Source organism: Pseudorca crassidens, chromosome X (genome assembly GCF_039906515.1).
Source record: "Pseudorca crassidens isolate mPseCra1 chromosome X, mPseCra1.hap1, whole genome shotgun sequence".
Classification (NCBI taxonomy): Eukaryota; Metazoa; Chordata; class Mammalia; order Artiodactyla; family Delphinidae; genus Pseudorca; species Pseudorca crassidens.
In genome coordinates this window covers 12431578-12503666 of record NC_090317.1, presented here as the reverse complement: position 1 = coordinate 12503666, position 72089 = coordinate 12431578, and the positions used below count along the sequence as shown (strand labels likewise).

General features: G+C 40.0%; 1 long non-coding RNA gene and 1 other non-coding gene across 2 annotated transcripts; both read left to right on the top strand.

The window, feature by feature from the left end:
* Nucleotides 1-50237: 50237 nt before the first annotated feature.
* Nucleotides 50238-50340, top strand: LOC137217662 (U6 spliceosomal RNA). Its single transcript, XR_010940170.1, has one exon. It is a non-coding gene; the product is annotated as a U6 spliceosomal RNA (small nuclear RNA).
* Nucleotides 50341-61193: 10853 nt separating this feature from the next.
* On the top strand, nt 61194-65028 carry LOC137217525 (uncharacterized). Its single transcript, XR_010940127.1, has 4 exons — nt 61194-61230; nt 63082-63117; nt 63458-63562; nt 63937-65028. It is a non-coding gene; the product is annotated as an uncharacterized lncRNA (long non-coding RNA).
* The last annotated feature ends 7061 nt before the right edge of the window (nt 65029-72089 follow it).

The following is a 72089-nucleotide window of genomic DNA, read 5'->3' as shown; positions in this document are numbered from 1 at the left end:
TTACTACAAATTCTATCACTTTCATTGATTTAGGGTTATTTAGATTTTGTGTTTCTTCTTGAGTCAGTTTTTGGAAGTTGTGTTTTTTAAGGAATTTTTCAATTTCTTCTAAGTTCTTGAACTTATTGGTATAAAGTTGTTTGTAATATTGAATTTTTAGCCTATGAATGCCTATAAGTTCTCTAGTGATGTCTCCTAGTTTACTCTTTTATTGGGAGTTTGTGTTTCCTTTTTTTATTCTGGTCACTCTTGCTAAACACTTATCCTTTTTACTTTTTGCAAAGAACCAATTTTTTGTCTTCTTAATTTTCTCCTTTTTCTTTTCTTATGATTTTCTCTTTCATAGATTTATACATTTAGGATTTTACTTAATTTGGATGTAATTTGCTCTTTTTTTCTAGTTTCTTAAGGTTAAAACAGATCGTTGACTTTTAAACCTTTTTTTTATTTTCTAACACGAGCATTTAAAGCTATAAATTTGCCACCAAATAATGCCTTACTTGAAATCCATAAATTTTGAAATGTGCTTTTATTTTCACTCAGTTTAAATATTTTCTAATATATGATGTGATTTCTTCTTTGGCCCATGGATTATTAAATCTGTTACTTAGTTTCTGAATATTTAGTGTTCTATATAGTTGTTCTCTTTTTGATTTCTAATTTAAATTCACTTTGGTCAGAGAAAATACTCTATATGGTTTGAATCATTTAAAATTTATTGAGAATTGTTTTATGACCTATAATACGGTCTATCTAGATACATATTCCAAGTGTATTTGAAAGGCATATATATTCTGCAGTTGGTGGGTAGAATGTTCTATGATGAGAAGCTTGTTTGTATTTTATTTATTTATTTTTTTGCAATACGCGGGCCTCTCACTGTTGTGGCCTCTCCTGTTGCGGAGCACAGGCTCTGGATGCGCAGGCTCAGTGGCCATGGCTCACAGGCCCAGCCGCTCTGCAGCACGTGGGATCTTCCCGGATCGGGGCATGAACCCATGTCCCATGCATCGGCAGGCAGACTCTCAACCACTGTGCCACCAGGGAAGCCCTGTTTGTATTCTTAACTTTGTTCCTCTATACCTAATATGCTTTTCTTCTGCCTGCATTTATTTTAGTTTTAAATTTTCATTATTTATTTATTTATTTATTTATTTACTTATTTATTTATTTATTTTGCGGTACGTGGGCCTCTCACTGTTGCAGCCTCTCCCACTGCGGAGCACAGGCTCCGGATGCGCAGGCTCAGCGGCCATGGCTCACGGGCCCAGTCGCTCCGTGGCATGTGGGATCCTCCTGGACCGGGGCACGAACCCACATCCCCTGCATCGGCAGGCAGACTCGCAACCTCTGCACCACCAGGGAACCCCTGCCTGCATTTATTTTTTGTTGTTATCATTGGTTTTCAGGAATTTCATTATGATGTGTTTGGTGTGGATTTCTTTGTATTTATCTTGCTTGAAATCATTGAACTTCTTGCACATGTGGTTTTATAGTTTTCATCAAATTTGTATAATTTAGGAGCCCTTATTTTCTCAAATAGTTTTTCTGCACACTGGCTTTCAGGAACCACAATTACACGTATGTTAGAACTGCTTGATTTTGTTCTGTAGGTTGCTGATATTTGGTTCATTTTATTTATCTTTTTAAAAATCTTTATGCTTTATTTTGTATAGTTTCTATTGTCATCTCTTCAAGTTTACTGGAAGTTTAATTCTTCCTTATCAGATATCTAACTTGCTGTTAATTCCATCCAGGGTATTGTTTTTTCCAGATATTTTATTTTTCCTCTGAAGAAGTTCCATATGATTATCATAACCATTTCTCTGCTCACTATGTTCATATTTTCCTATATGTTCTTTTCTAAAAAAAATATTTAGTTATTTATTTGGCTGCGCCGGGTCTTAGTTGCAGCACACAGGATCTTTGTTGTGACATGCAGGATCCTTTTTCATTTGCAGCACATGGGACCTTTTGCCATGTGTGGGATCTTCATTGCAGCACACGGGATCTTTGTTGCAGAATGTGGGATCTTTGTTGCAGAATATAGGATCTTTAGTTGCAGCATGTGAACTTTTAGTTGCGGCATATGGGAGATAGTTCCTTCATCAGGGATCGAGCCTGTGCCCCCTGCATTGGGAGCACAGAGTCTTAGCCAGTGGACCACCAGGGAAGTCCCTCCTTTACATTATGTTTTTTTATAAAGATGTTAATTGTTTTTATCTTTTTAAAAAAATTATTTATGTTATTTTTGGCTGCATTGGGTCTTCGTTGCTGCATGCGGGCTTTCTCTAGTTACAGTGAGTGGGGCTACTCTTCGTTGCAGTGCACGGGCTTCTCACTGCGGTGGCTTCTCTTGTTGTGGAGCACGGGCTCTAGGTGTACAGGCTTCAGTAGTTGTGGCGCATGGCCTTAGTTGCTCCGCAGCATGTGGGATCTTCCTGGACCAGGTCTTGAACCCGTGTCCCTTGCATTGGCAGGCGGATTCTCAACCACTGAGCCACCAGGGAAGCCCCCTCCTTTACATTCTTGAATGTCATTATAATAGCTGTAACAGAAATACCATATAATTGCATTATTATTGTTTAATTTTTAAAAATATATAAATATATACCTTAAAATTGGAAAAAACTTTTTCAATCTTTACTTGTCCATATCTTCCTAAATCTTCTTCCCATGCTCAGAGGTCAGTAGTAGTAATGTTTTAATGTGCATACCTGAAACTTTTTTCTGTGCATTAACATATATATATATATATATATATGTTCTCACTCAAATATATAGTTATCTAAAACATAAATAGGATCATCCTATACGCATAATGTTTTGCAGTTTGCTTTTATTTTCCCAAAAACGTATCTTGGGAAACTTCTCATGTTAATATATGTAGATATATATCAATTACGTTATCAATTTGTGTTTCATGATTTTAAAGTCACAATTTATTTAATTATTGACATATTTAGACTATTTCTAAGTTTTTGCCATTGCAAAGAGTAATATACTTCCTTGTAAAACATCTTTGTACATAGTTATTATTGTTTCTCTTACTACGACTAACAGTTGGCATTTATTGTGTGATTACTATGACCAAACAGGTTTTTAAAGCATCATTCTTGTTACTGTGTTGAAAAGGAATAGGGAGTTAGGTGCAACTAGGGAGACCAGTTAGAAGGCTATTGCAATACTCTAGGTGAGGGATGATGGTGAGAAGTGGTTGCACCATAGATACATTTTGAAGGTAGTATCAGCAAGATTTGCTGGTGGGGTGGATAGGGAGTGTGAGAGAAAGGTAGGGATAAAGAATGACTCCAATGTTTCTGGTCTTGTGTAACTAGAAAGGATGAAATTCTCATCAGCTGAGATAGGGAAGACTGCGGGAAGAGCAGGTTTTGGGAAAGTCAGGGGTTTGATTTTTGATCTGATAAATGTGAGATGACTATTACACATGCAATTACAGCTGTTGTATACACAAATCTAGAGTTTAAGTGAGAGGTATGTATTGGGAGTTATCAGTATATAGATATTATTCAAAGTCATGAAATTGGATGAGATCACCAAGTGATTAAGTGTGGATTAAAGAGGAAACAAACTCTCTCTCTCTCTCTCTCTCTCTCTGTGTATGTATATATATATATATATATATATATATATATATTAGTGGAAAGTTAGGAGAAGCTATATAAATAGCTGCCAGCCAAATGCTATTACAAGTCAGAAGTAATTCTAGGTTTATTCTGACGTTAGCTTTTGTTCCTTTGTGAATCAGTATATGTGGGGGAAGTAGTACACATTTGTGGTTTTATACTGAATTAATAAGCAATATATTACTAGGTGCAATTTTTTTAAAAATTACACATGTAATATACAAGTGCTGGAAGACCCACAGTAAAGCAATAATTGATTTCAGATTGGGTTAAGGGGGAATTTTCTGAGAGGTGAAAGCATCACTATATAGGGAGCTAAGTCTTTAGTAGATGTGTCAATAGTTCATTCCTTTTTATTTCTGAATAGTATTACATCACATGGATATACCACAATTGGCCCATACACTTCCTTTTTGGGTTCTTCCAGTTTTTGGCTATTATAAGTAAAGCTGCAGTGAACATTCATGTACAAGTCTTTGTATGGACATATATTTTCTTTTCTCTTTGGTAAATATGTAGACGTGGAATGGCCAGGTCATATGGTAGATGTATGTTTAACTTTTTAAGACATTCTGAACTATTTTCCAAGGTAACTGTACCATTTCACATTCTCTCCAGCAGTATACGAGAGGTCCAGCGCTCCACATACTCACCAACATTTCGTATGGTCAGTCTTTTCAACTTTAGGCATTCTTACAGCCTTGTGATGGTGAGCATCTATTCATGTGATTTTCTTTTTTGCCATTGTTTATGTCTTTTTTGGCTATGTGACTGTTTAAATCACTTTTTAATTTTTTATTGGGTTGTTTGATTCCTTTTTATTGCGTTTTGAGAGATCTTTATACAATATCAGGTCAAGTCCTTTATCAGATATATGACTGGCATATATTTTCTCCAAGACTGTGGCTTGTCTTTTAACTCTCTTAACAGTGCCTTTAAAAGATCAGGAACTCTTCCTAAAATTTAGCAATCCATATTACTATAAGTACTGTATACAATTTATTTCAAAAAGAAAAATAAAAAGAATACAGATACTGAAAAAAAAAGATTAGGAGCTCTTAATTTGGATGAAGTCCAAATTAAGATATTTTTATCATATTTAAAAATTGATGAATAACCCAAGTTAATAAATATTTTATCCTTTTTTCCCTTGAAGTTTTATACTTTTAGGATTTACATTTAGGGTTTTTTTTAACATCATTATTGGAGTATAATAGCGTTACAATGGTGTGTTAGTTTCTGCTTTAAAACAAAGTGAATCAGCTATACATGTACATATATCCCCATATCTCCACCCTCTTGTGTCTCCCTCCCACCCTCCATATCCCACACCTCTAGGTGGTCACAAACCACCAAGTTGATCGCCCTGTGTTATGTGCCTGCTTCCCACTACCTATCTATTCTACATCTGGTAATGTATATATGTCCATGCCACTCTCTCACTTCGTCCCAGCTTAATCTTCGCCCTCCCCGTGTCCTCAAGTCCATTCTCTACGTCTGCGACTTTATTCCTGTCCTGCCCCTAGGTTCTTCAGAACCATTGTTTTTCTTTTCTTAGATTCCATATATATGTGTTAGCATATGGTATTTGTTTTTCTCTTTCTGACTTACTTCACTCTGTGTGACAGACTCTAGGTTCATCCACCTCACTACAAATAACTCAATTTCATTTATTTTTACGGCTGAGTAATACTCCATTGTATATATGTGCCGCATCTTCTTTATCCATTCATTAGTCGAAGGATACTTAGGTTGCTTCCATGTCCTGGCTATTGTAAATAGAGCTGCAGTGAACACTGTGGTACATGACTCTTTTTGAATTATGGTTTTCTCAGGGTATATGCCCAGTAGTGGGATTGCTGGGTCATATCATAGTTCTATTTTTAGTTTGTTAAGGAGCCTCAATACTGTTCTCCATGTGGCTGTATCAATTTACATTCCCACCAACAGTGCAAGAGAGCTCCCTTTTCTCCACACCCTCTCCAGCATTTATTGTTTGCAGATTTTTTGATGATGGCCATTCTGACCGGTGTGAGATGATACCTCATTGTAGTTTTGATTTGAGTGTCTCTAATGATTAGTGATGTTGAGCATCCTTTCATGTGTTTGATGGCAATCTGTATATCTTCTTTGGAGAAATGTCTATTTAGGTCTTCTGCCCATTTTTGGATTGGGTTGTTTGTTTTTTTGATATTGAGCTGCATGAGCTGCTTGTAAATTTTGGACATGAATCCTTTGTCAGTTGCTTCATTTGCAAATATTTTCTCCCATTCTGAGGGTTGTCTTTTCATCTTGTTTATGGTTTCCTTTGCTGTGCAAAAGTTTTTAAGTTTCATAAGGTGTCATTTCTTTATTATTGTTTTTATTTCCATTTCTCTAGGAGGTGGGTCAAAAAGGATCTTGCTGTGATTTGTGTCATAGAGTGTTCTGCCTATGTTTTCCTCTAAGAGTTTGATAGTGTCTGGCCTTACATTTAGGTTTTTAATACATTTTGAGTTTATTTTTGTGTATGGTGTTGGGGAGTGTTCTAATTTCACTCTTTTACATGTAGCTGTCCAGTTTTCCTAGCAATACTTATTGAAGAGGCTGTCTTTTCTCCATTGTATACTCTAGCCTCCTTTATCAAAGGTAAGGTGACCATATGTTCGTGGGTTTATCTCTGGGCTTTCTATCCTGTTCCATTGATCTATCTGTTTTTGTGCCAGTACCATACTGCCTTGATTACTGTAGCTTTGTAATATAGTCTGAAGTTGGGGAGCCTGATCCCTCCAGCTCTGTTTTTCTTTCTCAAGATTGCTTTGGCTATTCTGGGTCTTTTGTGTTTCCCTACAAATGGTGAAATTTTTTGTTCTAGTTCTGTGAAAAATGCCATTGGTAGTTTGATAAGGATTCCATTGAATATGTAGATTGCTTTGGATAGTATAGTCATTTTCACAATGTTGATTCCTCGAATCCAAGAACATGGTATATCTTTCCATCTGTTTGTATCATCTTTAATTTCTTTCATCAGTGTCTTATAGTTTTCTGCATTCAGGTGTTTTGCCTCCTTAGGTAGGTTTATTCCTAGGTATTTTATTCTTTTTGTTGCAATGGTAAATGGGAGTGTTTCCTTAGTTTCTCTTTCACATTTTTCATCATTAATGTATAGGAATGCAAGAGATTTCTGTGCATTAATTTTGTATCCTGCTACTTTACCAAATTCATTGATTAGCTCTAGTAGTTTTCTGCTGGTATCTTTAGGATTTTCTATGTATCGTATCATGTCATCTGCAAACAGTGACAGCTTTACTTCTTCTTTTCCGATTTGGATTCCTTTTATTTCTTTTTCTTCTCTGATTGCTGTGGCTAAAACTTCCAAAATTATGTTGAATAATAGTGGTGAGAGTGGACAACCTTGTCTTGTTCCTGGTCTTAGAGGAAATGGTTTCACATTTTCACCATTGAGAATGATGTTGGCTGTGGGTTTGTCGTATATGGCCTTTATCATGTTGAGGTAAGTTCCCTCTCTGCCTACTTTCTGGAGGGTTTTTATCATAAATGGGTGTTGAATTTTGTCAAAAGCTTTTTCTGCATCTACTGAGATGATCATATGGTTGTATTCTTCAATTTGTTAATATGATTTATCACATTGATTGATTTGCGTATATTGAAGAATCCTTGCATTCCTGGGATAAACCCCACTTGATCATGGTGTATGATCCTTTTAATGTGCTGTTGGATTCTGTTTGCTAGTATTTTGTTGAGGATTTTTGCTTCTATGTTCAGCAGTGATATTGGTTGTAGTTTTCTTTTTTTGTGACGTCTTTGTCTGTTTCTTTTCTTTTTTTTTTTTTTTTTTGCGATATGTGGGCCTCTCACCCCTGTGGCCTCCCCCGTAGTGGAGCACAGCCTCCAGATGCGCAGGCCCAGCGGCCATGGCTCACGGGCCCAGCCGCTCCACAGCATGTGGGATCTTCCCGGACCGGGGCATGAACCCACGTCCCCTGCATCGGCAGACGGACTCTCAGCCACTGTGCCACCAGGGAAGCCCCTTTGTCTGGTTTTGGTATCAGGTTGATGGTGACCTTGTAGAATGAGTTTGGGAGTGTTCCTCCCTCTGCTATATTTTAGAAGAGTTTGAGAAGGATAGGTGTTATCTCTTCTCTAAATATTTGATAGAATTCGCCTGTGGAGGCATCTAGTCCTGGGCTTTTGTTTGTTGGAAGATTTTTAATTACAGTTTCAATTTCAGTGCTTGTGATTGGTCTGTTTATATTTTCTATTTCTTCCTGGTTCAGTCTCAAAAGGTTGTACTTTTCTAAGAATTTGTACATTTCTTCCAGGTTGTCCATTTTATTGGCATAGAGTTGCTGTAGTAATCTCTCATGATCCTTTGTATTTCTGCTGTGTCAGTTGTTACTTCTCCTTTTTCATTTCTGATTCTATTGATTTGAGTCTTCTCTCTTTTTTTCTTGATGAGTCTGGCTAATGGTTTATCAATTTTGTTTATCTTCTCAAAGAACCAGCTTTTAGTTTTATTGATCTTTGCTATCGTTTCCTTCATTTCTTTTTCATTTATTTCTGCTCTGATCTTTATGATTTCTTTCCTTCTGCTAACTTTGGGGTTTTTTTTGTTCTTTCTCTAATTGCTTTAGGTGTAAGGTTAGGTTGTTTATCTGAGATGTTTCTTGTTTCTTAAGGTAGGATTTTATTGCTATAAACTTCCCTCTTAGAACTGCTTTTGCGGCATCCCAAAGGTTTTGGGTCGTCGTGTTTTCACTGTTATTTGTTTCTAGGTATATTTTGATTTCCTCAGTGATCTCTTGGTTATTTAGTAGTGTATTGTTTAGCCTCCATGTGTTTGTATTTTTTATAGTTTTTTTCCTGTAATTGATATCTAGTCTCATAGTGTTGTGTTTGGAAAAGATACTTGATACGATTTCAATTTTCTTAAATTTGCCATGCTTGATTTGTGACCCAAGATATGATCTATCCTGGAGAATGTTCCATGAGCACTTGAGAAGAAAGTGTATTCTGTTGTTTTCAGATGGAATGTCCTATAAATATCAATTACGTCCATCTTCTTTAATGTGTCATTTAAAGCTTGTGTTTCCTTATTTATTTTCATTTTGGATGATCTGTCCATTGGTGAAAGTGTTCCATAGAAAGTCCCCTACTATGACTGTGTTACTGTTGACTTCCCCTTTTATGGCTGTTAGCATTTGCCTTATATATTGAGGTGCTCCTATGTTGGGTGCATAAATATTTACAATTGTTATATCTTCTTCTTGGATTGATCCCTTGATCATTATATAGTGTCCTTCTTTGTCTCTTGTAATAGTCTTTATTTTAAAATCTTTTTTGTCTGATATGAGAATTGCTACTCCAGCTTTCTTTTGAATTCCTTTTGTGAGGAATATCTTTTTCTATCCCCTCACTTTCAGTCTGTATGTGTCCCTAGGTCTGCAGTGGGTGTATACAGCCAAAATCACACAAAAAAGCATACACATACACACTCACAAAAAGAGAAAAAGGAGAAAAATGTTTATCTTTTGGGAAGTCTGAGGTCTTCTGCCAGCATTCAGTAGGTGTTCTATAGGACTTGTTCCACATGTAGATGTATTCCTGATGTATTTGTGGGGAGGAAGGTGATCTCCACGTCTTACTCCTCTGCCATCTTGAAGGTCTCTTGCCACTACCTGCAGTCTGTCCCTCGGTTGTCACAGCTGTCCATTGGTCCCACAAGCCTCGGAGGGAGGACGAAATAGGTGTCCCCATGGCTGGGACAGGCTCTCAGTGAGGTGACGGGAAGGACCCGAGTGAGGAGCCGAGGCAGCTACAGCCACTCCTGCAGCAGATGCCGCTGATTCCCCCAGGCTGGAGGTGTCGGAGAGGCCATGTCCTTGGGATTGTGGCGCCTGGAGCGCAGCGCTTGCCTCTGGTGCAGTGGCTGAGTGCCAGGATGTGGGGGGCTGGGGCTGCAAGGCCTACATTTAGTTTTGTGATCTAATTTTTTACTTGGTGTGAGGTATAGATCAAAATTTATTTATTTATTTTTACATACAGGTATCTAATTGCTCCAGACCCCATTGTTGAAAAAACTATTTTTTCTCCTATAATCTTCCTTTACATCTTTGCCTATCATCAGTTGTCTCTATATACATAATGTGTGGGTCTATTTCTGAACCCTCTATTCTGATCCATTGATTATTGTTGCTTTATAATAAGTTTTGAAATCAAGTAGTGTGAACTTTCCAACTTTGTTCTTCTTTTAAAAGTTCTTTTGGCTATTCTAGATTCTATTTCTGTATGAATGTTAGACTTACCCTATCAATTTCTATAAAAAAGCTCTTCTTGAAGTTTGATTAACACGGTGTGAAATCTGTAAATGAATTTAGGAAGAATTGATATCTTAATATTGAGTCTTCCAACTCATGAGCAAGGTTTATATCTCCATTTATTTCATTAATTTCTCTGTGCAATGTTTATACCTTTTAGTGTACAGATCCTATTTTGGTATAATTGTAGGTTCATATGCAGTTGTAAGAAATAACAGAAAGATCCCAGTATACTCCTTACTCAGTTTCCCTTAATGGTAATAATTTGCAAAATTATAGTATAACATCACAACCAGGAAATCGATATTGATACATCTACCATATTCAGATTTCTCCAGTTTTACATGTGGTATATGTGTGTGTGTGTGTGTATTTAGTTATACAATTGATCATATGTGTAGATTCATATGAAGACCACCACAGTCAACATATAGAAGAGTGCCATCACTACAAGAATTCCTCCTGTAGCCCCTTTATAGACACACTCACTTCCCTCTCCCCCGAATTCTGTAACCCCTTGCAACCACTAATCTCCATCTCTGTAGTTTTGTTCGTTCAAGAAAGTTATATAAATGGAATCATATGGTATGGAACCTTTTTGGAATTTTTTGTTTACTTAGCATATTCTCTGGAGATCCATTCAAGCTGTTGTGTATATCAGTAGTTACTCATTTTTTATTGCCGAGTAGTATCCCATGGCACCATGGTTTGTTTGACTATTCACCTATTGAAGGACATCTGGGTTGTTTCCAGTTCCCAAACTAGTAGGAATAAAGCTTCTATGAACATTTGATTAAGGGTTTTTGTGTGAGCATAACTTTTCCATTCTCTGGGATAAATGCCCAGGAGTGCAATTACTGAGTTTTATGGTAATGGCATGTTCAGCTTTGTTAAGAAACAGCCATAATTTTTTGCAACATGGTTGTACCAGTTTACATTCCCACCAGCAATGTATGAGTGATCTAGTTTCTCTGTATCCCTGACAGCATTTGGTGGTGTCGCTATTTTTTTTTTGTCATTCTGATAGGTATGTAGTGATATTATGATTTTAATTTGCATTTCCTTGATGCCTAATGATGTTGAACATCTTTTCATTGCTTTTGTCATCTTCAGTAAACTGTATGTACATGTCTTTTGCCTATTTTGTAATTAGGCTATTTTTGTTTTGTTTTACTGTTGAGTTTTGGGAGTTCTATGTATGTTCTTCATACAAGCTTTTGTCAGGTATGTGGTTTTCAAATATTTTCTTCCAGCTTGAGTTTTCATGGTCTTCTCAGGGTCTTTTGAAGCAAAAAAGCTTTAAATTTTGATGAAGTTAAAGTTTAAAATATTTCCCTTTGTTGATCATGCCTTGGATATCAAATCTAGGAACTGTTCACCTAGTCCTAGGTACCAAAGCTTTTCTCGTATGTTTTTATCTAAAAGTTTCATAATTTTCCATTTTCCATTTAAGAGCATGATCCATTTTGAATTAATGTTTGCATAAAATGTGAGGTGTAGGTCGAGATTTGTTTTCCCTGTGGAAATTCCTTTTTGGGGAGCTTTTAAATTATGAATTCAAATTTTTTAAGGGATTATAGGATGGCTCAGATTGTCTATTTCATATTGGTTGAGTTTTCAAAACCATTTGTTCTGGTTGCCAAATTTATGAGTGTGAAATCATTCATATTCCCTTATTACATTTTTACTAGCTGTAGGACCTATAGTGATATCCCTTGCTTTATTCCAGATGTTGGCAATTTGTATTTTCTTTTTAAAAAAATCTTTATCAGTCTTGTTAGGAGTTTATTAATTTTAATAATCTTCTAATAGAACCATTTTTCATTAATTTTCTCTATTTTCTTTTTTAAAATTTTCTCTATTTCTGCAATTACGCTCATCCCTCAATATCTGCAGGGGATTGACTCCAGGACCCACCCCCCCCCATACCAAAATTTGCCAATGGTCAACTCAAGTCCCTTATATAAAATGGCTTTTTGTACCATCAGCCCTCCATATTCCACAGATACTTTATCTGTGATTGTATCTTTATCATTTCATTGTTTCTGTTTGCTCTGGTTTATTTTGCTCTTCTTTTTTCCTAGTTTCCTGAGGTGGAAACTTAAATTATTGATTTGTGACCTTTACTTGTTTCTAACATAAACATTTACTTCTATAAATTGTCCTCTCTGTACTATTTTGGCAGCACCCCACAAATTTTGAGATGTTGTAATTTTCATTCATTTTTATAGGCCTCTGATAACAAAACTAGATAAAACAGTACAACCAAAACAAAACAAAATGACAGACCAATATCTTGAACGACTCTATGCACAAAAACCCTCCACAAAATATTAAGCAATTGTATCCACCCATGTATAAAAATAGTTATATACCATGACCAAGTAGGATTTACTCCAGGTATACAAGACTTGTTCAACATACAAAAATCAATCAATGTGATCTGCTGTGTCAACAGGCTAAAGAAAAAACAATATGATTTAAGAAACTCATGGAAAAAAAGATAGTTTCTTATATTTACCTATTCCACTGTTCTTATTTCTTTTCTGAAATTCCAAACCTTCTGTCACAATTTCTTTCCATTTAGACATCTTCCTAAAACCATCCTTTAATGATAACTTTTTTGGAGAACAGATTCCTAGTTTTCCTTTGTCTGAGAATGTCTTTATTTCACCTTTATCCCTAAAGAAGATTTTCATAGAATATCGAATTTGTGGTTGACTAGCCCCACCTGGCACTGTTGCGTGGGGGTGGAGGCTCATATCATTGCCGAACTCTGTGGTGTCACCAATATTCTCCCCTACATTGTTTAACACTATGAACTTTGAAAAGTATTTTCCTTTTTATAAAAATTGAAAATAGTTGACATACAATATTATGTGAGTTTCAGGTGTTCTACTTAGTCATTTGACATTTGCATACATTATGAAATGATCACCATTATAATCTAGTAACCATCTGTCCCCATACAAAGTTATTATAATATTATTCACCACATTCCTTATGCCACATATTATATCCCTGTGACTTATTTATTACATAACTGGAGGTTTGTACTTCTGAATTCCCTTCACCTATTTTGCCCCCCCCCCCACTGGCAACCATGCATTCATTCTCTGTATCTATAAGTCTGTTTTCATTTTTGTTTTGTTTGTTTTGGTTTTTAGATTCCACATCTAAGTGAAATCATACAGTATTTGTCTTTCTCTGTCTGAACTTTTAATTTACATAAACTCATGTGATTCCTACCCCAGAATTGATATCGTTACCCCAGTTTTACATATGAGGAAATAGTTTGCTGACATATTAAAAGAGTTGCTCAAGATAACCCAAGAGTAGAAAGTGAGAGAGGCAAGAGAACCTACATCTTTCACCTAGAAGTTCAAAGATTCCTCTACTCTGGGACACCACCTCACTTCATCTTCATGGCCAATCAGTTTCTAGATCCCACCATTTCTTCTTCTTTTTTAAAAAATTTTTATTGGAGTATAGTTGATTTACAATGCTGTCACCATTTCTTCTTTTGCTCTAACTCTTGGATTTGTCCCCTCCTATCCATTTCCGTTGGCCACTCCTTTTCACAGATCTCTATCACCTCGTCTCTATCATCTCTACCACCTGGATGGGCACAGTAACCCCTTAGGGAGGGCTTTGACAACTGACAATCGAGTTGCTACCATCCTACTCTGTAATCTTTTAACTATATCTGGAATAGTTCACATCACCTATTTAGAGGCATACATGCCAAAAAGTCTGGTTGCTTCCCGCTCTCCCCAATATTGCTGACACTGGTGTATATATCTATATCTATATTTATATTTATAGTTTTATATTTATATATATTTATTCACCAGGTGTCTATACAGATATTCTGTGATTCTGTGATTGTAGAAATGAAAAGGGCCTGAATGACTAAATAACGACCACAAAGGTGCAGTAGGGAGTGTTTTGTTTTGAGCTGAGTCATTCTGAACCTTTGGCCTCTGATAGTGGTTTAGTCAGTTAGCTGTTTTATACCTCTTTCCTTATGCCCAGCCCCATTTCAATTTTGAATTTTCTAGTATCACTTAACTCACTTCTCTTTGAAAGCTATTTTGTAATAATGTGTCATTTATATGTAAACTTATGACCTTTTCTTGTTTGCCATAAAAGAATGCTCATTGGTATGTATCAGCTGAAATATGGTTTTTGTCATTCTACTAAGAGGTAAAGAGTCACTAATATGGTCTCTAAGTCCTAAAAGACTTTAATATTTCTTTGCTTATCTTTGATCAACTTGGTTATAGAACTCTAATTATATAAAAAATGTAACTATCATAATGTCAACCACATTTAACCTTCTTGATATCCCATGATTCTTTGCACTAAGGGCGTAAGGCCAGGTCTTTGCTGACTGCTTGATAACTGAATGAGTGATTATTCTCCTTGTTAATGGACAATGATATAGAAAACTCTTCAATATGTACAGAATATTAATGAGAAGCTGCACAAGCTGAGATAAGACTATAAGATGCTGCAAGCAATCACTTATAAGAACATTATAAAAAATATTACTCGTCAAGGATGTAGCCAGACCCGGGGTCTCTGTGTGACGAATGAGGAGGAAAAGGGCAAGATACACTCTTACTGTGAATGACGGAGTATTTCACAAACAACACTTCTCCCATGGTTTCTAATATTGAGTTTTCCATTTAAATTAAAAAAAAACAACTTTGTGAGATAGCACTGCAGATTGTGAAATGGGAAAGGGAAATATCTTGCTTCCTTCTCAGCCTCTGTAATCCTTTCTGTGCCGGCTACAGTGTGTCAAGTATCTGTCCTTCATGAAAAATACCACCAAGATGACCTGCTGAAAGAAATTTCAACCAACTCCAAGAAACTGGCCCAGACACAACACTGTGAATTTCCTCAATTTTGTTTTCAGTTTGGGATATTGTCTCTAATTGGAAAATTTAGGAAAGCCATTTTTGTAGTCTGCATTTTTGGACGATATACTAGAAAAGGGGGAATGTTCATTGGATATTGTTTAATTCTCCACTTCAATTCACTTGGGCTCTGTAAATAGTATCTCTGAGTCAGTTCTGATGGACACATGGAATGTCACAGCCACAGGGGGCTGAGAGGTCATTTAAGCCTGTTTTTCTCAACTGAGTAATATAGAGATCACTTTTAAAGGGGGAAAAATTCTTACTAATCCCCAGTGTTGACTTAAGTTATTTTCATAATGCTATTAAAATAAAAGTATAATAATATAAATGAAGTGAATAATATAACATGTAATATATTTATATATAAATATATATTTTAAGTAATACACATAAAATTAGGTATAAACTCCTCATGCGTAGAACACATGTGATGATTCCCTTCTCCCACTCCTTTCTTCTAGTCAAAGAAGGACACCTGCATCCTATACAGCGCTTTTTTTGAAAAAATTAATTAATTAATTAATTTATTTTTTGGCTGTGTTGGGTCTTCGTTTCTGTGCGAGGGCTTTCTCTAGTTGTGGCGAGTGGGGGCCACTCTTCATCACGGTGTGCGGGCCTCTCACTATCGTGGCCTCTCTTGTTGCGGAGCACAGGCTCCAGATGCGCAGGCTCAGTAGTTGTGGCTCACGGGCCCAGTTGCTCCGCGGCATGTGGGATCCTCCCAGACCAGGGCTCAAAACCGTGTCCCCTGCATCAGCAGGCAGACTCTCAACCACTGTGCCACCAGGGAATCCCAATATACAGCGCTTTTGTTTGGCAAGAACACATCTTTTGTCTAACATGTCCACCTTTGTGGGGTTTTCTGTCTAGCTTTTAACAATTACAACACTTGGTTTCCATTCGGTTGGTTAACACAAACCCATAAACGGGCAGAAAAATAGCATGACAGCACTGATTATAAGAATATACCTTTGGAAACTTTTAAATAAATTATCATAGAAATGAAAACAAAATTAGAATATTCTAATAGCAATGGACAAACAATCTCCCATGATACATCTTCAGAGCCTAGTTTAAAAAACATCCATTTACAAAAGGAGAACTGTTAAAGTCATAAACAAGCCAAAAGTAGAGCTGGAAACAGAATCCATAACTGAACCAGTTTCTTGGAATTTAGTACAGCAAATTTTCTGCAAAGTGATACTGGTTTTATTTGTATGATTTAAATGTATCCACTCTAACACTAAAATCAGAATAATGCCACTTCATGTTACCTCTTATAATGTTTGGAGTTTAATATCACTAAGGATCCATGAAGCTTTGTCTATCCGCTATTAGCTGTTTTCTTACTTGAAATCTTATTTGTTGTAACAATAGAATGATGTCTTATTTTTATGTCCATGCCATTAGTGTTCAAGGTATGAGGAACAGATGATAGTAGGAAACTTTCTGGAAAAAAAAACAGCTTAGGAAAAAAGATCAAGACTCCTGGATGTACTGCATTTGGCTAAGGCAATATGAGTTTAGATGGTTGGAACAGTGACAACTTCTAAGATTTGTAGGTAGCTGTTATTATGGAGGTTCTAAATTCCACCTTTGGGGACACAAAATAAAGGTCCCTGGACGAGGAGTTAACCACATTTCCCCCCTTGACCTTTATTTCCCCACATGTAAGATGAGGCAGTGGGTTAAGTGATCTCTGAAATCTTTCAACTCTGATACTACGTGTTGTTATAAATCAACAGTTGAATTGCTGCCCTGCATTTTTAAAATTAATTTTATTTATTTATTTATTTATTTATTTTGGCTGTGTTGTGTCTTCGTTGCTGCACGTGGGCTTTCTCTAGTTGCGGCGAGGGGGGGCTACTCTTCGCTGCGGTGCACAGGCTTCTCATTGTGGTGGCTTCTCTTGTTGTGGAGCATGGGTTCTAGGCGCGTGGGCTTCAGTAGTTGTGGCTCACGGGCTCTAGAGCGCAGGCTCAGTAGTTGTAATGCATGGGCTTAGTTGCTCCGTGGCATGTGGGATCTTCCCAGACCAGGGCTCGAACTCGTGTCCCCTGTATTGGCAGGCGGATTCTTAACCACTGCACCACCAGAGAAGTCCTACCCTGCATTTTTTCACTTTATTTCCTCCTATAATTTTGTTCTAGGTTTTGACTGAAATACAGTGTAACTAAACAAAATACAGTTTGCTCTGAGCCTTTTTTGATGCCCTTAAAATCAGAGAGATATAAAGTGTTTCATGCTGCATAATTACATAGATTGATAACAACTTCATTGGATTCAATTTTACTTGATAGTCCTTATATTTTTTTATTATAAAATTTAGCTTAATTATAAGTTTCAAGCAAAATACCCTGGTGTACATGTATAGCGACAGAGATTACAGAAATAATTTGTTGCTGTCACCATCAAATGACACATGCAATGCTGTTTATGTGACACCTTGAAAGATGGATAGGATTTGGAAGGCCAGTGGATAAAAATAGAGGGCATTCGAGGCTGAGGAGGAGGCTGGCCAGATGAACCTGGCATTTTCATGGAACAGTAAAGAGCAAGGGAGTGGTGGCGAGAAAGGAGAAATTCAGCAAGACATTCGGAGAGGAGCCAGGCTGCAGAGGGTCTTGCAGGGACTTTGAGCTTGATAAGCAGACAAAAGGACCCATCAGGGCTTTCTGTTGCCTGTGTGTAGATGTTCCCAGCTCAGCATTCAATAATGGGCCTGGGTCCAGTCCTGCCAGGTCAGTTGGTTTTGTTCATCCTTTGGGGTGATGTGCTCTTTCTTTCCTCGAAAGCTCCCTTAGCACTTTGTCCCTTCTTAGGGGTTGCTTTAGGTGACCTTGAAAAACTACTTGGCCTTTAGTTTCCTCATCTGTATAGTGATGACATGAGTGTAGATCTGTCTCTCAGTCTCTTTCTTGCTTTGTCTCTCTCTTCCCTAAGACACTTGAGTGATGGTATGATCTCATCACTGAAGTGTCTCACTACAGCAGCTGTTATGTACCTGTGTGAAGGTGGCATGAGTGTAATTTGGGAAAACAAATCCCACAGATGATTCTCCTGCCAACTTTAAAATCCATAAATTTTAAAAGTTTTTCCAAGCTCTGACATTCTGATTTACAGTGCTAGTTTATAGAAAAAAAAAAAAAAAAAGGTCAATTTGGTGACTTTGGAGAATATACAGGAAAAATCAACCATGTTTTTAACAGGATGCTTTTGACTGCAATTAATAGAATATCTAACTAAAGGTGGCTGAAACAATGAGGACATTTTAATATCTCACATCCAGAGGTAGGTTGGTTCTAGGGTTACTTAATTCAGTGTCTCAACTGTGCCATCAGAACTATTGTGTTTCTTTCATCTTTCTACTCTGTCATCCTCATCGTCGCTAGCATGATGGTGTCTCCCCTCTTGGTTGCAAGATGGCTGCAGCAGCTCCAGATATCATATGCAGGAAAAAAATGTCCGGCGAAGAGGAATAAGGGACGTTTCTTCTTACTTTTTCTTTTAATTATGGAGGAAAACCTTGCCTAGCCAACTGCCCTTGGGTTCCACTGGCCACATAAGCAATAGTCACATACTCACTTCTTAGCAGCAAGAGAGGATTAGAAGGTGGGTATCTGGCATATCCAGCTTCTATAGTGAGAGGTAGTTCTGCTTGAATAGGAGAAAGGGGGAGGAAAATGGGTGTTCGGAAAGCAACTAATAGCTCCTGCCACATATGTTCTTTTTCCAACACTCATCTTAAGACCCCCTCTTCCTTTATGTAGCCTCTGGCTAATTAAAGCTAAGTATTTAGCATAAATCAGGGCTTTTGTGAATTATCTGAATAATTAGAGTCATTGTAAGCCCAGGGCCCTTATTTTATTTCATCTAAAAGTTTAATGATAAATAGGCTTCCATTGCCCAAAATGAGCTTGTCTGGTTCTGAAACCGGATGTAATTTTTTATTGAATTGGGCTTTAGGAAAATAACTTAAAATGTACAGGGATTGTGATAAAGAGCAGCTTAAATTCTCAATTTTTTTTTTTTTTTTGCTTTACAAATCTCCATCAGCTATGAAAAATAAGAACAGATTAAAGGGGTATGTGAATATTTAATGTAAACTTAGGAATATGTTGTTAAAAATCAGGAAAGAGTTTGGAGCTATGACCATGAATAAATTGTGAAATATCAGCTTACTTCTCTGCTACAACACTGACCTAAAGAAGCTTTTCAGTTTCCCCAGCAACCTTGCATGGCATTAGCTTGCTTCCCTCAGAGTAAATTAAATGTGATTTTCAAGTACTACACTTCATTATTTCAGAAATCACAATACCTAGCAGAAATAAGAACATTTCCTAAATCATATTGGAGTTTATTTTTAAGCCAGAGCAGAGAAAGTATTTATTTGGAAAGTGTTTTTTTTTTCTTTTAAATTTACTATATTTCCAAGGACTTATAGATCATCTCCATGATGAAGTGGTAAATGGGACATAATATGCTTAATTTACTTAAAATACATTAGTGATTGCCCAATAATATTTTTTAAAAAAGACTTTGTTAGCCAGGACATAAGAAAGATAAAAGCCACATTTCAAATGAACTACCTAACGTCATGATCAGAAGCTCTGGAGGATAAAAATCATAATGCTAACAACCCTTTTCTAAAATCAAGTTCTCTTGTTCATGCATTCTATCACTTGTGACTGTTTTCCCAGACTTGGCACATATATTATGTATGTTTTATACACACATACACACACCCATATAGATGCATTCCATGCACTGTGTACCCCAAATGAGTATATTTCAATGTTTGGATAAGTCAACATCTGATTTATCTCCATCTGTCATTTTTTTTTTTACATCTTAGTACTGAAATTGACATAACAGCTTATCTTTCAAACTATTTAGTGGACAGTTTTTAAAGGGCTTTTGAATTTAACCTGTGTCTGTTATAATACTTAGCCCAGTCTGCCTTAGATGGGAGTAATCCAAGTGGGTGACTGATTCCTTTCTAGATTGTGAGTAACTTGACAACAGAGAAAGTGTTCGGTTTACTATGCACCATCCATGGAGGCTAGCAAGGTGCCTTGTGTCAAGTAAGTCATCAGTAATGATTCTTCAGTCAAATCACTTAATATGTGGCTAGAGCCAGGGCTTGTTTTCTCCAGAGCAGTGGTCTCCAGGGTAGACCCCTTTTACCCCTAAGGGTGTGTGTGTAAGATGATTCATCCACGAAGTAGAAAGGATATATTAAAACTTGTATTTACTTTGATCCTAACAAGAAATAAATGGATCTTTAATAATAGCTAATATGTGATTTACTAGAAGTTCAAGTATATACTTTAATGCATACAATGAAATATGCTCATATTAGGAGCGCATGTTCCGATTTTATCACGGATAATGATGACAGAAGTTTGGAGACCACTGTTTCAGTTGTAGAATGTCCAAGTGGTTGATTTCCTTATGTTGGAGGCACACTGCTCTCCAAACCTTCTCAAACTGCTGGCAGGTGCCCCAAATTCCACCACATTTCCTCTTTCTTTAGCATAATCACGAGTGTAGACTTAGGAGTCAGATCTGGATTTGAATGCCACGTGCTTACACTTACAGTTGCGTGACCTTGGATAAAATAATTCAGTTCACAGTTTTCTCATCTCTAAAGTGGAGATATAAATAAATGCCTACCTTACAGGGTAGTTGTGAGAGCTTATAGACATACGAAGTAATTAATATATGGTTGAAATTCAGCAAATACAAGCTGCTTTCACTGTATGTTAAAATTTTAAACATGTAAGCTGTTGGTTATTAGTCATCAATCCTTTTGCATAAATGAGTTTGCGATTGTTTTATAATTGTGGTAAGACACACATAACATAAAAATTACCATTTTAACCATTTTAAAGTGAAAATTCAGTGGTATTGCTGTGGTCTAAATGGGCCCCTCAAAACTCATAGGTTGAAATCCTGATCCCCAAAGATGATGGTCTTAAATGGTGAGGCCTTTGGGAGGTGCTTAAACCATGCCGGTGGAGCTCTCACGAATGAGATTAGTGTTCTGAAATCGCTTGCCCCTTTTACCATGTGAGGACACAGTGAGAAAGCACAGGCTATAAGCCAAGAAGAGGGTCCTCAGGAGAACACGACCATGCTGCTGTTTGATCTTGGACTTCCAGCCTCCAGAACTGTGAGAAATAAATTTCTGTTGTTTATAAGCTACCTAGTCTGTGATACTTTGTTTTAGCAGCTGAATGGACTAGGATACGCGTTTAGTACATTCACAGTGTTGTGCAGCCATCATTACTATCTAGCTCTAGAACTATTTCATCACTACAAATGGAAACCCATACAGATTACACAGTCGCCTCTTAATCTCTCCTTTCCCCACTCCCTGGTAACCACTAATCTGCTTTGTGTGTCTATGGATTTGCATATTCTGGATATTTTATATAAATGGGATCATAAAATATGCATTTTTGTGACTGGCCTCTTTGACTTAGCGTGTTTTCAAGGTTCATCGACGTTATAGCATAGATCAGTACTTCATTTCTTTCTATGGCTGAATGATATTTCATTGTATGGACAGACCACATTTTGTTTATCCAACCATCAGTTGATGGGCATGTGGGTTGTTTCTCCTTTTTGGTTATTGTGAATAGTGTTGCTATGAACATTCGTGTATACATTTTTGTGCGGACATGTGTTTTTAATCCTCTCGTGTATATAACTAGAAATACAATTGCTGGGTCACAATAGCTGGAGCTTAAGCATGCAGGCTGGGGTCTCCACGTGGGAGGACCTGACGGTCCTCATGTAAGTGGTGGAGCTCGGAGAGGAATGGGAAGAGATGAAGGGTAGTCTGGGGACAAGGGCTTGGTCCTCCCCTCACTGCCACATTCTGACTCAGTACTCCGGGAATTTGAAAATTCTCTATTTGCAACTGGTTTTCTGTAAAGTCACAGGTGTTGCTGTTTCATTTTACGAGGCTTCTCAGGACATATCTTTTTGCCTAGGGCACATCTTCCAGGAGTCTAAGTGTTTCTCTTGGAAGATCCTCCTGATCCAGGGGAGGGGTCTCTGATTTTCATATTGCTACTGGAACATTGTCAGCCTGGGTTGGCTGGGTGCTAGAAACCCGGAAGAAACTCGTGTCTCCGCCCTCCTTGTTCAGTGAGTTAGCCATTTGGTTGCATGTTCCATTCTCCCTGCCCATTTACATTGGCCTTGTATCAGAAGTCCTCCAGAATTGCAGCCCTAGGACTATGTTTCAAAAACAGGTAGATAAGTTGGATCATTCCACATTGATTTCTAAAAACCAATACGTTTTTCTTATTTGAGTAAAACTGCAAGTCCCACTCCAACTATCATAAAATTACAACTCTGCCCTGATACCATCAAACTGATATTTGGCCAGAAAAGGGCTTAGTTTGTTCTTCAATGTTCTAGACTCTCCTTTCTGCTGTCTGCACTCCCACTTAGTGTTACTGAAGTCACAGATCACTTTTTGTTGTTTTTAGATCATTTCCTATAACACAGCCTGCCCAAATCCATGGATTTCTGAATTTGTCAATGTAAAATGGTATTTCCTTGACCTACTTAGGCCTCTTGCTGAATGCTTCCCAACTAGCCTAAGCTGGCCTTGAACGAATCTTCTATCCCTGACACTATCATAAAAAAGGTGGTGCCGATCCATTATTAATGCCAAAGACACATGTCTCATAAAGCAAAACAAGGTCAAATACAAAGTAAATCACCTCACTTTTCTATTCATCACACATGCGTTTGGCCCCAGCTAGGCTATGGGGATCTAGAAGATGAATGGCGTGAATCTCTGCCATAGACTCCTAGAGTGTCCAAACCAGGAAGGCCATTCAAGATCACGTCATTTAAGAGATGAGAGGACTACTACCGGTATTCTGGGCCAGCAAGTCTAGACCAGCTCTCCTGACTTGTGCTTTAATGCTTTCTACCACATGACCACCCTGTTGCCTGAATGTAACTCAGGGGGTTAAGATCTCTCAGTCATGAGACACCTTGGGTTATTTGCATGTGCCCTGGGAGGCATATGTTCTAAGCCCTTTCAAGTCAGTGGTATTCTCCCTCTTCAAGCAAGCTGTGAATTTGGTGAGCTAAGTGTACTCTCTGTCACACTGCATCTGAACCAGAGCACCCTGGCACCCCGGAGTACCACAAGCCCTTTATAGTTACATGACCATAATTTCATGCCAGCACCAAGGAACAACAGTGTGATGCCTGGGAAATTTAAGAATTTGGCTTAGAGAGTATTTGAGAGAGCATAAGCTATCAAGGCAGTAAACAGTTCCACTCAAAGAACCACATGGGTGTGCAATAATTGTGCGTGTATTCCCAAACGCAGAGAAATAGTGATTGTGAGGCCGTTACCATCCACGTGCTTTGGCCTTTTTTGAATTTTTTAATCTCTTTAAGTGGACTGTCTAAAATATAGTGTTTGTCAGTGTGCCCTGTCGCAGAATAGCTGAGAAACAGGATTCTAGCAGAACCTGCTTCTGCCTGCTGATGAACTATTGTTGGAGCCTCATGGAAAGTGTCAGGAATGAATTCAGAGAAGAGGGAGGTCCTTTCTGTCAGGGATAATTAATGAAGGTTTTGTAGACAGGGTAGTATCTGAGCTAGATTTTGGAACTAATTGCACAAGTACAGGATGGAAGAGATGGCTTTAGCAACCCGTATGAAAAGGGGTTGGGGTTTTAGTCCATAGTAAGCCCGTGAATTAATGTCTTCCTCAAAACTTTCCCACACCTATACTGGGGGAACTGTGCTCAGTGCTGGAGACTGGGGAGCCGAATCAGGCTTGGTCACACCCTGCAGATGCTCAGTTTAGTTGAGGAAGATAGCTAATAGATAGCTGTTATATATGTGAAACTACCTGCCCATTTGGCACCTGAAAGCAATTTGGAAGGCTTGGCGCACAGGGCTCAAGACAATATGTGGTGAAAATTGAGACTGGGGCCGTGGGCAGAGGCCCGATCATTTGGGGTCTTGTCCAACATTTTAAAGAGTTCATGCTTCATCATCTATGAGTCATGAGTGCAAGATGTGGTTGCCATATTTCCCCCATTTAAAGGTGCTTTTCTTTGCTTACAACTTGCATCATTGACCCCAAATGATCTCTGTTGGACCAGATAAAGTACTTCACATTAAATGTTCGCAGTTATCTCTCACTTTCAGATACATTGAAATGTAGAAATCATGAAACTCAAAATTGAGGAAATATAGTGAGTTGATGTTAGCCTATATTAATTAAAGTTTAGAGTCTGGAATGATGGAGATGTTCCTTGCTATGCTGATCATAATACACCTCTGTGCTTTTTCTCGTTCATTTGAAAAGGAACATCTAGACAAACTAAGTGCATTGAGGGGAAAGTGACAAGGCTAGAGAAGGACTCCACCATTCTCTATATGAAAAAGATACAGAAATCATCTGAGCTCCTGTGGTGCTCCACATGTCATTCCTAGAACTCTCTTGCCACTCTCAAGACCAAAGTTTATCTGTCTTCTCTACTAGACTCTTAAGTTTCGTGAGGTAGGGAGTGCTGTTCTCTGCTGTGTCCCTAGCATCTGGCACCGTGCTTGTGCTTAAATTTGGCATTTAATACATATTGAATAGATGAATTAGTGACTGAGAGGTTAAGGCTTGGAAGCAGAGATGAGGAGAGAGAACTATTAAATCTTGGGAAGGCTGGTATGTGGAAGCGGTAACATGCCTGTTTCCTATGGTGTCTTCATAAAATGAGGTCCAATAGACATAGAAAGAAACTATAAGGATACAGAATAGTCTCCAATAAAGGGAACTCTTTTCTTTTCTAGTCACCTGAAGACAAAATGAGTCAATATATACCATAGCAGTTTTTCACCTTATTTGGGGCAATCTGATGAAAACCAAGGTCAGTAGTCCCACACACACAAAATGCATATATATACATACAAACCTTCCACAGCCTGTTTGTGGCCCTCACGTTAAGGATCTCATTTCCACTGCTTTGCAGGTAACAGAGCACCTTCATATACATTATGTTAGGACTAGTGACACTGTGGGGGAAAGCAAGGCTGAACTATGAAACCCATTGTGCAGGTGAAGAAAATGAAGCTCAGAGAAGTTAAGTCATTTGCCCGTGGTCACACAGCCAATAAATCCTAGAGCAGGGATGCGAGTCCAGATGTGTCAGACTCCAGATTCCAGGGTTTCTGCAGTGCACCATTGTTGCTTCTGTGTCCCTAGAAGTGTTCAAACAGGCTAAGTTACCTCTGGGCAGGCAGATAGAGGTGTTGTGAGCATTGACAGGGTGAATGTGAAATACTCGATAAATGTATAAAATACTTTACAGGTCAGAAAGTGCTGTGTGCGTGTCTGTTATCAGAGAGGCTATAGAGTATAGGAGGTACGGGGGTAGACTCTGGAGACAGACCATCCAGCTTTGAATCCCATTTTGGCCACTTAGCAGACACATGATCTTGGGCAAGTTATTTAACTTTAAGTATCAATTTCTTCATCTGTAAAATAGGGATAATAATAATATCTACCTTATGTGTTATTGAGAGGCTAAATATGAGATAATATGTATACAGTGCTTAACACATACCTGGCACTTGGTAAGCACCTTCTAAACTTTAGCTGTTCTCAATAAATGATAGCTAGTGTTGAGGTCACTATTGTTATCATTTGAAGTAATTTTCATTTCAGTAACACCATTAATCTCTAAGGAGGGAATCTTGCTCCTCACGTCCAGTGCTGTGAAGGAGTTTTTCTGTACCTTTCTTCAAGCTTTGAGGTGACGTGGATATGTGGCTTTAACCCGCGCTACACTGGATGCTGCCTATTTAGGGTTTTTTTTTTTCTTTTTTTTTTTTTTGCGGTACGCGGGCCTCTCACTGTTGCGGCCTCTCCCGTTGCAGAGCACAGGCTCCGGACGCGCAGGCTCAGCGGCCATGGCTCACGGGCCCAGCCGCTCGGCGGCAAGTGGGATCTTCCCGGACCGGGGCACGAACCCGCGTCCCCTGCATCGGCAGGCGGACTCTCAACCACTGCGCCACCAGGAAAGCCCCTGTTTTTTCTTTTAAGAGTAGGTATAGGGATTTAGAAAAACAGTGGAAATGATGACCGTAATTTATATGGTTTTAGTTGACAAAGAAGCTTATAATGAATATTTGTATTTTGACACTAAAATGATTTACTGACTTTTAACCCAGTGTAAAGCAGCTTCAAGAAAGACAGAGAGAGAGAGAAATGCAGTCTCCCCTGAAAAGTAAGCATTTCATCACATTGGCTAAATGTTTAAAATGTCTGCAGAAGGCACAGAGGTATTCATAGACTCTGTCTAGAAGGGTCACTTTTGGAACGCTGAGCATCAGGAGAAGAGCGGGGTAACAGCGAGTGAACTGGGGATTGGGCAAAATCCACGACATCCTACAGTAAACTAGAAGAAGCATTAGGTTTCCCCTGGTGATTTTGTCAGTGTCACTAATATCTGTAAAGGTAAATTTTGTTTCTTGGCAGACAGGTGTTAGATTAGGAAAGACAGTCGGCAAATACGCCCCTTCAGATTTAAATGGCAGATAACATTTAAATTGAAAGTGGGAACAAGGATGGCTTGATAAAGTGACTTTAGGAGGGTTTCATCCTGTTACTTTTTCCAGCAATAGATTTTTCTAAGCTTTTTTCTTTCCTCCTAATAAAAGCAGGTGGCATGGAGTCTGGTTATGTGTGGTATTTTTTTTTTTTTCGGTACGCGGGCCTCTCACTGTTGTGGCCTCTCCCATTGCGGAGCACAGGTTCCGGACGCGCAGGCTCAGCGGCCATGGCCCACGGGCGCAGCCGCTCCGCGGCATGTGGGATCCTCCCGGACCGCGGCATGAACCCGTGTCCCCTGCATCGGCAGGCGGACTCTCAACCACTGCGCCACCAGGGGAGCCCTGTGTGGTATTTTTAATTATAACCCGGTCTATGTTTTTATACAATATTGAACTGTATTAGGCAAACTTAATGGCAAAGTCAATTTAACTTACATTTTAACTATCTTTAATTTTATAGGATTTGAGAACAATTCTTTTAAGTTTTGAATAAAGCTAAGTACCAACCAAGATGTCAGATTTACCACGTGATGCTTTATTTTTTCTTCCCAGGTTGCAAGTTTTCTCAGATTTCCAAGCTTTCTCTAGCTCTGGTAAGGGAAATAATGGAAGGCAGAAAATGAATTTATATTTTATAAATGCAAAAAAAAAATAATGGAGTGGCAACTTAGAACTTCATGTGCTGGTTATGAAAATGATCATATAATATTTATCTTTCTATGCAAAGGGAGGTGGAAAGTTGAGGCAACTATTCAAGAGGGGGGAGAAGTCCCATGTTTACGTCAATTATTTTGTCTAAAGGTTTGCTTACGTCCCTTCTTGAGTGTCATGATCTGGGCACCCTTGATCAAGGCCAAGTTTACTTCTTCACTATAAAGTGAAGTATTCAGCTATGTTCTCTGAATTCGTGTCTTTCCTAACTGTATTTCAGTATTTCATCTGTATAGTGGGAATACTAGCAAAGCTCATAATAACTGCCTGCCTTCCTAGGAAAAATGCAGTTAGCAGACATTTAGGATTATAAAGCAACCTCTACAACGATGCCTCAAAGTGCAAGGTGCTAGTGTTTCTCCACCACAACCAAGGGAAGATATTTGGAATTAAAAGTACCTGGCTTGGGGGCTTCCCTGGTGGCGCAGTGGTTGAGAGTCCGCCTGCCGACGCAGGGGACACGGGTTCGTGCCCCGGTCCGGAAAGATCCCACATGCCGCGGAGCGGCTGGGCCCGTGAGCCATGGCCGCTGAGCCTGCGCGTCCGGAGCCTGTGCTCCGCAACGGGAGAGGCCACAACAGTGAGAGGCCCGCGTACCGCAAGTACCTGACTTAGGCTTAGGTTTGACAAATCCTTGAGGCCTTATTGTAATTAAGGGGACTGACGTTTGCGCTCCTCCATTCCTTCCAGTTACCAAATAGGGTTGTTTATTTTTTTTTACATCACAAAAGAAAGTAAAAGGTTGGAAATTAGTAAGGATTAACATATACACTTCTCTCTGTCATTTCTTATGCCTTATTGCCAAAGTTCTGCACTGACTGAAATGAAAGTATTGCCCAAAAGGTACAAACGTTGAACTTAATACATTATAGAGTCTATATTACACGCAGGCAGACAGTAGCTTTGGATCAGAGCTATCAGGCATATGGACTGCGGAGGTATTTCCTCACGTTATTTTAATATGAAATAGTATGAGTGACAATCTAGAATAGAGAAGGGATTGCTACTGAGGAGATTCCAGTACTACAAACAGAGGTGTCCTCTGCTATAGCTGCTTGCAATGATTTCTTTTTCTAGGGGATTGTACTTTTTCAATATGAAGATAATGATGGTCCAGAAAGTCATCGATTGAGAGTATTAAAATAAGGTCCTCTATTTTTGTACAAAATAACAGGTGAAAAGATGAGCACTAAGGGATGAATGGGCCCCCGTGCTTGGCCAGTAGCATAGTATTTTGTTACCTGGACTTATTTTTCTGTCTCTGTTGCAATTGTTAAGCTCTACAATCACTGTCTTATTTTTTTTTTTCCTTTCTCCCCCGACCCAAATTTAATCCCATACACTGTTGAGTGGCGTGGGTAAGGTGGCTCGTCCACATCCCTTTAGGAGATTCTCGACAGGGACTTAGTCACAATTTCCTTTTTTTCAATTTGAAGAGGAGGTGTGGGATAGGTTACTTTGATGGTAGGGCAGAGGATCTTGTGGTCTGTTGTGCCATCCACGTTGGGAAATAGGTTAAATTCTCTTCAGCTTCCTATCATGCAATTCTGGAGAGTTGGCGGATGCCCTAGATAGCTCTAGCCCCAGAGAGGGGAGGGAGTCAGACGTTAGTTACCTGCCCACCCACTTCTCCAGCTGAGTCCTGTGATCAATAGTGTATCTTTCCATTCCACATGCAAAAGACACTTGCCACTTGCTGAGAGAGGGCATTTGCCACTCTGCAGGGAGAGGGTCGGGGGTGGAGGTGGGAGGTCGTTCTTCGGTCAAGACCACCCAAGTATTTTCTGCCGTTTTGGGACTCAGCCAAGGATCCTGAAAAGGGGGAGGAAGGTATGAGGAAAAAGTGGTGAGGGATTTCAGAATGTCAGCGTGCGCTCACCTCGGATGTTCCGGGGCAGTTGGTGTGGAATGTGGCATAGCTCTTAGGTACTTTAAGGTTGGGGAAAACAGCATGGGGTCGCGGAGAGAGCTTGGGATTTGGAGTCACTGGGCCAGTACCTGAGTCCTCTCTGTGTGACTTGAAGCAAGTCGCTGTACCTCTCTGAGCCCTGCCAGTTTCACAGGGCTATGGTGAACATCCAATCCGACAATGAACTTGAAAGCATTTTCTGAAACCACTAAACCCTAAATCAATGTTACTTACTTGTGTGAGAGCTCAGGACTGGAAATGTAGATGTGAGCCATCAATACAAACGTGGGAATGAAAGCTTGCAGGAAGTCCTATGAGATTTTCTGAGTCAGTTTAACTCCTTAAATTAACGGATTTCGTAAACCCAGATTTTCTCATATCCGTTTTGCATCTCCTGTTGTTGACCTTCTGCCCTTGATGGTGAATTATGGCCTTCCAAAGCCATAATCCTGGCACGTAGGCTCTCCATTGATCTGTTCAAAAGGAGACTTGTGCCGTTCAGCCCTGCCACTCCGTCATCTAACTGTGTGGGGCATCCCTTCCTGAACCTCCAAAGGGAAGCTGCCCTGACACCTGAAAGAACTTGCCCGGCACCGTGGGCACCAGGGAAAAATCTGCTCCACAGAGGGGATAGAGATCTAGGGAACTCCAGTCATACTTGGATAACAATGGCAGAGCTTCCCACCTCAATTGAAGGCGTCTGAGGAACAAGGGCTGTGGCTGAGGAGGGGATGGCCGGAGGGGGAGGACAGTCCCCCTGGGGTCCAGGTGCGAGGGGGGGGGGAAGAATGAAGAGGAGATGGAGAATTAAAATTCACTTTTACAGTTCTAAACTTTCGATTTGGCTCTTCCTTGTTTGGGATGTCAATCTTATTTTCAGTATTAAATAAATGATTGGGGATGGGGGTAGGAGGCACTGAAAAAAATATGAACTACAACTATTAGATGAAATTGTCTACAATATATAACTTGAATCACTCGTTTCACTTCAAACTTCGGCTTTCATCACATAGCATGCAATGGTTCGTTATGTGATTTTAATGTCAGCTTTCTGAAAATATCATAATCCATAATGTAGACTAAGTATTTAAAATTGCCAAGCAGGGAGGGTCTTCTGTGAGAAAAACCAAACCAAACCAAACCTGGGACATACTAGTGAACTGCAGTAAAGGCTGTAGCTATAAGTACAGATACTTAGAAATAAGTTAGAGGACTAGCTATTATATTCCCTGTCATTTTTTACATACTGTGAAGATTCAGAGTGGTATTATTTCGCAGGCAGTATTATTTGGAGGCAGGTGTTAGACATGCAATTATTATAAAGACTCTGTGAAGAGGATGACCACATGATACATATTTATCTTTATTCTGATATAGTTTACAGAGTTTTTTTCTGACAAATTACACTACACTTTGTGGAAAGGTTATATTTTGCATGAGTGGGAAGGGTAAGCCTAGTTGCATGCTAATGAGGGAGACAAAGTAGCCTCACTCTTATTTGCAACTGGCCCAGACCTTTCCATTAACAAATTAAAATCTGTTCAAATTTATTTACTAATATATTAGGAGAAGCTTCAGGCTAACCCCTTGACCTATATTATATAGCAAACAACTGTAGCAGTGAAAATAATTAATAGCATGTAATGCACCTCCTGTTAATTTCTTCTTCATGCCCAGGGGTCAGCTGTATAGTGGGTTTGCCATCTGCATTCGGTTACAAGGGTATATTTACTTAAAAATTATTAATTATAGTTTTAAATGGCTTTCCTTAATTGCAGTCTTTTTATTCAAGTGTGATACGTATCATATATATGCTTTGTGTTTATTGGTATATTATATCACCTGCTCCTGACCAAGTCTGAGAGGAGCCTATTCATTTGAAAATAATGTCTCCCAAAGCCTGCTATGTTGTTTGTGTTTACTGCATAATCGTGAGAGCCATGGCTTTGTTCATCCTTATTATACCAACACTGAAGCGATTAGTGTTCACTCACTATACCTAGGAGAAACCTTCTCTCAATTATCTTGTGAATCCTTATAAGAGAGGTTTGGTTGCTAATGGACCTGAAATTTGCACTGTGAATGTCAGGGTCTGCTGAGGCTTCCCAGGAGTAGATGAGTGGACTGGGCTTTGCTGACCTCTGCTGTCTATTTTAAAAGGCAGTGGTGCTTTTTCTCTCCACAGAGAATTGTTTCCAGGCATTATTGAGAGTCTCATTCTACTGTAGAGCTGATCACAATTTTGAGCAATGGAAATGAAAGTGCTGTTGGGATAGCAAGTGCACATAGATAGTACCAGAAGGACATGCTCTGTACCTTTCTTATCTGAGAGCCAAGCCCATGCACCTTTCACAAATATAATTTAAAATTTGAGGCCAGGAATTCTCACACATGCAATGCTATCCTTCTGTTGCAGTGTTTTCAAAATCTTTGTCAGAAAAATTTTCAGCATCTCACTGGTTCAAAATAATATCTCTGCTGGGATAGTTTTATGATGAGAAGGTCCTCCAGGTAAAACTAAGGCTCAAAGAGAAGAGGTGGAAATGGAATTCTAAATTTTGGGAATGGTTTGGGATACAGGGCTGCAGAGTACCTGGGAGAGTGGGAGGGAGATGGCTCATTTCTGTTTGACAAAGGTGAAAGGTGAATTTCCTTATGTTTATGATCCCAGGAAACTGCATCTTCCTTACTCTCTAAAATTCACCAGGTGAAGTTTTTTCTGGCTATCGTCTACCTGCTTGTGAACCTCAGAAGCAATCATAAATTGGAGTGATGAAAGGTGAGGGCAGGTTCTGATGAACTCTGTAGCATCCATCATGTCAGTATCCTCTCATTTCTACACGCCAAAAAGTAGAGCCAGGGACTTCCCTGGTGGCGCAGTGGTTGAGAGTCCGCCTGCCGATGCAGGGGACACGGGTTCGTGCCCCGGTCCGGGAAGATCCCACATGCCGCGGAGCGGCTGGGCCCGTGAGCCATGGCTACTGAGCCTGCACATCCGGAGCCTGTGCTCCGCAACGGGAGAGGCCACAACAGTGAGAGGCCCGCGAACCGCAAAAAAAAAAGAAAAAAAGAAAAATGTAGAGCCAAAAAGAGCTGTGATTTTTCTTGTCTTCTTGAGCTCAATCCTGTGGTAGGGTGAGACTAGGTGTTACTCTGTTTTCTGTTTCTGCATAATCCAGGCTGGGCAGATGCCTTGAGTCACAGCAGTGTCTTCTATTTGTATAATATACTAGGTCTACCGAGATCTCCCAAATAGCCTGGGAAGTGGTGGCAGCAGTGGTTATCTGCCTGTTTCACAGATGAGCAAACAAGTACAAAAATTAAGTGGCATGGATAAAAGTTGCTGGATTGAAACGTGAGAGACGTAGAACAGAACCAGAACCCATAACTTCAAAGCCTTCAAAAAAGCATTTAGCTCTGGGAGGATTCTGAAATACAAAATCCCTCTGAAATGCACATCCTGCACTAGCACCATCTTCTTCCCTGGAATCACCACCCCTTTCTTACTTTCTCTCCTTACCACCTTCCTACTCTGTGTGCAAATTCCTGGCCAGTGCCTTTCATCCCTTTCCCTGCTACTCCTGTGGCAGCCACTACCCTTGATTCAAAGCCCAAAGAGCCACAACATGCCCCTTCCAGGTTTGGACCCATACTCCTCCTCTTCTGAAGTGAAATTAAAAGACCTGCTTATCCTATGAGAAATGAATCGCTTGATAATTAGAGTAAATTGCTGTGCTGATGCCGTAAGTGGAACTACTTTTACCTGTAAGCCTTAGGCCCTTTTTTCCAAATGGCTAACATCTTCCTCTCTACCCATAGGATTAAGGTCCCTGTTGAGAGGCGACATAGGACTGTAGGCTCTTGGGTTGTTCCTTGACAGGTTGCAATCAGTCTTTTGATTGTTCTGATTAAGTGCTTTTTCTGCAGTAATAAACTAGAGCATTGTCCATAGTTCAGTGTTTCCTACCCTACGGGCTACCCCAGGCATTTACTGTGGACTGAATAAATAATATTTCAGAAAATTAAAAACTGTAGTTTTAAAAAATGTATGGAAATACTGTTATGCCTAGTTAAATACAAATTGCTTTAAAAATAATACTGACTTTATAGTAACAGTTTGTCAGTTAAGAGTTTCTTAATGTACAGATACTCGTATCATGTGGAAATCAATGAAATATTTCAGTGTTAGAATGGTATCCTAATATTTAAAAAATAGAGTATCTGTAACAAAAAGAAATGAGCTGGAACTCAGAGGAGCCAGGTTCTAATCTTGGCTCAGTTATAAATTCTGGGTCCCTTTGGAGCAAGGGAGTTGTTCTCCAGTCCTGTATTTTTCCAGTCTAATAAAAACTTTACATAGCACAGGGAACTATTATCCAATCTCCTGGGATAAACCATAATGGAAAAGAATATTTTAAAAAAAGAACGTATGTATGTATATAACTGAGTCACTTTGCTGTACAGCAGAGATTAGCACAGCATTGTAAATCATCAATACTTCAATTAAAAACAAACAAAAAATTTGTTTATTGCTAAATATTTATTGTGATTCTGTTACACTGCAAACACATATTCAGTACTTATCAATATGCCGTTCCTCAGCCTTTTAAACATTCACAGTGCCCCTGTGAGGTAGGTATTGTCACCTCTTCTTCCAGAAAAGGTTAATGAAGCATGTGGAAGGAAGGTATTTGTTCTTTTCTATTATTACATAATTTTTCAGAAACGGTCTTTACTTCATTTAGCATTCACTGCGGCATCCAGTGAGAACTTCAGTTAATTTTATTTTTCCAAATAAAGTTACTATTTACTCAATCTTCTTATCACTTATTTTATTTTATTTTTGGCTGCAACACGCGGCTTGAGGGATCTCAGTTCCTTGACCAGGGACTGAACCCGGGCTACGGCGGTGAAAGCCTGGGGAATCCTAACCACAGGACCTCCCTCTTATCACTTATTTTAAATTCAACCTTTATCATATACTGAATTCCTGTATATACAGGATCTGCTTTTGGACTCTGTTTTCTGGTCCATTGCTCTGTCTTCCTAGTCCTGTGCTGTTTCATTGTGTCAATGATTGTAGTTTAAAATCTTTTGACATTTTGTAAGGCATGTGTAACTTTTTAATTTTTCCTTAGTATTTTCAGGAGATAAAAAAATCCAGACCATTCTTGCCCATTTTTCTCTTCTGGATGAATAATTAGACTGAGATTTTCAAGTTTAATTGGAAAAAATATATTGGATTAAAATTAATTTGTGGAGGGACTTTCCTGGTGGTGCAGTGGTTAAGAATCCACCTGCCAATGCAGGGGACACGGGTTTGATCCCTGGTCTGGGAAGATTCCCACATGCTGTGGAGCTACTAAGCCCATGTGCCACAACTACTGAGCCTGTGCTCTAGAGCCCACGAGCCACAACTACTGAGCCTGCACTCCACAACTACTGAAGCCCGCGTGCTGCAACTACTGAAGCCCGTGCGCTTAGAGCCCGTGCTCCGCAACAAGAGAAGCCACCACAATGAGAAGCCTGTGCACTGCAACGAAGACTAGCCCCCGCTTGCCACAACTAGAGAAAGCCCACACGCAGCAACGAAGACCCAACACAGACAAAAGTTAAAAACAAAAAACAAAAAAAAAAAAAACTGGCTAAAATTAATTTGTGGAGAACTGACTTTTCCAGACCATGGTAGGTGTCTTCATTTATCCTCATCATCTTTCATATGCTTCAGTAAAGTATTATAGTTGCATTAACGTAGGTCTTAAGCATTTTGTGTTAGGTTTATTTCTAGGCATTATTATTATTGCTTTTGTGGATACATAGAGCTAGTTTTTGAAGGAGGGATAAAATTTGGATTTGGGGAACAAAAATAGCACAACTGAAGTCTTAGTGAAGAAAACAAGCATGTAGTGTCTGGGAGAAGGAATAAGGGTTAATTATTGGGTGGTAAAAACTATATGGGTGGCTCTCTGTCATGTCCAGGATAAGTCTTACTAATAATACTTGCCTTACCTCCTTGATAGGGCTATTATGAAGGTTCTTAAAATGTGTGAGATATAGGAAAATTAGTCTTCTAGTCTAATGCAAATAAGCAGAATTGTTGAGGACAATTTAAATGTTAGATGAACACATTCTGACACCTTGTGGTCATTTAAGGGTATGTATGATGTTGGAATTCCATTGGTTGAACTGAAAGCATATGGATTGTTCACAAAATCATATTTAGAGCTAAAGAGGGGTCTTAGAGATAATCTAATCCAACCTTCCTGTTTTACACATGAGGAAAGTGAGTCACAGAGAGCAAATGGACTCTACTCAAACTCACACAGCTTCTTTTTTTGTTTTTTTTGTTTTTCCCGTATGCGGGCCTCTCACTGTTGTGGCTTCTCCCGTTGTGGACGGAGCACAGGCTCCGGACGCTCAGGCTCAGCGGCCATGGCTCACGGGCCTAGCCACTCCACGGCATGTGGGATCTTCCCGGACTGGGGCACGAACCCGTGTCCCCTGCATCGGCAGGCGGACTCTCAACCACTGCGCCACCAGGGAAGTCCTCACACAGCTTCTTAGTAACAGCTGGGATCATTTTTTCTGACCTCTTGCCTATTGCTGTTTCCTATATCATGTCCCACTTGCTGATTTTTTACAGTTATAGAAGAAAAGAACTAAAATAATATTTTCATAGTTTTAAATTCCTGAGAGCTATTGCTACATAATTTTGATGTCATCTCTGAGGAATTTAAATCATTTATGTATGTATGTGTCGGGGTGGTGGTGGTGGTGTTTTCTGCGAGTGTGAGGGAGAAATAGGGCTGATTTCTGGGTGTTCCTAAAGCTGGCCAAATTGTAAGCCCTAAAAGATTTAGTCATTCCGGCTCAGTGCAGTGGATCTACACAACACTTTGAACTTCAGGGACCTAGAATATTTTCTAAGCTATTCACAGTGTTTTCTTAATAGTCCAAGGAGATCTGTATCTTCCCGGAATGGGTCTGTCTCTCTATGCCTGCTGCCCTAAGTCACTGGAAGTAGAGCCTCAGCCTGAATGTAGTGATGGATTTAGAGCATAGCAGCTGGGGCCAATGGGTCACTGTCACTCTCTGGGGAAGAGAATCTGAACGGTGCATTTTCATGATCACAAGAGGGCTTCCATTGCTTTGCACAGATGTACTTCTCCACACAGGTTCAAGGAGCAACTCCCCCATGGTTCCCATGTACTTCTTTTCTGAGAAGAACTTAGAAGGGGCAGATTAGTGGGATGACCTCAGCCCTACCCATTGCAGTTGACCTTGGGACTAAAACTGGCATTCGTCCTCTACCTCCTCTACTCTGCATTCTAAATTCACCTCGCCCTCAGCTGTCTCCTCAGCAGGTCTCGTGGCTAACCTGGTGGTGTGACCCAAACCTTCGTTCTTTAATGGTTTGAACCCTTGGAAATCACACCCTTCTCAGTCTGGCCTTGCTGTACTTGTCCATTCACAGTTAGAATGGGGCAAGTGTACCCAAGTGGATCACCTGGGTTCCACAGCTAATTCTTCCTACACCCCTGGTGTAAAAGCAGTCCTACCTCCTTCTGCTGATAAGGGTCAATTATCCCTACCACTATCTTGACTCGTCTTCTTGCCTGCTGGTCCTTTGGCACAAAGAATAGTTTAATGGGACCCTTGCTGTGTCCCCTACCCTGGAAAGATTGTGCCCCCTTTGGGAAACAGGACCTACAACCCTGTGGACCTCAGAGTTGAGGGAACAGAAAGCATAAAATCCTTGGATGGTCACTGGGAGTACAGTTGAGTAGGACGACTACTACTTTCACTCCTTTGTTCTCAGACCTATGTGTTCTTCCTAGTGAGGACATAGCACCATATTGAGGTCTTTATTACATACACTGAATTTCTCAGGATGGCACCCCATCCTTTCAGAGTGTTGTCCCCAAGCTAGTGCTTCAGCTATGCCTTTAGAAAGCCAATACAGTTCTCCCTGGGGCTGGCTGCCTTTGAATGGTGTGCTATGTTACATAACTAGTAGATCCCATGGTCATGGGTCCACTCCCACACTTCGCTCATTGTGAATTGAGTCTTCTGGTTGCATGCTATACTCACATCCCTCTGCATTCTCTAAGCCCCAGGATAGTGGTGCTGGCTGAGGTTCTGCCAACAGCGAAGGAAAACCCATTGCTGGAATAAATATCTATCCTCGTATGAATCACTGGCCCATCCAGAACAAGAGGGTTTGATTATAGTCTGTTTGAAACCAAGTGGTTAGTAAGTCTCTTTGAGGAATAGGGCCATACCAGGAGTGGGGGTAGCAATATTCATATCAGACAAAATAGACTTTAAAACAAAGGCCATAAAGAAAAAATAAAGGTGGACACTATAAAATGATAGAAGGATCAGTACAAGAGGATATTACACTCATTAACATATATGCACCCAATATAGGAGCACCTAAATACATAAAATAAATACTAACAGACATAAAAGGAGAAATTGATGAGAATACAATAATAGTAGGAGACTTTAACACTGCGCTAGCATCAATGGACAGATCTTCTAGACAGAAAATCAATAAGGCAACAAAGATCCTAAGTGACACAATAGAACAGTTAGACTTAATTGATATTTTCAGGACATTACATCCAAAAAAACCCAGAATATACATTCTTTTCAAGTGCATATGGAACATTCTCTAGGATAGATCACATACTAGGACAGAAAACAAGCTTCAACAAATTTAAGAGGATAGAAATTACTTCAGGCATTTTCTCTGACCACAATGGCATGAAACTAGAAATCAACCACGGAAAGAGAAATGAGAAAAAATGATTGCATGGAGACTAAACAACATGCTATTAAAAAAAGCAATGAGTCAATGATGAAATCAAAGAGGAAATTAAAAACTACCTTGAGACAAATGACAATGAGAACACAACTATACAAAATCTATGGGATGCAGCAAAAGCATTCCTAAGAGAGAAGTTCACAGGCCTTCCTCAAAAAACAAGAAAAATCTTAAATAAACAACCTAAGCTACCATCTAAAAGAAGTAGAAAAAGAAGAACAAACAAAACCTAAGGTCAGCAGAAGGAAGGAAATACTAAAGATCAGAGAGGAAATAAATAAAAGATTAAAAAAACAATAGAAAAATCAATAAAAACAAGAGTTGGTTTTTTGAAGGGGTAAACAAAATCGACAAACCTCTGGCCAGGCTCACCAAGAAGAAAAGAGAGAGGACTCAAAAAAAACCCAAAATAATTAAAGAGAAGAAATAACAACCAATATCCTAGAAATATAAAAAACCATAAGAGAATACTATGAACAATAATATGCCAACAAATTGGACAAGCTAGAAGTGGACAAGTTTCTAGAAACATACAGTTCACCAAAACTGAATCAAGAAGAAATAGATAATTTGAACAGACCAATCACTAGAAGTGAAATAGCATCTGTAATAATAATAATAAAAAAAAAAACTCCCTGCAAACAAAAGTCCAGGACTGGATGGCTTCACTGAGGAATTCTACCAAACATACAAAGAAGAACTTACACTGATCCTTCACAAACTCTTCCAAAAGATTGAAGAGGAGGGAACACTCCCAAGGTCATTCTATGAAACCACCATCACCCTGATACCAAAACAAGACAAAGACACTACCAAAAAAGAAAATTACAGACCAATATCTTTGATGAATATAAATGCAAAAATTCTCAACAAAATATTAGCAAACCAAATCTAACAACACATAAAAAAAGATCATACACCATGATCAAGTTGGATTCATCCCAGGGTCACAAAGATGGTTCAACATATGCAAATCAATCAGTGTGATACACCACATCACCAAAAGAAAGGACAAAAACCACATGATCATCTCAATAGATGCAGAAAAAGCATCTGATAAAATTCAACATCCATTCATGGTAAAATCTCTTACCAAAGTGGGTATAGAGGGACCATATCTCAACATAATAAAGGTTATTTATGACAAACCCACAGCCAACATAATGCTCAATAGTGAAATGCTGAAAGCTTTCCTGCTAAAATCTGAACAAGACAAGGATGCCCACCCTCACCACTTCTATTCAACATAGTATTGGAAGTGCTAGCCACAGCAATCAGGCAAGAAAAAGAAATAAAACGTATCCATATTGGAAGAGAAGAGGTAAAATTGTCATTATACTCAGCTGGCATGATACTAAATGTAGAAAACCCTAAAGAATCCACACAAAAACTACTAGAACTAATAAACGAATTCAGCAAGGTAGTAGGATACAAGATTAACATACAGTAATCTGTTGCATTTCTTTACACCAACAATGAAATATCAGAAAGGGAAAGTAAAAAAAAAAATCCCTTTTAAAATTGCATCCCCCCAAAAATAAAATAAAATACTTAGGAATAAACCTGACCGAAGAGATGAAAGACTTCTACGCTGAGAATTATAAAACATTGTTAAAGGAAATTGAAGATTATTTAAAGAAATGGAAAGATATCCCATGGTCTTGGATTGGAAGAATTAATATTGTTAAAATAGCCATACTACACAAAGAAATCTACAGATTTAATGGGATCCCTCTCAAATTACCTATGACATTTTTTCACAGAACTAGAACAAATAATCCTAAAAGTTATATGGAACCACAAAAGACCCAGAATTGCCAAAGCAATCCTGAGGAAAACAAACAAAGCTGGAGGTATAACCCTACCAGACTCCAGATAATATTACAAAGGTACAGTAATCAAAACAGCATGGTATTGGCACAAAAACAGACATATAGATCAATGGAACAGAATACAGAGCCCAGAAATAAACTTACATTCAATTAATACTTACAGTCAATTAATCGTTGACAAAGGAGGCAAGAATATACAATGGAGAAAAGACAGTCTCTTTGGCAAGTGGTGTTGGGAAAGCTGGACAGATGCATGTAAATCAACAAAGTTAGAACACTGTCTCACACCATACACTAAAATAAACTCAAAATGGCTTAAAGACTTAAATATAAGACAATAAACTCCAAGAAGAAGACATAGGCAAAACATTCTCTGACATAAATTGTAGAAATGTTTTCTTAGGTCAGTCTCCCAAGGCAATAGAAATAAGAGCAAAATAAACAGATGGGACCTAATCAAACTTATAAACTTCTGTACAGCAAAGGAAACCATAAACAAAATGAAAAGACAGGCTATGGCCTGGGAGAAAATATTTGCAAATGATGTGACTGACAAGGGCTTAATTTCCAAAATACACAAACAGTTCATACAACTCAGTAACAAAAAACCCAAATGACACAATCAAAAAATGGGCAGAAGACCTAAATAGACATTTCTCCAAAAAAGACATGCAGATGGCCAACAGGCACATGAAAAGATGCTCAATATCACTAATTATCAGAGAAACGCAAACCAAAACTTAAATGAAGTTGCACCTCACACCAGTCAGAATGGCCATCATCAAAAAATCCACAAATAATAAATGCTGGAGAGGGTGTGGAGAAAAGGGAACCCTCCTCCACTGTGAGAATGTAAATTGGTGCAACCACTATGTAAAACAGTATGGAGGTTCCTTAAAAAACTAAAACCAGAGTTGCCATATGATCCAGCAATCCCACTCCTGGGCATATGTCCAGAGAAAACTCTAATTCAAAAAAATACATGCACCCCAATGTTCAGAGCAGCACTATTTACAATAGCCAAGACATGAAAGCAACCTAAGTGTCCATTGAAAGACCAATGGATAAACAAGATGTGGTACATATATAAAATGGAATACTACTCAGCCATAAAAAAGAACAAAATAACGCCATTTGCAGCAACATGGATGGATATAGAGATTATCATGCTAAGTGAAGTAAGTCAGACAGAGAAAGACAAATACAATATGATATCATTTATATATAGAATCTAAAGTATGATACAAAGCAACTTATATACAAAACAGAAAAAGACTCACATAGAAAACAAACTTATGCTTACCAAAGGGCAAACAGGGGAGAGGGATCAATTAGGAGTGTGCTATTAGCAGATACAAACTACAATATATAAACTAGATAAATAACAAGGACCTACCATAGCACAGGGAACTATATTCAATATCTTGTAATAAACTGTAATGGAAAAGAATCTGGAAAAGAATATATGTGTGTGTGTGTGTGTGTGTGTGTGTGTGTGTATGTGTGTGTATAACTGAATCACTTTGCTGTACGCCAGAAACTAACACAGCATTGTAAATCAACTATACTTTAGTAAAAAATTAAATAAGTAAATAAAATATATCCCATGTTCCCTTGTGATTTATTATTTGACATTTGACCCGTGGGTACTTTATAAGTGTTCTATGTAATTTCCAAGTAGTTGTGGATTTCCCAAATTTTCTTCTGTTCTGGGTTTCTAATTTAATTCCATTTGGTGAACATACTTTGTATAATTTCAGTTCTTTTAAATTTATTGAGATTTGCTTCATGGCCTAGTGTATGATCTATCCTGAAGAATGTACCATGTGCACTTGAATATGTATACTGTATTCTGCTGTTGTTGGGTGGGGTGTTCTCTGGATATCAGGTCTAATTTGTTGATGATATTATTCTAGTCTCCTATATCCTTGCTGATTTTCTGTCTATCAGTTATTGAGAGGAGGATGTTGAAGTCTCTATTACTGTTGAATTGTCTATTTCATCCTTCAGTTCTGACAGTTTTTGTTTCATGTATTTAGAGTTGTTAGGTATATATTTCTTTTAATTATTATAGCTTCCTGATGGACTGACATTTTATTATAAAATTATTATTTATAAACTATTATATAATGTTCCTCTTTAGTAATTTTTCTTAAAGTTACTTTTTGTGATATTAGTGTAGCCACTGCAGTTCTCTTTTTGTTGCTGTGTACATGGTATATCTTTTTCTGTATCCTTTTACTTTCAACCTATTTGTGTCTTCATATCTAAAGTGTGTCTCTTGTAGAAAAAATGTAATTGAATTGTATTTTAAAATTCAGCCTGAGAATCTGCCTTCTGATTTATGTTTAATCCTTCTGCATTTGATATAATTATTGACATGACTGGATTTATCTTTGCCATTTTGCTACTTGTTTTTTTTTAATTTCAATTATTGTACTTTGAGGTATAAAATAAGCTACAAGGATATATTGCACAGCATGGTGAATATAGCCAATATTTTATAATAACTATAAATGGAGCATAACTTTTAAAAATTGTGCATTACTATATGGTGCACCTGTAACTTATATAATATTGTACAGCAACTGTACTTCAATAAACAAATTATTGTACTTTGCAACTTCTTTTTAAACATTTCTATCTTTATTTTTTGTCTGATGGCTAATTATCATGATATTTTCATTAATTCTTTAAACAGTGTTTCCTTTAATTCTCTGTAAAAATATTTATAATAGCCGCCTTCAGGTTTTGTCCATCTTCTTGACCCATATAAATATGTTCTATTGACCACTTTTGTTCCTGTTTATGGGGTGTTCTTCCTTGTTTCTTTTTTGTGTTCTGTAAGATTTTGTTGAAACCTGGGCATTTTAGATAATATATTGTAGGCAATACGGATTCTCATTTCCCCTCTTGGAAGTTGTTACTGCTTTGTGTCTTTTTCTGTTTGTTTAGTAACTTGCCTGAACTATTTTTTTTTTTGGGGGGGTCTGTCTCCTCTACAGTGTCTCTGCCCAGTTGTCTTCATTCTTGCTTTCATTTTTAAGCATGGCTTCCTAGGAGCTGTGACTGGATTATTACGTATAATGGTCAACCTGAATCTTTACACCTGCAATAGCATTCCCCTCCTCTAGGACATTTCCCAGGTCAGCACTGGGGACTCTTTAGCAATTGCACCACCACTATGTGCCAGAGACCATCCATGTTCCATCTACCAACCAGGATGGTGTCCGCTCCCTCTGCTGGACAGTGAGTGAGCCAGTCCTAAATCCTCATCTTATTGCCTATCTTCTCAGACCACTCTTGATATCATTTGTGCAAGTTCAGGTCCCAAAGAAGCAGGTGCCAAGACAGGATTAAACATGCAGAGGGTTATTAGGGAGACTGCCTGTAAGGGAAAACGTGAAGGTTGCCAGAGGAGGCTGGGAGAGCTGAAAGATCACAATGCAGGTTGACCCTTGCCAAGGTGATGGAGAAGGAAGGAAGAACGATTGAAAGAAACTTTAGACTCAATGCAGTTTTAAGGAAGTTTGGCAAGGCCAATGGTTGGAGGAGTGGGGTGGTCCTTGAACTAAAGTTGGCTGTCAGAGGAGTCCTGCATCTCCCAGGAACGGGCCTGCATTCTAATCCCTGCCTTGTTCAGTCACTGTCTAGGAGTAGCTTATGGAAAGCTTGGCTTCAGTGCAAATTCAGTGGTAGATTTCAGAGCACAGCAGCTGGGACGGTCAGTGAAATGTACTCAGTCAGAGTTCTGAGAGGCACAGTAAAGAGAAGAGATTTCATGGCTACCGCATTTATTCTTTATTTTCCTTTTAAAAATATCTTCTCCAACTTTTCATTTTTACTTATTCTCTTATTTTCAACACATCTTCTTTCTTTCTTTAAAATATTTTTATTGAAGCATAGGTGACTTACAATGTTGTGTTAGTTTCGGGTGTACAGCAAAGTGATTCAGTTATACATATACATATATAAATCTTTTTCAGAATTACTAGTCTTCTTTTGTATTTTATAATAAATATTTAAATAAAGTGTTACTAATTATTGAGTAGTAAAAGTGGAAACAAACTGGGTCAGAAAAAAGTGTGAAAGGATAAAGGTGTGAACAGTGGAATTTCAAAGATAAAGGTGTGAACAGTGGAATTTCAAGGGACTAATATATGCTGATTGTCAAAAAAGGATGTTGAAGTTTGAATTTTAAAATTGTTTTCCCACCGTCCTCAAAATTTATGAAGAATGTAGAAAAAATTTACCCTATGCTAGAAATAATATTTAAAATATTTTTTCTATAGGGTATGACAAGGCCCATCTACTTCAGTAAATACCCATTTTTTCTTTGTTTCTTGGGCCTTTCTGTGTATGACTTGAATCGTCAGAGGTAACCTGTGCAAGGCTCAGTTAATGTGTCTTAACAGTGCCCTTCACTACCTAATGTTTTGACTTCAGGTTTTCTTAAACAAGTAACCAGAAATCTTAGAACTCTTACAAAATCAGGTTTATATGATCATATATGTTGCATTCTTATTGCTATTGTATGCAGAATAATTTTATTACAGGCTTGCCTCTAAGATAGGAGTCTTTTACTGGGGTGAATGTTTTCCCTATCATCCCCTGATGTTGTTTGCACAAGGATGCACATAAGTGGGCTTGGATCACGTTTCTTTATCAGATGGAGGCAGTTGGCATGAGTGGAAGAACTATCTGTGTTGTAACATCAGGAATAACACCACATCAATGTGCATGTTTATGGGAAATGTTTTGTCTAAGAAAACAGTTTGCTCACAGAACTCTGTCTTAGATACTTGGAATTTCTCTGCAAAATGAAGCAAGCAAATAAATAAGCTGTTTGTTCCCCAGCATAATTTGATGAAAACTGCTCCATTTCTGGAGGTGTGGCACTGGATATTAATCTTTATTATTTTTAACTGCATCAGATCCCACTTAGCATTGCTGTAGAAAATCAAATTATCATTGCTAACTTAGCTTTCATGTAAACTTGAATCTGACAAATTGAATGGGTAGATTTACTACTTGAAAGAACTTTTTTAGTACCTTCTCAGTTTCTGTGGACACATCTTTGTCCTCCCAGCTGTCTTCCTCCACTACTGATAATGTTTTTTTTTTAACATTTTGATAGAGCCATGTAAATTGAAGTCTTTCCTCAAGCTGCTCACGACAACTAGACATATTAATATGTATGAATTTAGGAATAAATTTTAACTGGGAACCATCATGTGTTAATCATGTGACCATTTTACCAAAAAGATGTATAGCCACCTGCATGAGTCTGTAAGTCACTTGTGGGTGTGGGTTAGTAGGAAAGGAGGATAGAAATGAACCTTTAAACCATTATAGTCAGTTCTCAAATTTATGTGCTGATAAGTAAGAGAGGAATGGCTCTGATAATCCCAAAGAGTGGATCATCTAACAGCTGTTTCTCTTTGATGTGGAAATGGATAATGGAAATTTTTATTTTTTCCTAACATACTGACCTTCTTAGTTCTGTTTATGTACTAAAAACTAATTTTTGACGTAGCCTATTTGTTCCAAGGTCCAGGAGTTGGAGGAGAGAAGACACTCCAGAAGCATGCTTGTTGATGGGAAGAATTTGGACTGTATTAAGCATTGTTAAAGATACTCAAGAAATTGGGTAAGCCACATATGGAAACTGTGAGAGAATACTGTAACTCAGCTCCTTAATTGAACACTGAATGATCAAGGGGATATTCTTTCAATTTAAATTTTAAAGAATTACTTTAAAACACTTTATATACGTTTTGGTATTTGTGTGCCCTTCTGAATAAATCGAATCAGTGCAGATTGAGATAACCCAGATATCTAAATAACCAAACTAGATAACCCCAAAATAAGCATTCCAGTTACTTTTTCTCTGAGTAACAAGTTTTAAAAATTTTATTTTCCACCTCATTTTGCCTACATTTGCTTATTTCAAATTGGTCCTAAAATGGCTACATGAAAAAATAACTACACTTACATGTCAATATCGTCCTTTTTTTCTACTTAATTGTAGTGGAATGAAAAAGTTTGTTCTTCTTCAAATTCTTTATGATGTGATGTATTTGAATACAGAATATGTGGGTTCTGTTCCGAGTTCCACCTTTTCCTGCTAGTAATACGATGATACATCACTTTGTCTAATACTAATTTCAACTTGATAATACCACTTGAAAGAGCTTGAGCCTGACCACAAGCTTGATATGTACAAACAGTGTGATCTACATTCAAAAAAACTTCTAATATTTTACAGGCTGGGCTGAGAAGAATAAGTATCTAGAGAAAAGAAGAAGGTGGTCATCCTTTTCTTTTCTTTTTTTTTTTTTAATTTATAAATTTATTTATTTTTGGCTGTGTTGGGTCTTTGTTGCTGCTTGTGGGCTTTCTCTAGTTGTGGCAAGCAGGAGCTACTCTTTTTTTTTTTTGCGGTACACAGGCCTCTCACTGTTGTGGCCTCTCCCGTTGCAGAGCACAGGCTCCGGACGCTCAGGCTCAGCGGCCACGGCTCACGGGCCCAGCCGCTCCGCGGCACATGGGATCCTCCCAGACCGGGGCACGAACCCATGTCCCCCGCATCGGCAGGCGGACTCCTAACCACTGCGCCACCAGGGAAGCCCGGTCATCCTTTTCTGATCTGCACTGTTAAGACTTCAACTGGAATAGTATGCTCATTTCATGACACCACATTTTGGGTAAGTTGTTGGGAAGATGACCAGCATCTGGGACAGTGGCTTTCAAAACTTTTTTGATGACCCATGATAGGAAATATATTTTACATTACAACCCAATATGTGTGTGTGTGTGTGTGTGTGTGTCTGTGTGTGTGTGTTGTGTGTCTGTGTAATAGAAAAGTGTCATAAAACATTTAAAACATGTGACACAGTCTGATATTTCTATTCTAGGAAGTTGTATTATGTTCTGATTCATTTTTAAACAATTGGTATCATGAAGCAACTCAGGAGCACGTCCCCACATTTTGGAAAACGTTGATCTGAAATATTAATTTAACTATAATAATTTAATGATTCTTATCACCATCATTAGTTGACACTACATAACACCTTAGTTAATATGCAATTGCTCATCTAATGAGTAGTGTGTGCTGTTTGGTACAAACTTATATATTGCAAAAAACAGTCATTGTACCTATCAGAGAAATGCAGGTGGCTGGCTACATACACAATTAAAATTACTTTAGCAAGAGCTGGTCCATGTGGAATCACTGCTTAAAATGAAAAGGAAAGAAAAGAAATTCTCATGATAATTTTGTTTTAACTTTGCGTATCAGTGACATGTTTGTCAATCATATTGTTATTCCCATAGGGGAATAGAAAAGAAAATCAGATATACCTAAAGAAATCAGAAATGCTATTTTAAGCAAATAAAACAGAACTAAGACTAGATTGCACAGTCTGTGTAAACAAATACAAATTAAATACCTACGGAACGCCTGGCTCCCTTATTTCATCTGCCTCCTGTGCTTAGTCAAAGCACCTCTCTCCTGTATTGTAGAGAATCTGAATTCCTGACTCGGTATGATACTTATAATCTATTTGGTTGAAAGAAGAGTGGCCATACTTTTCTGATTAAATGATGCATTTATTGTCTTAATTTGTGTGGTACTGTATCAAAGGGAATTGATTACAAGGCTATTTGTGATTGAGTTTTATAAATCCATATTCCCTATATTCCATTTGATGTCTCTTTTAGGTATAGCATATGTTATATCATCATCTCTCTGGATTTTCATCTCTTGGATAACACTCATTTTTCATTATACCTGGAATTTTAAAAAAACAGAGATTATTGTTGGTATAAATTGAATAAAAGAGCAACAAGTGATATCACCATATTACTCATTCATTCCTTAAATCTGACAACCTGAGTTTACTGTCCCTAGCCCCACACTTTACCTTCCCTCACTTTCTGTCCCTTCACAGGTACAGCATGGGGTGGCTTAGCCAACTAGAGCTGAAAAATGCCCCGAGGTTCATGGCACCAATAGAAAGGGAGAGTGGCCTGATGAAAATGTCACGGGCTGTGAAAAGCAACTATAGTAAAATGTTTAATTTTAGTATCTAGATGATGGGTGTGTTCAACGTACAATTCTTTCAATTTTTCTGTACATGTGAAAATTTTCATAATAAAATGTTAGTAAAAAAAAAAGAAAAGTGGTTTAGGTAAGATAGGGCCTGAGAATTGACCACGAAATGGTAATATGAAGGTAATCAGAGACGTTAGCAAGAGGAGTTTTGATGGAGTGGTGAGGATGCAAACCTGACTGGAATGAGTTTGAGAGACAAGGGGAGGAAAAGAACTGGAGACAGCGAGTTTGAGCAGCTCTTTTGAGGAACTGTTAAGGGATAGGAAATTTACTGTAAATGGGGCAGCAGTGGGGGGGTGCTGAGGGAAAGAGATGATGCCTGAAATGACACGTTTGTATGCTAATGGGAATGATCCAGCCCGAAAGAAGAATGACAGGAGGGATGTCCTTGAGTCGGCGTTGGGTAGACTTTTGTGCACAGGTGGAGGGGTTGGCCTTAACATGGATAGCTCATCTGTAGCAACAGGCAGGAAGGCAGAGAATATGATTACGGATGCAGGTATAAAGGGAGGAGTAGTGGTGGGAGCTGGTGGAAGTTCTCTTTTGACCATTTGTATTTTCTCAGTGAAAGAAGAACAAGACCATCACTGAGGTGTGAGGCTGTCGGAAAATGTCAGGGATTTGAGGGGACAGGAAAATATATGAGATAGTCTTCTAGGAGAATGGGAGAGTAAATGGACTAGGGAAATGGAATAGTATATTTTTTAGGAAACAAGTCCTAGAAGTTGAATTGCTGGGTCAAAAATTGTATGCGCATTCTTTTTTTTTTTTGCGGTGCGTGGACCTCTCACTGTTGTGGCCTCTCCCGTTGTGGAGCACAGGCTCCGGACGCGCAGGCCCAGCGGCCATGGCTCACGGGCCCAGCCGCTCCGCGGCATGTGGGATCCTCCCGGACCGGGGCACGAACCGGTGTCCCCTGCATCAGCAGGAGGGCTCTCAACCACTGTGCCACCAGGGAAGCCCTGCGCATTCTTTTCTTTTGATAGATGTTGACAATTTACCTCTATAAAAGTTAAACCCATTTATACACCTACAAATGATATATGAGCTTTTCTGTTCACTTGCTCCTTTGCCAACACAGTATGCTATCAAACATCTTGATCTCTTTCAATATGATAGTCGAAAACCCATATTTTGGTGTACTTTTAATTTGTATATCTCCTCTTATGCATGGCGTAAGCATCTTTTCATATGATTAAAAGCTGACAGGAGAAAATTGGATTTTTCCAATTTACCTTAAGAGGTAAAAAATTCTACTTTCTGTCTCTGTGACTAAACCTACACTGAGACCCAGCTTAGGAGTAGAAAAGGTCTTAGAAGAGGTCTTAGGTTTTGTCCAAGCTCACAAGAAACAAGTGAGTCTTAGAATAAGGACCATAAGCCAGGACTTCTGATGTCCTGGCCAAGGCTCAAGTTCTGTGCTTGGTGCTTGGGGAAGACAAAAGTCTTGGGACAGACAAGTGATGAAATACTCATACGTGAGCTTTAGGGAGATGAATAAGCCCGTGTGTCTGTGCTGGATGAGGATGGGTGAGGAGCAGTGGATTGCTCATAGCAGGCATTTAGCAAATATGCAAAGGGAAAGAAAGAGGACACCTTCCAGTAGGCAACAACTCTGCAAGACGCAACAGTGGCCTTCCAGCTCATACAACTCTGAAGTAAGTGGTCTCATAGGTTCCAGGAGAGAAAGCCAAGACAGAAGGAAAAACTCCCAGAAGTGTTACTCACAGGACTCCTGTGTATGACTGAGTAATCTATGTGCTGCACAAAGGGTCCTGGTGGGTGAGACTGGGCAGGAAGACCTGAAAATCAGCCTCAGTTCCGTTTGCTGTGCCATGAGCCCACAAGGCTATGCAAGCCCGGAGAGGGTTCACGTTTCTAATATGTCCAACAAGAGGGCGTGCTTCACCAATTTGTTAACGCAGAGGGGCATCGTTTCCCAATCCATCTGTTCTGAGGGGGGCGCCTTTGTCTAATTTGAATAAAAGGGCTGTGTAAGCTAGTGGTGGCCACATTGGTGCCCTCTGCAATCACGCAGCACAATGTTCCTGGAAATGGCTATGGGCCCTCAAGTTCCTGTGATGTCCCAAGAATTGTATGGAAGGACTGGAGGTAGGGCTCCCAGTTATAAGGCTGTAGAAGGAGATCAGAGGGAAGCGACTGAGTAGAGATAGGTTTAGGGAGATAAGAAAATAACTTGGAATTATACAAGGAGCCTAAAATGTGGTTTTTCTATAGCTAAAATGCTAAATGTTAATAAAATTAATGTAGTATACTCCACGTCCAGCAGAATAATTTACTGTATTTACAGAATTATGAGGAACTATTCACATCGAATGTTTGCACTCGTTAATATGGAACATGAAGAATAGATTCCATTTTGATACAGAAATTAGCATGGCCCCTGCCCAAGGATGATATGCAAACTTTTGAAGCATTCCATATTTTTAATCTTGTAATAACATATAATGGAATATAATCTTCAAAAAACTGAATCACTATACTGTACACTTGAAGCTCATACACTATTGTAAATCAACTATGCTTTAATTTAAAAAAAAAAGAATAGATTCCATTTGGTTTCTGGTCTGCCTTGTTGTAGTACAGGTTAGGAAACCTCATCAGAAGATAAGAAAGTCAGTGCCAGGGAGGGACTAAGACAAATGAAATTACATTATATATTATATATTTATATATAATTATATAAATATATACTATGTTATAAAGTATTATATAGATATTATTCACTTTGTAAGAAATTTAATCGTTTTTGCATACCGCATGTCTCCAACAACTATTCACTTTCTGACTGTAGAGTTTCAGGTGTTGATTCCTGTCTTTTGAGATAAACAGAATTCCCACTAGCATTCGAACAATAAAAACCAAAGCACAGTAAAAGACAAGTAACTTTAAAGAAAGCTGTACACTTGCAAATTATATGTGTCTGGACTAATAGTCTTTACCACCAAAACACGTGCATCAAATTACAGTTAAAGTCATACAGCCATGTTCATATTATCTGTTTAGGAAGGAGGATTTTGTGTGTGCCAAGCAAGAAAAGTGAAAGCAAAGAAAGCAGCAATTCCTAAAGAGAATTTTAAAGACATGGAAGATTATAGTATTTAATTTATGAGCAAATGCTCATCTAATTTATTGTATTTTATGGACAGTGCTGATAACCAATATACAGGCAAAGACAGAATCATATAGTATGTGAAAGAAGACCTAGTCTATATTTTCTTTTGAAATAATTATACTCTCACTGAAGGTGAATATCGTATTCATTTACCTGAGTATTTGACGGATATCCACTATCCTGATGACCTCCAGTGTTTTCATTTGGTCTGGCTGGTGATCCATTGAATTTTATGGGTGCTGCAAAAATATTTTTGAATATTTACTGTCCTGAAAACTTCTAACAGTGGAAAATAGTTACTCTTGGATACAGTTTTACTTCCCCAGTGGCTAATGTTACTTTTTAAGCCTATCAGTCGTCCAGTTAACGTTTACTCACTGGAGTAAGCCATGTGCGAATGAAGGTGACATTCCACTAAAAATACAAAAATAAAAGGATAAAAGAACTTTGGAATTTTGTCCATTATTTAAATACTTTTACTCTTTTTGTCATATGGAAAAAAGGCAAAGTTTAACTGTAGTCCAATTATCTGTCTTTTCTCTATCCTTTGAACTAAGATACTCTGCTTCCTTGAGAATTCCGAAGTGGAGCCAGTAATATGAGGTCACGCACATCACCATATTGGTATTACTTCATAGAATCAAACCAGCCAATGGGGTGACTGAGAGAATGAAGGGGTGGACCTAGAGGGCTGCTTAGGGTTCCTGCTGGGAGTGTGGACATAGGGGTGAATGAGACCAGATCTCTGCCCTCAGGGAGATTGTAGTTTAGTAACAGAAGGCAGACAAGATATCAATGACAATTCAGGATGACACAAAATCACACACATCAAATAGAGGAGGCAGCAGAATGTAAAGAGGAGGGATTCGGTGATCAAAATGCCTGGACTCCATCCCGTTCTCTCACTTGCTAGTTGTTGATCTAGAGCAAACTACTTGCTCTCTGAAGCTCAGTTTCCTCATCTGTAAAATGGGGGTAAAAATATCACCTCTTTCACAGAGTTATTGTGATGGTTAAGTAAGATCATCAGTGTAAAGTTCACAGTAGTGTCTGACACCAGAAATCTCAGCTCTTGCTGTTATATATGACAATATCTACATGCATAGTAAGCCAGCAACTCAGTACACCTCTAGCCTCTGGGATACTATTCAGAGACCTAAACCCCAGAGTGGCTGCCTCCCAGAGTTTTCTTAATGGAGACAAATTGGATAATTGCAAAACCTGTCTAGTGGTCACCTGATATCCCTAGGCAGTTGATTATGGCAGGTTTTTACTTTATTCCTATAAGACCCCATTCTTGTCTTTCCCCCATCATTCTGTGATTGCCCCACTCTGTCTCTACCCTGAATTCTCAGAATTTCATCTGACTCACTCCTTCCATATTGGTTTGTCTTTGGACCTGGACAGACCCTGATGTTTGCTCTCTTTTGACTTAGTTTTGGACAGTCAATCTCTTGTAGGCACTGACGCTTTAATCAATGTATAAGTCAGGATTCTATCAGAGAAGCAGAACCAGTAGGAGATATAAATATCACATATATCATATACATATATGTATCTTTGATATATATATGTATATATATGAGTTTTCACAAATATATATATCTCCTATGATATCTGTATCTACCTATCTATCATCTATCTATCTATCTATCTTTCTATCATCTATCTATCTATCCTTCTATCTACCTATCAAGGAATTGGCTTACACAGTCGTGGAGACTGGCTAGGCAAGTCTGCAATCTGTAGGGCGTGCTGGCAGGCTAGAAACTCTTGGGCAGGAGCTGATACTGCAGTCTACAGGCAGATTTCCTCCTTCTTCAGAAAAACCTCAGTTTTTCTTTTAAGGCCTTTCAGCTAATGAAGCCCACCCACATTATTGAGGATAATCTCCTTTACTTAAAATGAACTGATTGTAGATGTTAATATCATCTACAAAATACCTGCCCAGTAGCACCTCCAGTAGTGTTTGATTAGATAACTGTGTACTGTAGCCTGGCCAAGTTGACACAGAAAGCTAACTAAACGACACACTCAGTTTCTCTGAATTCCCCTAAGGTCTAGTGGACATCTAGCACCCCTGAGACTTGGTCCTTCCCTTGGCTTTAATATGCCATGTACCCAGCCCAGCTGGCTACCCCTACCCACCCACAAGGATATGGCTCCTTTATTAATGATGTTGACTGAGGTGTAGAGAGAAGTATAGGTTAGAGGGCCATTTAAATGCTGTCCCTTCATTTCATAATCCCTCTGGAGTTAGAAGTAAATCCTTAGTAAACAATTAGGCTTGAGATAAAGTAATTAATCCTGTATTGGTGATATATTAAACAGCTAATTTCAGGTAAGAGTATGTTGAGAATCTTCTAGTCCAGTGATCTCTAAACCTGCCAATACATCTTAATCCCTTAGGGAACTTTAAAAATACATATTTTTAGGGCTTCCCTGGTGGCGCAGTGGTTGAGAGTCCCCCTGCCGATGCAGGGGACACGGGTTCGTGCCCCGGTTCGGGAAGATCCCACATGCCGCGGAGCGGCTGGGCCCGTGAGCCATGGCCGCTGAGCCTGCGCGTCCGGAGCCTGTGCTCCGCAGCGGGAGAGGCCACGACAGTGAGAGGCCCGCGTACCACACACAAAAAAAATACAGATTTTTAGGTGTCAACCCCCGAGAGCTACTAATTCTGTATTAGGGAGGTACTGCATATCTGCATTTAAAAATATTTTTCCTGGTGATTTTGATGCATAGGCAGTTAACGAAACTGTTGACATGGTCTGGCCCCCTTGTGTGACTGATGAGGAAATTCTTACAACGATCTTTCAGCTGATCTCTACAGCTTATCCATTCTGTCTTTCAAAGTGCTTCTTTTATTTCTCAGAAAGGGTTCCCTTTAGGGTGGATTCTCTTTCATAACTTTACGCATGTTCCTTTCCGTTACACTTTTCAATTGGGCCACAACCTCCCACAAACAGGCTTAGCCTCACTCCAGAATCTAGTCCTCCTCCTATCTCTCCATCACTTACCTGGCACCACCGTCCATCCACCCAGTTACTTATTTCAACAACTAACAGTCATACAAATTACGTTTTCCCCTTACCTGGATTTTATTCTTCTTTTATAGCAGCAATAATATCCTGTTGACTCTACTTCCAAAATTTGTCCTGAATCTTAAACCTTTCTACCATCTACTCTGCTTTCATCTGAATTGAGCCATCGACATCTTTTGCCTGGACTTCTACAAGATACTTTTCACAAACCTCCCCGCTTTCAAAACTTGCCAAAATACAGTCTGTTCTCAACACAGTAGCCAAAATTAAAATTTAAAAGGATAAATCATATCATGTCATTTCCCTGCTTAAGTCCCTGCAAAAGCTTTCCATTGCAATTAGCTATCACATATTACCATTTCCAATAGGTCCCTGTGTAATCTGACCCTTGTCAACCTTTTTGGCCTCACCTCCTACCCTTTTCCATCTCTTTGTCTCTGGGCATGTCAGGCTCATTCAGTCTTGGGACATTTATATTAGTTGATCTGTCAGCCCAGGAAGCACTTCTGCCTATAGTTTCTTGGTTTACTCCTCATCAGTCAGACCTTACGTCAAATGTCACTGTCTCACAGTGGCCTTTCCTCACTACCCAAGATGCTCTAGCATATAACTCTGTTTTAATTTCTTTGTAGCACTCATTTTCTTACATTCTTATTATTTGTTTGATCCCTTATATTGATCTGTTTTCCCTCTTAAACTTGTAATATTTTTTAAGGCGTGGGCCATGTCTGTCTTATTTGCTGTTGTACCAAAGCACCTAGGACAATGCTTGGCTTTCTCCCCTTCCCCCCTGCTTGGCTATATAGAGTCCACAAGTACTTTTGATCAGCAAAAGTCACAGCACTAGGGACTTCCCTGGTGGTCCAGTGGTAAAGAATCCGCCTTACAATGCAGGGGACACGGGTTCGATCCCTGGTCAGGGAACTAAGATCCCACATGCCGTGGGGCAAATAAGCCCACGCGCCACAACTACTGAGCTCAGGGGCCTCAACTAGAGAGCTTGCATGCTGCAAACTACAGAGCCCACGCACTCTGGAGCCCGTGCGCCGCAACTAGAGAGAGAAAACCCGCACGTCACAACTAGAGAGAAGCCCGCACGCCACAATGAAAGATCCCACGTGCCTCAACGAAGATCCTGTGTGCCACAACTAAGACCCGATGCAGCCAAGAATAAAATAAATAAATTAATTAATTAAAAAAAAGAAGTAACAACACTAGTTTTCTCTGTGTTCTTCAGCTAAAATCTGGACTATTTTAATGAGTTTGTAGCACTACTCAATGAAAGACACGCTAGAGAGTCTCCAGAGGAGGGTAGTCAGAATGGTGAAAAGTTTTGAGATTTCAATTGTATGAGGAGCAGGTCATGAGACTTCCATGTTTAATCTGGAGCAGGGCAGACTAAAGAGAGCCATCTCATGTTCATCACCGGTGCTAATCCTCCTTTGCTCATTTGTGCTCTCTAGCTTTCTCCCTAGTTTTGAGTCATTAATGCTTCTTGTTGTGTTAAAGATCAGCTCAAATTCTGGGCCTTTTTTCTCATTATAACAAAAGCTTTTGAATTCAGATGGAAATTGCACTTTCGTTCACGTTCTCAGCAGAAAAGTCAAGCTTCTTAGGTGAACTTCTGTGGTTTTATTTATGCTGAACTGACCCTGGTACAGTCCCTGCTAGCGGCTGTGTTCCGATAGATGCAAAAGGCTGGAAAATTCTATTGACTTTCTTTTTATGCAAGTAAAAGTAGTTAAATGCATTATATTCTCAGAGTTTTGGGGCATTAGGTTGCAAACACCATCATTTTCTCTTTTATCTCCTGATTTAAAAGAAATTAGTTCTTTTTCATAGCAGTATCAGGCATGGAAACATCAGCAGCTCAGGATACAGTCTTAGTGTAGTGTGATTCCAATTCTGCCAGTCCTTCTGCCAGAGACTGTTTCTTCTTCTCCCACTGAGATAGGTCCTGGGTATCTCACCTTGCTGTTCGAGTGGTGAGCGTGGCTCTGTTGTTGCATCTAAAATTAAAAAAAAAAAAAAGAAGTAACAACGCTAGTTTTCTCTGTGTTCTTCAGCTAAAATCTGGACTATTTTAATGAGTTTGTAGCACTACTCTCTGAAAGACACGCTAGAGAATCTCCAGAGGATAGCCAGAATGGTGAAAAGTTTTGAGATTTCGGTTGTATGAGGAGCAGGTCAGGTGTAATGCCTGCTGTGGCTCGGCAGTGCTGTTCTCCTTTTCCCAGGTGGGGACCCAGGGTCTCATGCAAACAGTACTGTTGATGACCTGCCTTAAGAATCCAGAGTCCTACCTACTGTAGAGCACAGGGGACTCTACTCGATACTCTGTAATGACCTATATGGGAAAAGAGTCTGAAAAAGAGTGGATGTATGTATGTGTATAACTGATTCACTGTGCTGTATAGCAGAAAGTAATACAACATTGTAAATCAACTATACTCCAATAACAAAAAAAGAATCCAGAGTCTTAGATTAGTATCTTCGAGGACTCTTCCTGAACAGTTTATTTCATTTCCAATATTTTATGTAAATCGGGTTGCATTTTAATCAGGGAATAATTTAGGTCAGGCCTAAAATAGAGTCTGTCCTTTGGTATAAATATTCTTCCCCGAACTATCCAATGAAAATATTTATATATTATCTGGAAGTGGTAACACTCACTCTAGAACATAAAATGGTAATTTTCACTTCTCCTGCTATCCTTTACCAGAGTTGATATCACAAATTGTACTAGCATTATAAAAGATATTGGGGAAGCTGGGCCTGGGAAGTTATTTTTGTTGTTTAAAAAGAAATTCCTCATCAATCATCCACTGAGTGGTTTGTGCAGCCATTGAAGATTGTTGCCTAGATGCACTGTTTCGTTGAGGATTGCAAAATGGTGATGTTTTTCGAATTCTCTCATTTCTTCTGCATGTATCAGCTCGAAACTTTTTCTAAAAAAGTGCTTTCACTCATTAGCTACTTGCTTATGCTGAAATACAGCCTGTGCAGGAGAGTTAAGGTAAATGCATAGTTTCCTTTACTTATCAATTTTCAGAATGTGGTGTTGTTACCCTAGTGACTACCAAAGGTGACCAATACTTTGGTGGGGGAGTTAATTCTGATTTTTATGTATTTAATGCATTGCAGTAATTGCAGGTGCTTTTTGATGCTCCTTAGGAATCCCTTTATGTTGGCTCCTGAGTGGGACTGGAAGTTTCCATTAGGTGACCAAGCAGGCAGGTCAGATCAGGAGCCACTGCACTGGGATGCCTGGGAGAGAAGAGGGGGTGGCCGCTCAGGAGCACCTCTACTTACTTGGCCTGAAGCAATGTGTTGGATTCACAGTGAAGGCATATAGTTTTCTCTCCGTGACTCGTTATTCTTTTATTTATGACTAAGTGATTACTTGGGTGCCTATGTTAATCTTTTCATAACTACTCTTCATTCCTTTTACCTCTTTGTGTAATTTTACTACACTGGGACCCACCCTCCACCCCATCCCTGCCCCGGCTGAGCTTTGAATATAAGTTGTGAAAGCAGATATCACTCATCTTGTTTCCAGTTTCAAAAACAAAGCTTCCAGTGTTTCACAGAATGTATGAAGTATGTGCACACACACACACACACACACGTTTGTAGATACATTTTTCCGAGCATTGAGGTAGTCTCTAAGTCACAAGAGCTGCTAAGTTTGGCTTGCTAGTCTGCCGTATATTCACTAGGTAAGAAGTCAATGAGCCAAATGGATGCACGCAGTTTATTACATACAAGGACAGCCAAAGCGAGATCAGATCAGCATGGTGTCAGCTACCCATATCCCTAGTCCCACAAGAAGATGATGAACCAGAGGGACAAGGTGACAGATGACATGAGCAGTGAGTCACTCCATCATGGAGGAGCTGTTTCCATATTACATCTAGTTTGTTTTATAGCCTGAAGTTGTACCCTACGGGAGGAAGCAAGACGGAAAGCCCCACGCCTCACTAGAATGAGGGAGGTGGATGAGAAACTGCCTCCTGGCAGGAGGGAGGAGTGAGAAGCAGTCCTCACAAGGCTGCTTGCCTTGCCACGTTCCGGGGGGATCACAGGGCATTCACCCAGTTAGGTCAGCTCGCAGTTGATTGAGTCTTGCCTGTGGGACCTGTGTGGAGAGGTGCCAGGTTGTTAGGACACCTGAGCAGAGGTGTTCCCCTATAACCAAGAACAAATTCTGAAAATTAATGGAGACTTTTAACTATATTGATACACAGTAATAAAAATACTTTTACTTATTTATTACAATAAAATTGTAGTAATATTTAATGGGTCAATTTTCAAATTGTGTTCTTTAGAACAGGGGTCCCCAACCCCCGGGCCACGGACCAGTACCAGTCTGTGGCCTGTTAGGAACCGGGCCACACAGCAGGAGGTGAGCAGCGAGGGAGCGAAGCTCCATCTGTATTTACAGCCGCTCCCCATTGCTTGCGTTACCACCTGAGCTCCACCTCCTGTCAGATCATTGGCGGCGTTAGATTCTCATAGGAGCGCGAACCCTACTGTGAACTGCGCATGCGAGGGATCTAGGGTGCGTGCTCCTAATGAGAATCTAATGCCTGATGATCTGAGGTGGAGCTCAGGCAGTGTTGCTAGTGCTGGGGCGCGGCTGCAAATACAGATTATCATTAGCAGAGAGGTGTGACTGCGCAGAGACCATAATAAATCCATCGCTTGCAGACTCATATCAAAACCCTATCAGTGAGTGGCGAGTGAAAACAAGCTCAGGGCTCCCACTGATTCTGCATTATGGTGAGTTGTATTAATTATTTCATTATATATTACAATGTAATAATAATAGAAATAAAGTGCACAATAAATGTAATGCGCTTGAATCATCCGGAAACCATTCCCCCCCCCCGCCCCTCCCCGGTCCGTGGAAAAATTGTCTTCCACGAAACTGGTTCCTGGTGCCAAAAAAGGTTGGGGACCGCTGCTTTAGAAATCCTTCAGTCTTGGTAAATCAGGATCTTACCACTAGATGGCGTGTGACAAGTATTCATCATTCAATTGGTCGGCATGGAGGGACTACAAACTTAATTCTCATTAATTCTAAAATGTATGTACATTTTAACTTTAAATATAATTATCGTGCAATAATTATTTTTGTTAAAGTATTTTATTCTTTATTTTCTGGATTTTAGAGCAAAAAACAACAAACACCCGCATGTACTTAACCTAGATTTACCAATTATTAACATATTGCTACATTTGCTTTATATATCCTCTCTACGATTTTTTGCTAAAGCATTTCAGAGTAATTTTAGACATTATGGAACTTCACCTCTCAATACTTCAACACGTGTCTCATGAGAGCAAGTCCATCATACCACATTATCATACCAAACTACTATATTGATCTAATATTATCTAATATCTAACCTATATTCAAATGTCCCAGGTGTTCCCAAAATGTCTCTGATAGCTATTTTATTTTCTATCCAGGATCCAATCAAAGATCACACATTGCATTTGGTTGTCATATTTCTCTTTTTGGGTCATATTTCTTTAATCTTCTTTAATCTAGAACAGTTTCCCTACCCCTCCTTTAAAAAATATTAATATAATAATTCTATAACTATGTAAATGCACATATATATTTATATTTTTAAATATTTAATGTATATTTATTTACTTCTTCCACTCACTGGGTGTCCTAATATTTTTAGGCAGACAGTGTAACATCGCTAATTATAAATGTTACCCAAAATAGATGAAATTTTAAAAAAGATAAACAAAGTGTTTCTATTTCTAAATGCAGCAATTCTACATGTCATGTATAATAAAAACCCATATAAAAGTTTTGGGGGTAGTTGTTTGTTAGATTATGAGCTTTTAGAAGGGGAATGGACTGTGTTTGTTCATTTTTATAATCGCTACCCCCAGCCCAGGATTTTGAAAGTGGTGAGACTCAATACATGTTTGAGGGGTGAATGAATGGTTCTCTCTCTCTTTTTTATTGTAGTAAAATATACATGACATAACATGCATCATTTTAACTATCCTAAGTGTACAGTTCAGTGGCATTAAGTACGTTCACATTGTTGTGCATGGCTTTCTTTTAATAACCCAACAACTACAATGTTAATTGTAGAAAAGTTATTAAATAGGTAATCAAAAAGAAAAATGACCTAAACACCCCTCAAATTCTACCATCCATAGAAATCCAGACGTAATTACTCAACATTTTGGTATATATCCTTTCAGATTTCTTTATGTATATTTATTCCTATCTACATAAGACAACAAAGTGATCATATTATATATACTGTATAGTAACCTGCTCTCATTTTCTCAACATGTAGTTAATATTTTCCTTGTTAATAATAATAAGTAAATGGGTTGTTTTTGATCTGGTTATATTTCATCCACTATTTTTATGACATGTACCTCCAGTAAGCACGCTGATTGATGGGTGGGGATCATGATGACAGGGCTAAAGATACAAATGAATTCTGTGTATTAATTTTTGTCTCTGAGCACAGTGGAGAACAATACTGGTTTAGGGCAATTGCAGAAGGGGTTAGGCATCTTCTGCTGAGGCCCATCTTTAGGTCAGGGGTCTAGTGACAGCGTTGCACCAAGGAAAGGACAAGAACAATCTCTGTCATGTGAATGAAATGTCCTTTGAATCTGAAATCTTCCCTGGGAGAACCTGTTACTGAATGCCTGACTCGCCTTTGTTACTTAACTGGGGAAAACGCATCTTGAACAACAAAATGGTAATGCTCCCTACCAGAGACTAGACCTTGTGAATGTTCTCTGATGCCTAGTAGGACCACTGCAGAGAAAAATATTAATGAGACTGTTGCTAGGAGACGGGAGAGCCAAAAGCCCATGGCTTTGTAGGGGTTCCACTGGAAATCAAGGCATTTTAAGTGTGTTTTAGATCAGAGGTTTTGCTGTTAAATTCTGTCCTTTGTTGAGCATGTACTTTTTAGCATGTAATGTTTAATATGATTTTATATTTTGGGAGGAATTTTGAGCATAATCCCAAAGCATTTTTTCTTTCCCTAAAGCTAATCCCTTCTTCAGAGCACAGCTCATTTTCAAGTGGCTGCTGCGGCTCTGGCCCCCACCCCTTCAGTGCGACAGCCTCAGAGCTGGTGGAGAGGCAGAGCGCCGGCAGCGGGTAAGTAGCTGAGAAATCTTTTGTAACATAGATATCCGAAATACGCTTTTTAAAGCAAGCGACGTGTTTTGATGGAACACAATAATGCAGAACTGTGTAGGAATTTGTGATTGTAATCAGCGGCATTGAGAAAATGGCTTAATTCAATTCTAAATCTTCCACGGTCACTTTTCTAGTTTAAAGCTCATTTCTTAAACGGTGAATGAGTTCCTAGAAGGAAATATAGAAACTTCCCTCTTGTGATTCTGGTTAAGATAATTCCCCAAAGGGGACCTGATGAAGATATTACTGAAATGAGAAATGGTGTTCGGAATGGTATCTCAGCTTTACGATGTTTGCATTAGATGTGATGAAATGGTGACAATTCATGATGTTCTCAGACCTGATTTCCTTTCACAGTATGGAGAGAGCATGAGAAAAATGTTGTTTTGCAATGGGGAAAAGAATACCATGCCTCATTTTTTTCTTAATTAAGAAAATCATGTGACTGGATGTCTGTACAGGAGAGAAAATGAGGAGGGCAGCTGTAATGTTCAGATTAATTGCTTCACGTGAGAGCAATTAATGGGAAAGATTTAAATTTGGTTTTAGGATGAAAATCATGAAAGAGAAATATAACTATGTGACTGTGCCTTTATTTTGAAAATAATTCATTTGTATTTGTGGACATCAATTTTTACAGTAAAGACAGAATATTATCAGTGCTGCCTTCCTTGGAAAGGGATGTGGAAAAGATAGCAGATTCCTATCAACAAAGCTTTTATATTTGTTTCTGAATTGTGCCTGAAAATGTTTAAGCTTTTGTGTGTCCTTTTACCTGGAAATTGCTTTTGTAGATAAGTTTCTGCAAGAAAAAAGAAAAAAAAGCTGAAGTGCGTTTTTTTTTTAAATTTCTTTGAAATTCAGATTGCTTTGACTTCAACAGGAAGAAAAGGAGAAAAAAGATAGATAAGTAGATTTTTTGAGTTAGATGCCAAAATAGCAATCAGGGAGGAAAAATAAGAATGAAATAGCTTTAAAGAAAGTTGACAAAATGGGCCATTTTTTCAAGCTGAAAATGTCTGCTGGTGGCATGTTTTGCAGGAGGAAAAGGGGGGAGCATGATGCAGGCATAGGAGGGAGGGGGGCGTTGAACAGAGCACTGCGGCAAAGAGAATGACTGACGCATCCAGGGACATGTGACCATCTTCTGGTGTAGTGAAGAAAATTTTCCAGGAGTCCATCTTGTATAAGAAATTCTGTACCTATTAACATACAAATAATACTGTAATCTTTTCGTAGTACATACTGAGTTTGTTTGGTTTGATCCTCCGTTGATATACATTGGCACATGTACTCTTTTTTATTGTCTCTTTTCCTAGACTTTCTTTTCTGTACTCTCACCACTTTTATAGCACTTATTAAAATATCTTGTTAAAATGCCATCTTTCCCCTTTATTATAAAAATTCACACATTTATTGTAGTAAATTGGGGAAAATCTAAAGATGACTATAAAAATTACCCATAATCCTATAACCCAGAGATAATTACTATTAATATAATTAGTCCCCCTTCTCTGAATACATGCAAACTATGCATAAAAATATATATTTATATACAAAATGAAGATCATATGTACATATCGTTTTCAACCTGCTTTAATCACTAAACAAAATATTGGTAGCAATTCCCCATATTTTAAAATAGTCCACAAGAATATGATGTTTTATAGATGCTTAGTTTTCAATCATATAGGTGCCCCGCTAAATGTCCAATTATTGAATGCTTCTATGTGTAATTTTTGCTGTTATAATTTAAGGAATATCTTTCCATGTAAATCTCTGTGTGCTTTTCTGGTTTTTTTCTCCTAGGGTAAATTCGTAGACGTGGAATTCCTGGATCAAATGGTATGAACCAGTTTAAGGTTTCTCCCCATCACCCCATACATATCGCCTAATTTATCATATGTGGTAAAGCGTTATTTTTGAGTTGTTTTTTTTGCCTATTCATTTTTTTATCATTTATGGTGGGTTTTCTTAAACAAATTGCAGCTTTACATTTTTAGATATCCACAACTATAGATTTTTGATTTTGTGATTTCTTTCTTTCTTTTGAGGAGTATGTTCACATGCATTTTCTTCCTAGTCATTTCATTGCTTCGTTTTTTACAATTAACTCAAATTCATCTAAAATTCATTTTGGCATATGGTATGAAGTAGGATCTAATTTTGTGTTTTTTCCAAATAGGTCACCAATTGTTTCAGCATCATTTATTGAATAATCCAACCTCCTTCCACTGATTTGAAATGGCAAGAACTGTCCTCCCACTAGATAGGGTGTAGCTTTCCACAGGTCAGCCATTTTCCTCTTTACCCGAGGAGGTTACATCCCACAGTAGTGCTCCTACCTTCTTGCAGCTTCTGGCGGCATTCTATAGCATCATGTTCTTGCTGATGCCTTTCACGACTTCTAGACACAACCAGTTTAGGGCAGTGGTTTTCAAACAGGATTTTAAAATTTTAAACATTTAAAAATTTAATTTTATCAGATGCTTTTTACAAATGAAAATTGAGGAATCCTGATGTATAAAACCACTGTTCCAGATGTACTATTCCACTTGCACACAGCTGACAGCCTAAGTGTGTGTTCAAATAATACTCCCGGGGTTCGTGTTATTCCTAACACTATTGAAAGTTCCTCCTTCAACCTCTTTTTCTACTCCCTAGGTACTCGGAGAATTAAAGCTGTCTGGACTCAGTTCCTGGAATTTTCTAGAATGGTATAAGAGTAAAATGTAAGAAATGCATAAGGAGCAAAAATAATGTTTGCCAGCCTGTTGCTGGCCGTAGTCTGATCTAGGGGTTTAAAGGAGGTGTGATGAGTCCCCCAATCCATGCCACCACTGCTACCATCCACCATCTCTTCTAGATAGGGACATACCCCAGGGATTCACCTCTTTTCACTGCAGGTGGAAGGCTCAAGAATAAACCACGAAGTCTTTTAGTGGGAGATGGGTTAAATGTTGCTCACAGAAATATTTGACTGTTAAAATCACCTGCTAACCCCTGTTGACCCTCCCCACCCCCACTCCCAACACAGCCTTCTTTTTCTATTGACTTCTGGCTCTGGCCTCTAGCCTTTACTGATTCTGGAAGAAAAAAAAGGGGCGTGGGTGGGAGGATGCGTTGCCTGCCCTTACAGCGAGGGGCTCCTTTGGCTCACAGCCACAGCCCCAGTCATTTCTTGACTTGCCGCATTAGGCTGTGATTTGTTTGTGACTGGAGGTTGGTTTCCATGGCAACGGTAGCTCTCCCGGGCATGCGCATTCGCTCCTCCGCAGTGGTAGAATGCGGCTGCAGAGGCAAGGGAGGGGTCTTGCGGGCCCCAGTCGCTGAAGGAGTTATTCTGCAGTCATGATGTCAGTTTTTCTGGGCTAAAATGCAACCATTCTTGTCTGTAGAGCATTGCATTTTTTTTTAATCCTTGGAAGGCTTTGAGCCACTCCCGTTTTCTTCCTCCCAAATTACCTGCTCTCAATATGTCCACCTGTGATCACGACGTCTTCCCAATCTTTGAGGCCACTTAGGGCCCCAAGGGGATCCCTAACTGTGGGCACAGGTAACAGGCTGCCTGGTTTCAAAGCTCCACCACTTGCTTGCTGCATGCGCACAGTACAGTTACTTAATCTCTGTGCCTCAGTTTCCTCAGATGTAAAATGGGGATATTAATAGCACCTTTAGAACAGTGTCTGGTAATGATAACCACTGTATAAATGTTGGCTATTATTATTTGTAGATATTAAATTAAAGGAGACTTGCCCTGAAACAGGCTTGTGCTGCAATGTACAAACTCACCCTCTAATGTCCCATGGCCAAATAACACAAACACACAAACTCTTCCCATTGCAAATGGATAAGTACCACGGCCAAAAACTTGCCCCATAGCACACAGAAATTCCCTATATCACCCAGACTCATCCACAGACACACATATCCTCCCTAAGGCAAAAAGTCTCACCTAAGGGATTCAGACCTGCCCCACGTGATGCAGACTGGCCCTACCATAAAGACTCTACCCATGACACACAGACAATCATCTCCCTGTCACACAGAGCCTTTCTCGGGTACATAATCTCTCTAGAGCACACAGCCTCCCCCCCACAGAACACAGATGCTTCCAAAAGCACGCGTATTTTCAAGGCGCGAAGACTCACTCCACAGGCCACAGACACGCTCTACCACCCACCAATACTCCCCAAACACACAGACTCTCACCAAAGAACAGGGACTCTGCCCATGGCACAGAGACGCCCCAAAGAACAAAGATTGTCCCCACAGCTCACAGATTTCCCCCGCGCCCCGCCAGCTAAACCCATAGCTGAGATTCTCCCCAGGGCGCACACTCCTCACATCACACTGACCTTCACCGGAGCACACAGACGCATTTCACAGCACGCAGACTCCCGCCAAGGGAGAGGACTTATACCGTGGCGCAAAGACACTCCCTAGAGCACGCAGACCCTCCTCAGGGCACACGACATCGCCCCCCATGACACAGCCTCCCTCCTGCCCCAGAACACAGTTCACGACATAGCTTGACAACCCACACAGAGAGAGACACGGGCTGTACTCCGACAGACAGACTTGCTCCACGACACGCAGACAAGCAGCACAGGACACAGACCAGCCCCAAAGGACACACACTTGGCCTACAGTACCCAGTCACGACCCAGATCACACAGACACCCCGCGAAACACAGGCTAAACCCCCCATAGCACAGAGATTCTCCCCATGGCCGAAAGGTGCTCCCCACAGAACACAGCCTGTCCCCCAAACCAAGATGCGCCACAGCACACAGACTCTCTGTCCAGCACATAGACTCACCCCACAAACACAACTCTCTCCCCCAGGACACAGGCCTTCTCCATGGGGCACACCCCAAATTCCTCAGACACACTCTGCAATAGATAGACGCACCTCGCAATGCACAGCAGATTGCCCCTACAGCGGGCAGGCTTGTTCCACAACAGACACACTCATGCCAAAGCAGCACCTAGTCTTTCTCCAAAGTGTTCAGATTCACCCCTCAGGGCACAGTCATCTCACAACCTAGACGCAACCCACAACATGCAAACACATTCCACAGCGCAATGCTGCGCTCAGCGATGCACAGAATTATGTCACAAGACACACTTGCCATACAGATTCACTTCACGAAACCACACTCCTTAGGGTGATTACACAGTGCACACAGACACACATGCCCCCAAACGCGCACACCATTTGCTCTACAGCTCCCGGATTCACCCCATCACATGCAGACTGCTTTCACACCAAGGTCTGCCCAAGCATGCACAGAACTCCACCCAAATGCACAGATTCTCCCATCAATACGCACACTTGCTCCATGACACACACAAACGCCACTGAACCCTGAGACTCACCCCAAATACACAGTCAAGCCCTTCAGGGCATAGATTTGCCCCAGCACATAATCACACCCACAAAACTTAGAATTCACAGGAATGCCCGTGAACACATAGATTTCTTCCACAATGCACAGAATTGCATCACAACACAGACTTACTCTAAGATGGAAAACCTATAAAGCACACGAGCATTCCCTGATGTGTAGACACACAGCACACACAATTACCCGTGCAATGCCGAGATTTCCATCATAGTTTACAGACGTGCTTTACCATCCTGTTGAGCTACAACCCTGGCCTACAACAGACACAGCTTGTGTAATGGTTAAGAGCAAGGCCTCTGGACCCAGGCTACCTGGGTTCGAATCCAAGCTCCACCCCTTTCTAATTGTGTCACCTTGGGTAAGTATATTTCTCTGTTCTTTAGTTTGCTCATCCGTAAAACAAAGGTAACAGTAGTACCTACTGAAAAGGGTTGTTGTGAGTATTCAGTGAATTAGGATAGGCTAAGCGCTTAGTACAGTGCCTGGCACACAGGAACTATTGCAGTTGTGAATTTAATTTGTGGTACTATCACCCCCACCATTGTTGCTAGTGTGAAAAGGGCTGACCCCAAATACCTAGAATCATCTGAAAACACACAGATTCACCACATGATACCTAGACTAGCCCCAGAACATCTAGAACACTCTACAGCACACAGACACCCCACCACAGTAGCCACACACCCTACAAAGCACAGACAGGACCCTAAGCCAGATGCCACTCACCGCTCCCAGAGCTGCATCACAGTTCAGAAGCGTGCTCTAATGCACGGGCTCACTGCGTAACACAGACTCACCCCACAGTATCCACACACACACACACACACACCCCCTCCAACTCAGCAGTGTGCCCTGCATCACACAAACACACCTACTGCACGCAGATTTTTGTCCCATGATGTGTGGCTGTATCTCACAAACACGCTCCTAAATTCATGCTCCGCAATGTCCAAGCCTTGTACCACGATCATCACTCATCCTGCAACACACGCACTCACGTAGCTTGCCTTACAAACACAGAGAACACGCCATAATCCATACCACATCTCCCAAGACGCCTTAAGTGCGTACTACGGAAGTGCTCAGCATTGTGTAACACACACCCTCACTCTGTAATGCACAGCGTCCTGCCCCAAATGCCCTACAACACGAAGACACTTCCCATGAGCTGAGCACAGCCGGGCCCCCAAATGTGCAGAGATATTGCATACCAACACGCACACAGCCTACACAGGGGCCTCCTAAAATGCACAGACCCTCCCCCTCAACGCAGCAATCAGTCTCAGAATACCCGGAGACCCCTGCAACATAAACATATTTCCCACAGCACACGTGGTTCCCTCACCATTCACAGAACTGCATCACCATTTACAGACTTCCCTTACACAGCACAGTCTTGGGCAACAATATGCAGACTCACTCCACAAGGCGTAGGGACACGTCATCGTCCAGAGACTAGACTCACAACAAGTAAACACACCTTTCCAAATCGATGCTCCCTCAAACACACACAATTTTCCGACAGCTCACAAAGTTACATCACCACATATCTTTCCTTTAAAGCGGGGGCTCAGCACACAGCACACACAGTTGGCCCACAGTGCAAGCATTGGCACCTCTGCTTCCAAACCGTATATAAAACGCCCTCTCCACAAGGCCCATCCCACAGTTTAGGGATAAGCCTCACAATACTTGGATACGTTTTACTATCTCTAGGTGCTCTGCAAGATACCAAGATCCCAAGATATACCACAACACCTAGACATACTGCACGAGGCCCGGAGACATGCACACCCCCAAACAAAGGGGCAGTGTAGATTGTGGTTAAAAGCTGACACTGAGGATTCAGACTGCCGGGGTTCCAAGCCCACATGGATCATTCACTAACTGTGTGACCTTGGAAAGTTTTCTTAACCTCTCTGTGCCTTATTTTTCTCAGGTGTAAATTGGGAATAATAGTGGTTCCTACTTAGGAGGGCTGTCAAGAGGAACAAATGAGTGGATGCTTATAACGTGTTTAGAAGAGCGCCTGGCAGAGAATTAGTGTTGTCAGTGTTAGCTGATCTTGTCGTTGTTGTTATCGTTGCTGTTTCTACACATGGAACTAGATCGTGATGGTACACCTCAATCTCAAATAATTCAAACAACCCACAACACGTAAAGTACACCTGCAGCACAGAATCACGTCACAGCTCACTCCCATCACCCTTTCCTTACAGTTCCCGGATTGATTGCACTTAGCCCACAACACTCAGATGTGGAAGCATCTACCACACAGTCTCGGCATAACATCTAGACACATCCCACAACACACGTTGCAATACACAAACACACCCATGATACACAAACTCATCCGTGCAAACACTCATCCCATTCAGCTAAATGCACCTATCGTATATATATATATATATATATATATACATGCTCTACAATACACACACTCACCACAGAGCACATTGGCCTCACCACACAAAGAACTCACTTTAAAATCCCTAGAAACGATCCACAACACATAGCCTTCTCTGACACACAGACCTGATACATACTACCTCGGCGTGCCTTACAGTGTGCAGACTCAATGTCACAGTGCATACTCCTCCCACAAAGTAGAGAGTGGCATCGCGACACACCATCTTGCCCCACTGCACACAGTCTAGCCTCGCAGTACCTGGGTGTACTCCACAATGCACGGCATCCTCACAACCCCAGCCCCCCAAGGAAACAGAATTACATCACAATGCAAGGGCCCCAAACACCTTCAGTTGTGTCCACAGAGTCCCCGGATAGATACACAGGACCCGGAGCACTCAAACACAACCTGTAACCACAGACTCATCCCACAATCTGCAGACACGGCTCATAATGCAAATGTCTGCCTGCGTTGCCCGCACTCACATCAGAACATCTGGAGGCAACTCACTGCTCACAGGCCGCCCCACAGCCCACAGCCATGCCTCCCAACATGCCTCTCAAAGTACGGACACAGCCGGCAGCCCACAGGCTCGCCCCATAATGCGCAGAGTGATGACGCAATGCCAAGATATGCTCCACACGGCCCTGTCTACCGCGCCGCGCACACACTCATCACACAGCACGGTCCTGCCTCAACGCCAAGTGCTAACCCCAACAGAGCCCAGGTAACCCCCTCAATGCCTGGACCTGCCTCATAACACGGGGTGTGCCAGGCAACCCGCAGACCCTCCTACCGTTCACGGGTTGGAATCACGATGCCCGCACTCACGGTACAGAGCTGATTTGCTCCACGGTAGATGCAATCACTCCACAGTGAAAACACTAGACCCACAACACCAGGCTCATCACAAAGCATTTCCCCAGCACAGAAGAGGCCCTATAATGTGCAGATGCGCCTCCACCTCACAGGCTTGCCCGAGCACACTGTGCAATGCATAGACCCGCGCCACAATCCAGACAGGTGGCAGAACACCTTGTATGCAACCCAAACGTGCCCCATAATGTACTTAATCCCCTGCAATGCACAGACTTATCCCACGAAGCACACGCTCACCCCCTCCGTCTGATCTAATACCACAATCCCTAGACTTGCCCCCAAACACAAAGGCGTATCCTAGAGTGCACAGGCATGTGCCACAACATCCAGAATCACCCCATGATGCCCAGATTCGCTCCGCAATACTCCGAAACCCCATATCACTAATGCACAGAAATACACAGCACACAGACCTGCCTTAGAAGCACATAGCTGCACAATAGCGCACACACGTGCCCTACAACAGACGTGCCTCCCAGCACCCTGTCACCTTGCTGGGCAAACACCTGGCTTACAGGGAAAACAGGAGCAATGAAGTACCTAGACCCATCCTGCAGCACAAAGACATACCCTGCAATGCCCGTCCACAACCCATTACACAGGCTCACCCCACAACTGCAAGCTCAGCGCACAGCGTACAGAATTGCAGAAACCCGACGTGCAGACACAAATGCAAAATCTGGACTCTTCTCAGAAAGCACAGAATCATAACAGAAAGCACTGAGATGCCCCACAATGCAGTGTGAAGTCACAATGCAGAGGCACATCTCATGCCACAAGACTCTTCCTACAATGTAGAAACATGCCCCGGCATGCGTCTCTCCCCCTCGCCACACAGTCATCCAGACGTTCTGTAAAGACAACGCGAAGACTCGGCCCACGACTCATAGACCTGCACCGAAGAACACAAAACCACCCCAGGCATTCTATAAGGTCAGCTCAAGACACACAGACGTGTCACACAGTTGATACAAAGCATACACATTTTTACACACACATGGCCCTCAGCACAATGACGGATCCCCAACACTTGTGGTCAATGACAACATTCAACCTCCTCTCCCAGCAAGGCGTGGAATAGCATGACAAGACACCATCCATCCTACAATCTGTAGAACCATCCCACAATTAACACGCTCTACCCATGGTGCAAAGATTTGCCCAAGCAGTGTACACACATGCATTACAACACGTAGAAACACTCTACAGTGTGGATGTAGAGACACATCCCAGATACAGATTCCTCCCACAGCACACAGAATTACATCCCAGCACATCAGCTCGCTGTTCAAGGTACAGATGAGCTCAGCACACACTTTTGCCCCACACCACACTAACTCCACAAATGCCAGACTTACACCAAAACACAGATTTGACCCGTGGAGTCTCAGACTCAGAGTGCAATACACAGACTCTGAAAATAGCTGCTAAATGACATTGAAATATAGAAACATGCCCCCTAGAAACACCCTCACCAAGCCCACAGTCTATCGATGGATGCAAAGCAATGACAGCACTCAAATTCAGCTCACAATTGTTTGAGTCACCCCACAGTGTACAGAATTGCATCCTAAGGCACAACCACAACCAACGACTCACAGATCTATCCCAGAGAACAGATTCATCCCACCACACACTTACCACACAATTCCCAAACTTGCACCAAACACTCACACTCGGCCCCAAATATACAAACCCACCCTGCATCAGACACAGCATGACACATAGATTTACTCTCACTTAGAATCAATTCACGACTCACATCTGTCCCACAGTGCCCAGACACACGGTAGAGTATAAAGACAACAGGCACAACTTAGGCACTCCGAAAACAGTGCGCAGAACCCAATCACACAATGGAGCTCTCCCTCCAATGTCCAGACTCATCTCACAGCACCTCAAATTGCACAAAATACACACTCATTCCAAAGTGGGCAGCAAAGATATAGACTCCCCAGAAACACACAGTATTGCAGAACAGCTTACGAACATTTCTCAGAACACACACTTCGTAACGACTGGACTCCTTCATGACATCCGGTCACGTCCGGAGGCATAGACTCGCCTCCTCCTGCGTCAGCATACTCTTGTCCAGGAGCTCTAAAGCATGTGACAGA